The sequence below is a fragment of the Apodemus sylvaticus genome, chromosome 1 (genome assembly GCF_947179515.1).
Source record: "Apodemus sylvaticus chromosome 1, mApoSyl1.1, whole genome shotgun sequence".
Classification (NCBI taxonomy): domain Eukaryota; kingdom Metazoa; phylum Chordata; class Mammalia; order Rodentia; family Muridae; genus Apodemus; species Apodemus sylvaticus.
The window spans coordinates 198084483-198153124 of NC_067472.1; the positions used below are offsets into that span (position 1 = coordinate 198084483).

General features: G+C 40.2%; 1 protein-coding gene and 1 pseudogene across 1 annotated transcript; both read left to right on the forward strand.

The window, feature by feature from the left end:
• Positions 1-1729: 1729 nt before the first annotated feature.
• Positions 1730-3138, forward strand: LOC127685030 (homeobox protein DLX-4-like; the record flags this gene model as incomplete). The annotated part of the gene is made up of 3 exons (XM_052181778.1): positions 1730-1937; positions 2054-2253; positions 2692-3138. Coding segments are annotated over 3 exons (855 nt in total), but the record flags the coding sequence as incomplete, so codon positions are not given.
• A 36917-nt stretch (positions 3139-40055) lies between these two features.
• Positions 40056-41213, forward strand: LOC127670153 (homeobox protein OTX1 B-like; annotated as a pseudogene).
• Positions 41214-68642: the final 27429 nt, after the last annotated feature.

Genomic DNA, 68642 nt, shown 5'->3' on the forward strand with positions numbered 1-68642 from the left:
TATGATAATATTCCTTTGTTTAAAAAATATTTAATCTTTTTTACAATCCAGATTTTATCCCCCTTCTGGTCCTCCCACGGAAAGTTCCACATCCTGTAAGTCTAGTTTCCTTCTCAGGGAGAATGTCTTCACCCCACCCCCTACCTATAAGAACTCCCTGCCCACTTCGGGCCTCCAGTCTTTTTAGGGATAGGTACATCTTTTCTGAGGGAGTACAGTCCCACAGTTTTCTGCTGAGTATGTGTTGGGGGCCTCATATCAGCTGGTGTACGCTTAATTGGTGGTTGTCTAGTTTCTGAGAGATCTTGGGGGGTCCCGGTTAGTTGAGACTGCTGCTTTCTTTCTTCTATCTCTTGTATTCTCCTGGTAATGATTAATTATCCCAGATCTCATTCCTTGGTTTTCAATTTCCAGGGTTGCCTATATTTGTCTTTGTTATATCTACTTCCAATTCTAGGTCTTGGACTGCATTAATAAAAACTTTCACTTTTTTGATTGTATCTTCCTGTATTGCTTATGGGATTTATGTGTTTCCTCTCTAAGTGCTTCTACCTGTTCACTTGCGTTTTCTTATATTTCTTTATGTGAGTTATTTATATCTCTTTAAAAGGATTCTATTATCATTAAGATAAGATTTTAGGTCATCTTCCTGACTTTCAAGTGCATTTGTCTATCCAGGGCTTGCTGTGGTGGGAGAAGTAGTTTCTGATAATGCCAAAGTTTACTGGCTTCTGTTTCTCATGGTCTTGCTCTTGCCTCTTGTCATATGGTTATAGGGAGTTTTTTTCTGGTTGGGGTGTTTCTGTTTGGGAGTTTTCTTTTTTGTCCCTAGGTTGACTCAAGTCTCATGGTAGGCCAGTTGCCTTGGATGTGGCAAACCTCCTGTGGGATCTTCTGACTGTGGAACCTTCAGAGGGGCATGTACACTGGTGACTTGTTGCCCTGGTGGCCGTGTGTCTTCAGGGAGGCCTTCTTGAAGACCTTTGAATTGTGGGTTCTTTAGAGAGGCAGAGAAGCTGGAGATATGTTGCCCTGGCTGTGACACATCTACTGGGATGCCTTCATACTGTTTACTCTTGAGAGGATTTGTCAAGCTGTTGCCCTATGTTTAGCTGTTAACCAGGGAAGCATAAGTACTGTAGGTTTTGTTTCCCTGCATGCAAAAGAATTCCCGACAGGCTTTCAGACTGTCGATTCAGTTTCTCTGCATGCTGCAGTGCCCCTGGGAGGTCTTCAGACTTTGGTGTCAGTTGTCCATTTACTCTGTTTGCAGAATTCCTGGGTTTGTGATTTTACTTTTGTGTCAGTTGCCCTGCATGCCACAGAAATCCTGTGAAGCCTTCAGGCTTTTATTTTCATGGGCAGAGGCAGACTAGCTAGTAGTCTGTCCCAACAAAATTTCACAGCCAGAAGTGTAGGATATGGAAAATTTAAACATTGGAAATGAACATTCAATTGCCAGCTTACCTGGACTGGCAACCTCTTGTTAATACTGGAGCCAAGTGCATATTTATTTCAATACTGAGAATACTTGTAAGATTTGGAAACAGAGGCAGTTGTTCAGAAAGAATGAAGCTCCTGTCTGATTCCTGCTCTGTAACAGTCTAAACCAAATGCTGGGTAGGCAGTATGGGTAAATCAGTGCTCTCTGTACGTTTTTTGACGTGTTTTCTTTTACTAGATTCTCCAGAACATATTCCAATAGGTTCAGAACACACATAGGGCTGAAGGTCCCTCCTTGTATCCAAAATTCCAAATGCCTTCAAGTGCACCCATAGAAACCAGACCCCAAAGGCTTCAAGAGACTGCAAGGAACTTACCCTTTCAAGTTTATTACAGTCCCATATTGACCCCAACAAATCCAATGCAATCAAGTCTTTCAGTCCCTGAAAGGGACCTACATCAGCAAGAGTTCCAAGGACCATCAAGAAAATCAGGTATCCAAATGCAACTAGATCCTGTACTGGGCCCAGGTTTACCTACTTTGAAAAAACCCTCAGGGCGTCTAAGTTATCAAATACATAATTGAAATCTTGTTTCCATGTTCTCATAGGATCTGTGGTACTGTCAGAGAAATATGGTGACCATCAATCTGGCCCTGTGACTTCAAGAAAGGTGCGGAAGGAACGCATTGTGTACTCCAAAAAACAAAAGCACCTGCTGCAAGAACATTTTGATAAGTGTCAGTACCCAAACCAGGATCAATGTGTGAAGCTGGCAGAGTTAGTTGGTGTGACAGCGAGGGACATCAAGGTCTGCTCCTCTCTTTTCCCTCAATCCAACAGCAAAAATCTACACTTTCCCATCAGAAACTTTAATTTTGTTCTTAAATGCTTAGGGCAGTGATGACAGTTTTAGGTGGTGGATATTTATGAATCAAATGCTGGGACTCAAATTTTTATCAACCTGGTAGCAATATAGAATAGCATTGTTTCCATGCAGGGTCTCAGAAACCTAATCACCAGAGCTCCTGCTAAAATACAGGACACACTGGCTCAATCTCCCCAGTCTTATGTTGTCTGGTCATACACAATCTACTTTATTATAATATCTTAGCCATCTTGAGTTTCCTGCTTCTTTGTTTCTGACATGTGAATCATTGCTATACAAACACCTTTTATCCAAAATCTTCACCTTGTGGTCCTCTTAGGGGACAACAGGCATTCTTCTGATATCTTCTTTCTTTTCCAGATCTGGTTTAAGAACAGCCGAGCTAAGTACAAGCGGATGGCTCTCCAGAATATTACAGAAGCTTTGCCAGAGACCAATGGAAGTTCAAAACCAGTTTTTGAATCAACCCACTTTCCTGGTTCCATACCTCTTGTTGCTGCTGAGAATGGAGAGCCCATGTGCTCAGGCACATTTAGTGAGGTTTCCATTCCCAAACTCAACTGCATCCAGGAATCTTCTCTGCATCATTATCAGGCCAGTGATGCAGACAGGTGTAGTCAGCAGGAAGATCTGCTTGTTGGCCATGCTCCCATTATAGATTGGGATTCTGGTCAATCAGCAGCAGTTGAAGCCCAGACTGATCTAGCAGTGACTGAATCTACAGATGTCCTAGAAGCTGCCACCCATTGCCCAGAGGAGGCTCAAGGTTCAGGTCCATCTGCAGAGGAACTCTGGCAAAGAATCCTTGACGACTTGGAGAAATCCGAGGACTGGCTTACTCCAGTGACTGAATCTACAGATGTCCTAGAAGCTGCCACCCATTGCCCAGAGGAGGCTCAAGGTTCAGGTCCATCTGCAGAGGAACTCTGGCAAAGAATCATTGACGACTTTGACATACCCGAGGACTGGCTTACTCCAGTGACTGAATCTACAGATGTCCTAGAAGCTGCCACCCATTGCCCAGAGGAGGCTCGAGGTTCAGGTCCATCTGCAGAGGAACTCTGGCAAAGAATCCTTGACGACTTTGACAAATCCGAGGACTGGCTTACTCTGGATTACACCCCAAATCCAACTTACTTCTCTCAGCTCCTTGACCATTCCAGACATTTATAGTCATGAAGAAGTGTGTTATGTACACCCTTCATCTCAGTATTTGTGGGAATTAACCAGGCCTTTCTGTAGACGTTGTGTACCACTGTGGTTTATATAGAGGGGTTGTTTCAAAGCAACTGTAAATATTCATTCTTCATTGTTACATTATGTTCTCATGAAATAAAAGGAGAAATAGTTCCTGAAAATTATTTTATTACATATATTATCCATTTACATTCCAGTCACTACTGCATATGTCCCACTGACCTATAGTTCTTCACCCAACACATTAGGTAAAGTTTTCCCCTAATATTTTTTAACGTTTTTTACCTTTATTACGATAGTATCACATACTATAATAGAATAGGAGATTAACTAATTCAGAAAGAAATAAATCAGGATAAAGTGTCCTTGCCATTTTTGTTTACATTAAGGATTCAGAAAGTGGAACAAATTAAGACGACTAGGTAAACACCTAAAACCATGCCAACTTAGCTAAAGTTACATAATATTAGGATTCAAACCCTAATTTAGATATTACCAAATTATTCTCTAAGTAAATAAGAGACCCAAAACGTTATTGAGTATAACAACTTACACATGAAATATACAGCACTTTGTTTTCTCAGAAAGCAATAGGGCAGCTCTTAGGCATTTTCTTTGTACAGTGACTAGAAAATCTTGATATGACTAGGCACCTCAGCTTTACCAGTAAGCTGATCAGATATAGCATATAGCAGTTTAATAGAGAGGTAACACTTCAGGTTTCAGAAGGCAGCAGTAATTCTATTTTGGCTTTTATACTAAATGCTTATTATATTTAAGGTGACAATTGAAGCATATGATGTGAAGGTCATTAAGATTTAATGACAATCATTACAGTGTCTTGCAATGTACACACAACTGTATAATGCTTCTCTGGAATGAAAACAGTGTTGATTAATTGGATTTTACATACCCACACAGAGAAAACTTAAAAAATAACTATCAAAGGCAATGTACTATGCTGATGTACTAAATTCAAAGTATGCCACAGAACTGAAACACATGACTAACACCGTGCTTTGTTCTAGGAGAAAGCTGACCAGTTCTCAGGGAAAGCTAAGCCTACACCATTTATCCTAATAACCATGGCTTATATAAACACATCAGGTTCCCAGTAAAGAACCAAATCTAGGAATGTAAGTAAAACTTTGAGTGTTTTACATCTCTAGAACCTGGCTAAGGCTACACATCTATCTTCAAATCAGAAGCTGATATGAAATAGAGTGAGGTTCCCAGCTATGATAGAAAATAGAAAGGCTTCCAAGCACCATATTCCCTCAGGTTCCAGGAAAGCATCATGTGAGAAATAGAGAAGTAGGCAAAGAGGAAAGCTGGAAACATTCAGCTGTGATGTGATTCACTGTACAAGGCATTTAAAGTTCAGGACTGGAGTGAACCATCATGCTTTTCATAATGCTGGGAGCTATCCGTTTAATAATGTTCCCAGATAAACGCAGGCATGATCGTGAGGGTAACCACAGTCCCAGCTTTTGACAGTCTATCTGCAGTCTGAGCATCCTTCAAGCCACTGACATTCTGTCCCTTGATCTCACAGATGTGGTTGTCAGTTAGAAGGCTATTACTGGTAGCAGAATTATCCTTCACTATGGATGAGATTTTAACACTTCTAACGATAAAGCAAATATCCAGGTGATGCACAGAGATAGCAGACACACAGAAGTGTGGAGAAGCCAGAGAGCACAGCTAGGAGAATCCCTGTTGCTCAGAGGATCATGTCAAGTACTCCCAGGCAGGAAGCGTTTGGTTTCTATCTCCAGCTGGGGACGATCCTCTCCCACAGAGTGCCATATCCTGGTTAATCAGGGAGATAGCTAACCACACAGGAGTGCAGAGAGGTTTGAGAGCACAGGGAGGACCACCCCTGCTGCTCAGAGGAACCAGCCCAAAATCCTGAGAACACAGGTACCCAGGATCAGCCTGGGACAGAAGACTTCTGATTTTTGTCTGCATCCAGATAAGATGCTGGGCCACAGAATTACATATAGAAATACCACCACAAGGAAGCTAGTCTTTCAGGAGTGCCTACCAATCTGTGTCCAAAGGTGAGGCCACCACCATTCTCAAATTTCTGGACAAAGTGGGACCTGCTAAGAACCATCAGGACACAGGAATCAAGAATCAGCTGGTGACAGGATACTTTTGATTTCTTTATGTACACCTGAGCTCACACATTATCCCAGCTCTGCATACATAAACTCCTCCTAGAGAGAATGGGTCTCCCTGGAGTTCAGATACATAGGCTAGCAGGACAGTTAAACCACAGTCAGAGACATCAAGACCAGCTAGCACCAGAGATAACCAGATGGCAAAAATCAAATGCAAGAACACTGGCAACAAACCAAGTCAACATGGAACCATGCGAACCCAGTTCTCCCACAACAGCAAGTCCTGGATACCCCAACACACCAGAAAAACAAGATCTGGATTTAAAATTACATCTCATGATGCTGATATAGGACGTCAGAGAGGACATAAATAGTTCCCTTAAATACAAACAGGAGAACATTTGTCAACAGGTAGAAGCCCTTAAAGAGAAAACACAAAACTTTCTTAAGGAATTACAGGAAAACACACACACACACACACACACACACACACACACACAAACCAAAGAAACAAAAAAAACAGGTGAAGGAATTGAACAAAACCATACAGGATCTAATAGTGGAACTAGAAACAACAAAGAAATCACAAAGGGATACAACTCTGGAGATAGAAAACCTTGGTAAGAATTCAAGAGTCATAGATACAAGCATCAGCAACAGAATAGAAGAGTTAGATGAAGGAATCTCAGATGCTGAAGATACCATAGAAAGCATTGACTCAACCATCAAGGAAAATGCAAAATGCAGAAACCGTGTAACCCAAAACATTCAGGAAATCCAGACCACACTGAGAAGAGCAAACCTAAGGACTACAGGTATAGAGGAGCATAAAGATTTACAACTTAATTGACCAGTAAATAACTTCAACAAAATTGTAGAAGAAAACTTCCCTGACGTAAAGAGAGAGATGCCTGTGACCATTCAAGAAGCCTACAGAAATCCAAACAGACTGGACAAGAACAGATATGCACTTGACAAAGAAAGACCATTCAAACCTGTAATGGAAAGGAAAACTTATCAGAATTACACCAGACTTCTCACCAGAGACCATGAAAACAAGGAGATCTTGTGCAGATCTCATACAGATCATAAGAGAAAACAAATGCTAGCCCAGACTACTATACCCACCAAAACTCTTATCACCATATATGGAAAAACTAAGATATTCCATGATAAAACAAAATTTGCCCAATATCTTTCCACAAATCCAGCCCTACAAAGGATAATATAAAATGCCAGCACAAGGAGGGAAACTACACCTTAGAAAAAGGAAGTAATAATCTTTCAACACATCCAAAAGAGGAGAAGCACTCAAACATAAAAATTACATCAAAAATAACCGGGAGCAACAATCACTTTTCCTTAATATCTCTTAATCTCAATGAACATAATTTACCAATAAAAACATAGACTAACAGACTGGATATGTAAACAGGATCCAGCATTTTGCTACATAGAAATCTACCTCAGTGACAAAGACAGGCACTCCAAGCTACAGGACCACATATGTAGGGACCTTGGTCAGACCTATACAAACTGCCTGATTGTTGCTTCCATCTCTGTAAATCTCTGTAAGCCTAGCTTATTTGATCCGGTGGGCTGTGTTTTCTTGGTATTTTCAACTGCTCTAACTACTGCAGTCTTTTACCCGTTCTGTGGCGCTTCCGTGGCTCTGCCTATATTTCTGCCTATGTGCCTCTGCTTTAGGTCTCATTGGTTGCTGAATGGCAGGCATCAGATTAAAATTGGGCTAGCCAGTTCTCCAGGAGTATAACAATGAGCATAGCATAGTTATGTAAGGTTCCCATTGACAAACATAACAGAGTATCATTGATAGTGTCAGGGGTGGGTCTTGCCCATAGGATGGTTTAAAATTTGAGCTGGCAATTAATTGGAAATTGCCTCAGTTTCTCCTTCATCTTTGTCTAGGCAGTGTTTCCCATTAATAAATATATCCATTTTATGTTCTCAACACTACCTACCTCTCAACATTACCTGACAGTCACTACTCTATTCCCTTTCTCTCATAGGGTTTCCCCATGGGTCTACCTTGAACCTAATGCATCAAGTCTCTGCAGGATCAGGTGCATCCTCTCCTTTTGAGGCCACTCAAGGCAGCCTAGGTAGAAGAATGGCTCCAGAGACAGCCAATAGCTTCCAATCTAGTTATTGGGGGACCCACATGAAGACTGAGGTGCACATCTGCTAAATATATTATGGGGGCCTAAGTTCAACCCATGTGTGTGTGTGTGTGTGTGGGGGGGGGGGTCTTCTGTTGGCTACTGAGTCTGTGAGAGCTCCCAAGAGGGCTGGTCCCCAGGTTTTTCCATTCTTCTCCAACATCCACTCTGCTGATTTTATAGATGTGTGTCAAATGAATCTGTTACTCTCATTTTCTTTTCCTAACAAATGTGCAGTTAATTTTTCTTTAAGTAAAAGTACTTTCTTTTCTTTATTCGATATATTTTCATTTACATTTCAAATGATTTCCCCTTTTCTAGACCCCCAAACCCCGAAAGTCCCATCAGCCCCCTTCCCTCCCCCTGTTCTCCCCCCCCACCCCTTCCCAATTCCCTGTTCCGGTTTTGTGCTATAATGCTTGACTGAGTCTTTCCAGAACTGGGGGCCACTCCTCTGTTCTTCTTGTACCTCATTTGATGTGTGGATTATGTTTTTGGTATTCCAGTTTTCTAGGTTCATATCCACTTATTAGTGAGTGCATACCATGATTCATTTTTTGAGTCTGGGTTACCTCACTTAGTATGATGTTCTCCAGCTCCATCCATTTGCCTAAGAATTTCATGAATTCATTGTTTCTAATGGCTGAATAGTACTCCACTGTGTATATATACCACATTTTTTTGCATCCACTCTTCTGTTGAGGGATACCTGGGTTCTTTCCAGCTTCTGGCAATTATAAATAGGGCTGCTATGAACATAGTGGAACATGTATCCTTATTACATGCTGGGGAAATCTTCCGGGTATATGCCCAGCAGTGGTATAGCAAAATCTTCTGGAAGTGAGGTGCCCAGTTTTCTGAGGAACTGCCAGACTGATTTCTAGAGTGGTTGTACCAATTTGCAACCCCACAAGCCGTGGAGGAGTGTTCTTCTTTCTCCACATCCTCGCCTACATCTGCTTCTTCTGAATTTTTAATCTTAGCCATTCTTACTGGTATAAGGTGAAATCTCAGGGTTGTTTTGATTTGCATTTATAAAAGTGCTTTCTTGAGTACAGTTTGATCTGTCTCTTTTATTTGAGACAGTTTTTTATTCTGTAACAGCCATGGTAGTCCTGTGACTTACTCTGTAGTCAAGGCTGGTCTGGAACTCACAGAGATATACCTGCTTTGGTGTTCCAAGTGTTGGGCTTAAGGAGTGCACCACCATATCTAACTTGAATTTAATTGAATGTGATCTCTTCTACTACATACCATTGCAAAATATCAAAACTCTTAGCATTATGGAACTAGAGCTGGATTTAACTGAGGGTTACTTATTGTGGAGATGGAGTGATGGCTCAGTGAGTCAGAGCAATAGTTGCTTCATCAGGAAAGCCTGGTTTAGTTCCCAACCTCCACTATGTGGCTCAGAACCATCCATTGGGAATTGTATTCCTTTGGAGTCTTAGCCCTCCTTCTGTCTGTAGGGTTCCAGGCATGCTTGCACATTACTGACACATGTTCATGTATACACCTACATTTACAACAAAAGAAAAGATTGCTTGTTGATCTTGATTCTTGAAATTTGGTTCCTAATTGGTCTGGAATCCCATATATGCTATAACTCCAGACGCAGGGGCTCTGAATCCCTTTTTGAGGCACAGGGACCGCACACATGAGACATGAACACTCACAGAAAACTGAACAAAATGCAAATGAACTTGTAGAAAATGAATTAAGTTGGGTGTGGTAGGGCTCACTTTTGTTGTTGTTGTTTTTTGAGACAGTTTTTCTCTGTGTAGCTCTGGCTGCCCTGGAACTCAGTCTTTAGACCAGACTGGCCTGGAACTGAGAAATCTGCCTGCCTCTGCCTTCCAATTTTTGGGAATAAAGGAGTGCACCACCCCCGTCAGGCTGGAAGGGCTCACTTTTAATGCCATCAATTGTGATGGAAGGATTCTATTCTCCAGGGCATCCTGTTCTTTGTTCCCAAAGCCTGTTTAGAAAAATTAATCCAGGAGTGGTGTTACATGCCTTTATGGTCAGTATTTGGAGGCAGAGTCAAACTCTGAGTGAGTTTGAGACTATTCGAGAATATCCAGTGTTATGAAGAGTGATGATGTCACCCGAAGTAAATATTCATTAGGTAGTATTAAATCAGATTGTAGGTAAAATAGTGTTAATTATTTTCTGAAAGGAATTTTTATAATTACTCTTGGCAGAACAGCTAGTACAATGACAGTTGTTTTGTTTTTCCATTACAAAGATTTATTCATCTTATTTTATTTTGGATTTTTTTGTTTTGTTTTTGGAGACAGGGTTTCTCTGTGTAACACTGGCTGTCCTGGCAATCAATCTGTAGACCAGGCTGGCCTTGAATTAAGAAATCTCTCTGCCTCTGGCTCCCAAGTGCTGGGATTGAAGGCATGTGCCACCACCTCCTGGCATTATTTTTGATTTCTTAACATAGGGCCTTTGTACGTAGTTCTAACTCTCCTGGAAGTGCTTATGTAAACAAGACTGCCTTCCACAAATGGAGATCCTCATCCATTTGCTTTGCAGGTAATGGGATTGAAAGGCTCTGTTATGATGCCCAGCCTTACTTCATTTTTACATGTTGTACTGGATGGGTTAGTGTGTGAACTTGACACATTCTTTCACAGAGAAAGGAGCTTCAGTTGGGGAAATGCCTCCATGAGATTCAGCTGTGGGGTATTTTCTCAATTAGTGATCAAGGGGAGAGGGCCCCTCCTGGGTGGTACACTCATTTAATCCCTGTCATTGGGAGGCAGAGGCAGGCAGATTGCTGAGTTTTCTGAGGCCACCCAGGTTTGCAGGGTAGGTTCCAGGACTGCCAGGGCTACACAGAGAAACCCTGTCACAAACAAACAAACAAACAAACAAACAGTCCATAATCATAATCTTCCTTATAAAGCCAAAGTGTCCAAGTCCTTCGCTTAATCCAGCCTTCTCTAACATTTTTTCCAGACACTGGAATTGGGTTACAGAGAAAACTAACCAAGGATGCTACTCCTTTCCAGGTTCCAGACAGCGCAGCTTTGGCACAACTAAAACCCTGAAGAAACAATGTCCATTGCCGTTATAACTAGAACTAGATAGGCCAGAACCTGTTGAAATCCTAGCAACTGTAATTAAATCTCTTTGGGGCTTCCAGTAAACATTCCTTGTGGTCTCACATTTCCAAACAGCACAGAAAATCATCTTCTGCACCACCCAACTATGACCATGGGATCTAGTCCTGCCATCTCAAGGACACATGTGAAAAGAACAAATGCTTAAATGGTCTCTAAGCACTGGATGTCTACATCCCACCTTTCAGATAAAACCTTCACATGACCAAGGATTTGTGGAGCAGGACTCTTTTCCATCATACTCAAGTGAACCTCCAAGGGGTAATTGCTTAGTTAAGTGCCTAAACTGGGAGCTGACAAAGATCCAAACAAGATCAAGCCTCCTGGTGTAAGGAGGGTGGCTTTGAGAATTGATAGAAAACACCTGCTATCCAGTAAGGGCAAAGACTACACTTCAGGTTAATTTAGATGGCTCATAGGGATCCTGAGATGCCTTCATCATTAGTATCATAATCATTAGAAGGCTCAGGATCTGTGTCCACTTGGCGAAACAATCTTTTCAGTAGTCATTGATCTCCAATTCCTTTATGTGAAAAAACACAAACAGGATCTCATTCCCGTATTAAAACAGGGTTGGGGCCATTCCAAAGTATTAGTTAAAGGATCTCAACATTTAACCATGGCATACGAGCTGGAAGTGTCTGGATGCCAGCGATGATCTACTGCAGACTGACCTTTAGCATCAGTTTACAAAAAATTAAAACAAATAATGCAAAAGCGAGATGTGCTTTTGGTGACCTTGGAAGTTAAAACTCACCCTGTTTTGTTTTCTAAAGCTAATTTTTCAGATACATTCAACAATTCCTTGTCCCATTGGATCATGAGGAATTTCAGTTTTATGTTCAATTCCAAATTCCTTGCAAAATTGTTCAAAGCTGTTTCCAGTGTATGCAGGCCCATTATCTGTCTTGCCAACTTTAGGCAGTCCCTTAGCAGTAAAAGTCTGTAAACAATGAACAATAACCTTTCTAGAAGGTTCTCCTCTTAAAGCAGTTGCAACTAGAAATCCTGAAAAGCTGTCAATAGTCATATGTGCTAAGAGAAAAACTCATATAGTTAAGTGCCTCCAACAAGGAAATGGAGAGAGCTTACATTAGCAGCTTGACAGAACATCTGAAAGCTCTACAACCAAATGAAACAAATACATCCAAGAGGAATACATGGCAGGGAATAAACAAATTCAAGGCCAAAATCAACAAAGTAGAAACAAAAAGAATTATACAAAGAATCAACAAAACCAAGAGTTGGTTCTTTGAGAAAATCAACAAGATAGATAAACACTTAGCAGACTAACAAGAAGGAATAGAGGAAACACGCAAATTAATAAAATTGGAATGAAAAGGGAGATATAACAACAGAAACTGCAGAAATTCCAAATATCATCAGATCCTACTACAAAAGCTTATACTCAACAAAATTGGGAAATCTGGATGAAATGGACAATTTTGTAGACACATGCCAGCTGCCAATGTTAAAACCTGATCAGATAAACCATCAAAATAGTCCTATAACACGTGAGGAAATAGATTCAGTTATTAACAGTCTTCCAAAAATACCACCATCACCACCACAACCACAACCACCACCACCACCACCAACACCACCAAAAACAACAACAACAACAACAACAACAAAAACACAGGACCAGATGTGTTTGTTGGGAATTCTATCAGTTCTTCAAAGAAGACCTACTACGGATACTTTTCAAACTATTCCACAAATCAGAAACCCGAGGTATCCTTCACAATTCATTATATGAAGCCACAGTATTGCTTATACATAAACCAAACAAAGATTAAACAAGGAAAGAGAATTCCAGACCAATTTCCCTTGAGAACAGTGATCCAAAACTACTCAATAAAATTCTTGCTGACCGAATCCAAGAACACATCAAAACAGTAATTCACCAGGATCAAATAGGCTTCATCCCAGCAATGCAAGTGTGGTTCAATAGATAGAAATCTTTCAATGTAATCCACTACATAAAGAAACTCGAAAAAAAAATACCCCACAAGATCATTTAGTTAGATGCTGAGAAAGCATTTGACAAAATTCACTATCCCTTCATGTTAAAAGTCTTGGAATGATCAGGAATTCAAGGCCTATACCAAAACATAGTAAAAGCAATATACAGCAAACCAGAAGCCAACATCAAACTAAATAGAGGAAATTTGAAGTAATCCTACTAAAATTATGGTCCAGAAAATGTTGCCCACTCTTTCCCTATTTATTCAATATAGTACTTGAAGATCTATCTAGAGCATTTAGAGAACAAAAGGAGGTACAGTTTGTAACACTTGTCAAAATGTTACAAACTGGAAAGGAGGTAGTCAAAACATCACTATTTGCAGATGATATGATAGTATACTTATGCAACCCAATAAAACAACACTAGAGAACTCCTACAACTGAGAAACAATTTCTGCCATGTGGCTGGATGTAAAATTAACTCAATCAAATCAGTAGCCTTCCTCTACTCAAAGGATAAATAAGCTGAGAAAGAAAATAGGGTAATGACACCCTTTACCATAGTCACAAATAACATTACATATCTTGGTGTCACTCTAAGTATGCAAGTGAAAAATTTGTATGACAAGAATTTCAAGTCTCTGAAGAAAGAAATCAAAGCAGATCTCAGAATATGGAAAGATCTCTTTCATGATCATGGATTGGCAGAATTAAGGTAGTAAAAATGGCCACCTTGCCAAAAGCAAACTGCAGATTCAATGCACTCCCAGTCAAAACTATATAACCAAGACATGCAGAACATATTTATACCTTAAAAACCAGACAGAAACAAAAGTAAGATGGCTACACACATTAAATTATTTAAACCAGACCAAAGGCCTGGTGTGGAAGGCATTCTCTTGGAGACATGGGATTAGGAATGTGATGAAAAATTGTGGGAGGGAGGTCTGGGAGGAAAGTAACAGCTGAACTGGGAAGTAATAAAAGTAAAATATAAAATGTAAAGAAATAAAGGATTACAAACCAAAAAATTTAAATTCATGGGTTCTATAAAATGAGGCTACACCTGGAGTAGCATCAAAGGGTGGGAGAGAATAATGGATTTGAATATTGCAAGTAGGAGGAGCCAAAGGGTGGGAGGGGCTTTGAATTCCAGGTTAGGAGAGATATATAAGGGCAGGTCTTCTAAGGAGAATTCAAAGACAGAGGACTGCGCAGGTTACAGGAAACCTCTTCATTCCTGGTGAATTGGTGAGTTGCATGAAATGTCTAAGGTTGCTATGTAAAGGGGATATCAAGTTGGGGAAAATTTGGGAGACAGTGGAGGAGGATTTTTGGTGATTTTTTTAGCCTGTATGGGTGTTTGATTGGTGAAGTATAAAATATGCCCTGTATACATGCAGAAGATGTTATTTAAATTTAGTAGATGGTTCAAGTCTATCCCATAAATGTGAACAGTGCAGAGCAGTGATTTGCCCTGATCGGGGCACTCTATGGATGAGCTTTCAAGAGACCTCAAGGGGCTCTATTCTTCATTCTAAGCACAAGATTGAATCCTGGGCTGTTCAGAAAGCCTGGATCAATAGATAGTGAGGCCTGTCTATAGGACAAAGGAAAGAACTGACAATGGGATCTCAAGTGACCTTGGGACCAATTGAGGCTCCAGATTGCCTAGATAAGGCATAGTAGTGGCATTCTGACTCAAAAGTGTGACATCTTGGATGGTGTTTGGCTGAGCAGGCCCTCCTTCATCTAAAATCTGTAACCATTTTGGATGCATGGACCACACCTTTAATCCCAGGACTCAGAAACTAATGGCAAGTGGGTTTTTGTAATTGTGAGCCCTGGCTTGCATGTATAGTGTGAATCAGGAAGTCAGGGGCATGCACATGGAACCAGCCTCAGTCTCAGAAGAGAAAGTTTGGAGAAATAAATAGGTGTTAGTGGTGGCCGGAAACGTGCATGTCCTCTTGGCATCAGGATGAGAAGAGACGCATTTTTTGAGATTGCTCCTAGAGAGTAAGGAAAATTTTTATTTTCTCGATGGAGCCCATGTTAGGAGGAAATCCTACAGGATGGCTCAGTTCTTTGTTACACACCTATAGTCTTAGCCCTGCTTGGGAAGTAACAGTTAGGCTGATCCTTCTGAATTCTGTTTCAGCCTTGTGTTCTGTTTGACTCACATACAGCATAGTTCATTTAGCGAAACTCAGTCACAAAAGAAAAGAGTACAAAAAAAGTCTGTGATCTGGCCATATTTCCGTTAGATATTAAGTTGTGGCTACAGACTGGATGTTACAACAGGGTGTGTATAGCTGCTGGATTCTAGAGGATGAAAGGAGGAGCCTGTGGGAGGGTTCTTGATAGGGAGATTCAATTAAGGCTAAGTCCTTGGTATAGCACTTCAATATCAGGGGATCTGGCTTAGGTGTATGTGCCTTCTGACATCCAGAGTAATTAGATCATCAATGCTCTTGTTTAGAATACGGGAGTGGAAAGGGTCCATGGAAATGGGACATGTTCCATTGCCCTTGATTCTTTATTTTGTCACAGGGTGTCATACTGCAAGGAGGAGAAACTGGGATCATGTTTTTCCAATTATGATAATATTCCTTTGTTTAAAAAATATTTAATCTTTTTTACAATCCAGATTTTATCCCCCTTCTGGTCCTCCCACGGAAAGTTCCACATCCTGTAAGTCTAGTTTCCTTCTCAGGGAGAATGTCTTCACCCCACCCCCTACCTATAAGAACTCCCTGCCCACTTCGGGCCTCCAGTCTTTTTAGGGATAGGTACATCTTTTCTGAGGGAGTACAGTCCCACAGTTTTCTGCTGAGTATGTGTTGGGGGCCTCATATCAGCTGGTGTACGCTTAATTGGTGGTTGTCTAGTTTCTGAGAGATCTTGGGGGGTCCCGGTTAGTTGAGACTGCTGCTTTCTTTCTTCTATCTCTTGTATTCTCCTGGTAATGATTAATTATCCCAGATCTCATTCCTTGGTTTTCAATTTCCAGGGTTGCCTATATTTGTCTTTGTTATATCTACTTCCAATTCTAGGTCTTGGACTGCATTAATAAAAACTTTCACTTTTTTGATTGTATCTTCCTGTATTGCTTATGGGATTTATGTGTTTCCTCTCTAAGTGCTTCTACCTGTTCACTTGCGTTTTCTTATATTTCTTTATGTGAGTTATTTATATCTCTTTAAAAGGATTCTATTATCATTAAGATAAGATTTTAGGTCATCTTCCTGACTTTCAAGTGCATTTGTCTATCCAGGGCTTGCTGTGGTGGGAGAAGTAGTTTCTGATAATGCCAAAGTTTACTGGCTTCTGTTTCTCATGGTCTTGCTCTTGCCTCTTGTCATATGGTTATAGGGAGTTTTTTTCTGGTTGGGGTGTTTCTGTTTGGGAGTTTTCTTTTTTGTCCCTAGGTTGACTCAAGTCTCATGGTAGGCCAGTTGCCTTGGATGTGGCAAACCTCCTGTGGGATCTTCTGACTGTGGAACCTTCAGAGGGGCATGTACACTGGTGACTTGTTGCCCTGGTGGCCGTGTGTCTTCAGGGAGGCCTTCTTGAAGACCTTTGAATTGTGGGTTCTTTAGAGAGGCAGAGAAGCTGGAGATATGTTGCCCTGGCTGTGACACATCTACTGGGATGCCTTCATACTGTTTACTCTTGAGAGGATTTGTCAAGCTGTTGCCCTATGTTTAGCTGTTAACCAGGGAAGCATAAGTACTGTAGGTTTTGTTTCCCTGCATGCAAAAGAATTCCCGACAGGCTTTCAGACTGTCGATTCAGTTTCTCTGCATGCTGCAGTGCCCCTGGGAGGTCTTCAGACTTTGGTGTCAGTTGTCCATTTACTCTGTTTGCAGAATTCCTGGGTTTGTGATTTGACTTTTGTGTCAGTTGCCCTGCATGCCACAGAAATCCTGTGAAGCCTTCAGGCTTTTATTTTCATGGGCAGAGGCAGACTAGCTAGTAGTCTGTCCCAACAAAATTTCACAGCCAGAAGTGTAGGATATGGAAAATTTAAACACTGGAAATGAACATTCAATTGCCAGCTTACCTGGACTGGCAACCTCTTGTTAATACTGGAGCCAAGTGCATATTTATTTCAATACTGAGAATACTTGTAAGATTTGGAAACAGAGGCAGTTGTTCAGAAAGAATGAAGCTCCTGTCTGATTCCTGCTCTGTAACAGTCCAAACCAAATGCTGGGTAGGCAGGATGGGTAAATCAGTGCTCTCTGTACGTTTTTTGACGTGTTTTCTTTTACTAGATTCTCCAGAACATATTCCAATAGGTTCGGAACACACATAGGGCTGAAGGTCCCTCCTTGTATCCAAAATTCCAAATGCCTTCAAGTGCACCCATAGAAACCAGACCCCAAAGGCTTCAAGAGACTGCAAGGAACTTACCCTTTCAAGTTTATTACAGTCCCATATTGACCCCAACAAATCCAATGCAATCAAGTCTTTCAGTCCCTGAAAGGGACCTACATCAGCAAGAGTTCCAAGGACCATCAAGAAAATCAGGTATCCAAATGCAACTAGATCCTGTACTGGGCCCAGGTTTACCTACTTTGAAAAAACCCTCAGGGCGTCTAAGTTATCAAATACATAATTGAAATCTTGTTTCCATGTTCTCATAGGATCTGTGGTACTGTCAGAGAAATATGGTGACCATCAATCTGGCCCTGTGACTTCAAGAAAGGTGCGGAAGGAACGCATTGTGTACTCCAAAAAACAAAAGCACCTGCTGCAAGAACATTTTGATAAGTGTCAGTACCCAAACCAGGATCAATGTGTGAAGCTGGCAGAGTTAGTTGGTGTGACAGCGAGGGACATCAAGGTCTGCTCCTCTCTTTTCCCTCAATCCAACAGCAAAAATCTACACTTTCCCATCAGAAACTTTAATTTTGTTCTTAAATGCTTAGGGCAGTGATGACAGTTTTAGGTGGTGGATATTTATGAATCAAATGCTGGGACTCAAATTTTTATCAACCTGGTAGCAATATAGAATAGCATTGTTTCCATGCAGGGTCTCAGAAACCTAATCACCAGAGCTCCTGCTAAAATACAGGACACACTGGCTCAATCTCCCCAGTCTTATGTTGTCTGGTCATACACAATCTACTTTATTATAATATCTTAGCCATCTTGAGTTTCCTGCTTCTTTGTTTCTGACATGTGAATCATTGCTATACAAACACCTTTTATCCAAAATCTTCACCTTGTGGTCCTCTTAGGGGACAACAGGCATTCTTCTGATATCTTCTTTCTTTTCCAGATCTGGTTTAAGAACAGCCGAGCTAAGTACAAGCGGATGGCTCTCCAGAATATTACAGAAGCTTTGCCAGAGACCAATGGAAGTTCAAAACCAGTTTTTGAATCAATCCACTTTCCTGGTTCCATACCTCTTGTTGCTGCTGAGAATGGAGAGCCCATGTGTTCAGGCACATTTAGTGAGGTTTCCATTCCCAAACTCAACTGCATCCAGGAATCTTCTCTGCATCATTATCAGGCCAGTGATGCAGACAGGTGTAGTCAGCAGGAAGATCTGCTTGTTGGCCATGCTCCCATTATAGATTGGGATTCTGGTCAATCAGCAGCAGTTGAAGCCCAGACTGATCTAGCAGTGACTGAATCTACAGATGTCCTAGAAGCTGCCACCCATTGCCCAGAGGAGGCTCAAGGTTCAGGTCCATCTGCAGAGGAACTCTGGCAAAGAATCCTTGATGACTTGGAGAAATCCGAGGACTGGCTTACTCCAGTGACTGAATCTACAGATGTCCTAGAAGCTGCCACCCATTGCCCAGAGGAGGCTCAAGGTTCAGGTCCATCTGCAGAGGAACTCTGGCAAAGAATCATTGACGACTTTGACATACCCGAGGACTGGCTTACTCCAGTGACTGAATCTACAGATGTCCTAGAAGCTGCCACCCATTGCCCAGAGGAGGCTCGAGGTTCAGGTCCATCTGCAGAGGAACTCTGGCAAAGAATCCTTGACGACTTTGACAAATCCGAGGACTGGCTTACTCTGGATTACACCCCAAATCCAACTTACTTCTCTCAGCTCCTTGACCATTCCAGACATTTATAGTCATGAAGAAGTGTGTTATGTACACCCTTCATCTCAGTATTTGTGGGAATTAACCAGGCCTTTCTGTAGACGTTGTGTACCACTGTGGTTTATATAGAGGGGTTGTTTCAAAGCAACTGTAAATATTCATTCTTCATTGTTACATTATGTTCTCATGAAATAAAAGGAGAAATAGTTCCTGAAAATTATTTTATTACATATATTATCCATTTACATTCCAGTCACTACTGCATATGTCCCACTGACCTATAGTTCTTCACCCAACACATTAGGTAAAGTTTTCCCCTAATATTTTTTAACGTTTTTTACCTTTATTACGATAGTATCACATACTATAATAGAATAGGAGATTAACTAATTCAGAAAGAAATAAATCAGGATAAAGTGTCCTTGCCATTTTTGTTTACATTAAGGATTCAGAAAGTGGAACAAATTAAGACGACTAGGTAAACACCTAAAACCATGCCAACTTAGCTAAAGTTACATAATATTAGGATTCAAACCCTAATTTAGATATTACCAAATTATTCTCTAAGTAAATAAGAGACCCAAAACGTTATTGAGTATAACAACTTACACATGAAATATACAGCACTTTGTTTTCTCAGAAAGCATTAGGGCAGCTCTTAGGCATTTTCTTTGTACAGTGACTAGAAAATCTTGATATGACTAGGCACCTCAGCTTTACCAGTAAGCTGATCAGATATAGCATATAGCAGTTTAATAGAGAGGTAACACTTCAGGTTTCAGAAGGCAGCAATAATTCTATTTTGGCTTTTATACTAAATGCTTATTATATTTAAGGTGACAATTGAAGCATATGATGTGAAGGTCATTAAGATTTAATGACAATCATTACAGTGTCTTGCAATGTACACACAACTGTATAATGCTTCTCTGGAATGAAAACAGTGTTGATTAATTGGATTTTACATACCCACACAGAGAAAACTTAAAAAATAACTATCAAAGGCAATGTACTATGCTGATGTACTAAATTCAAAGTATGCCACAGAACTGAAACACATGACTAACACCGTGCTTTGTTCTAGGAGAAAGCTGACCAGTTCTCAGGGAAAGCTAAGCCTACACCATTTATCCTAATAACCATGGCTTATATAAACACATCAGGTTCCCAGTAAAGAACCAAATCTAGGAATGTAAGTAAAACTTACATCTCTAGAACCTGGCTAAGGCTACACATCTATCTTCAAATCAGAAGCTGATATGAAATAAAGTGAGGTTCCCAGCTATGATAGAAAATAGAAAGGCTTCCAAGCACCATATTCCCTCAGGTTCCAGGAAAGCATCATGTGAGAAATAGAGAAGTAGGCAAAGAGGAAAGCTGGAAACATTCAGCTGTGATGTGATTCACTGTACAAGGCATTTAAAGTTCAGGACTGGAGTGAACCATCATGCTTTTCATAATGCTGGGAGCTATCCGTTTAATAATGTTCCCAGATAAACGCAGGCATGATCGTGAGGGTAACCACAGTCCCAGCTTTTGACAGTCTATCTGCAGTCTGAGCATCCTTCAAGCCACTGACATTCTGTCCCTTGATCTCACAGATGTGGTTGTCAGTTAGAAGGCTATTACTGGTAGCAGAATTATCCTTCACTATGGATGAGATTTTAACACTTCTAACGATAAAGCAAATATCCAGGTGATGCACAGAGATAGCAGACACACAGAAGTGTGGAGAAGCCAGAGAGCACAGCTAGGAGAATCCCTGTTGCTCAGAGGATCATGTCAAGTACTCCCAGGCAGGAAGCGTTTGGTTTCTATCTCCAGCTGGGGACGATCCTCTCCCACAGAGTGCCATATCCTGGTTAATCAGGGAGATAGTTAACCACACAGGAGTGCAGAGAGGTTTGAGAGCACAGGGAGGACCACCCCTGCTGCTCAGAGGAACCAGCCCAAAATCCTGAGAACACAGGTACCCAGGATCAGCCTGGGACAGAAGACTTCTGATTTTTGTCTGCATCCAGATAAGATGCTGGGCCACAGAATTACATATAGAAATACCACCACAAGGAAGCTAGTCTTTCAGGAGTGCCTACCAATCTGTGTCCAAAGGTGAGGCCACCACCATTCTCAAATTTCTGGACAAAGTGGGACCTGCTAAGAACCATCAGGACACAGGAATCAAGAATCAGCTGGTGACAGGATACTTTTGATTTCTTTATGTACACCTGAGCTCACACATTATCCCAGCTCTGCATACATAAACTCCTCCTAGAGAGAATGGGTCTCCCTGGAGTTCAGATACATAGGCTAGCAGGACAGTTAAACCACAGTCAGAGACATCAAGACCAGCTAGCACCAGAGATAACCAGATGGCAAAAATTAAATGCAAGAACACTGGCAACAAACCAAGTCAACATGGAACCATGCGAACCCAGTTCTCCCACAACAGCAAGTCCTGGATACCCCAACACACCAGAAAAACAAGATCTGGATTTAAAATTACATCTCATGATGCTGATATAGGACGTCAGAGAGGACATAAATAGTTCCCTTAAATACAAACAGGAGAACATTTGTCAACAGGTAGAAGCCCTTAAAGAGAAAACACAAAACTTTCTTAAGGAATTACAGGAAAACACACACACACACACACACACACACACACAAACCAAAGAAAGAAAAAAAAAACAGGTGAAGGAATTGAACAAAACCATACAGGATCTAATAATGGAACTAGTAACTACAAAGAAATCACAAAGGGATACAACTCTGGAGATAGAAAACCTTAGTAAGAATTCAAGAGTCATAGATACAAGCATCAGCAACAGAATAGAAGAGTTAGATGAAGGAATCTCAGATGCTGAAGATACCATAGAAAGCATTGACTCAACCATCAAGGAAAATGCAAAATGCAGAAACCGTGTAACCCAAAACATTCAGGAAATCCAGACCACAATGAGAAGAGCAAACCTAAGGACTACAGGTATAGAGGAGCATAAAGATTTACAACTTAATTGACCAGTAAATAACTTCAACAAAATTGTAGAAGAAAACTTCCCTGACGTAAAGAGAGAGATGCCTGTGACCATTCAAGAAGCCTACAGAAACCCAAACAGACTGGACAAGAACAGATATGCACTTGACAAAGAAAGACCATTCAAACCTGTAATGGAAAGGAAAACTTATCAGAATTACGCCAGACTTCTCACCAGAGACCATGAAAACAAGGACATCTTGGGCAGATCTCATACAGATCATAAGAGAAAACAAATGCTAGCCCAGACTACTATACCCACCAAAACTCTTATCACCATATATGGAAAAATTAAGATATTCCATGATAAAACAAAATTTGCCCAATATCTTTCCACAAATCAGGCCCTACAAAGGATAATATAAAATGCCAGCACAAGGAGGGAAACTACACCTTAGAAAAAGGAAGTAATAATCTTTCAACACATCCAAAAGAGGGTAAGCACTCAAACATAAAAATTACATCAAAAATAACCAGGAGCAACAATCACTTTTCCTTAATATCTCTTAATCTCAATGAACATAATTTACCAATAAAAACAGACTAACAGACTGGATATGTAAACAGGATCCAGCATTTTGCTACATAGAAATCTACCTCAGTGAAAAAGACAGGCACTCCAAGCTACAGGACCACATATGTAGGGACCTTGGTCAGACCTATACAAACTGCCTGTTTGTTGCTTCCATCTCTGTAAATCTCTGTAAGCCTAGCTTATTTGATCCGGTGGGCTGTGTTTTCTTGGTATTTTCAACTGCTCTAACTACTGCAGTCTTTTACCCGTTCTGTGGCGCTTCCGTGGCTCTGCCTATATTTCTGCCTATGTGCCTCTGCTTTATGTCTCATTGGTTGCTGAATGGCAGGCATCAGATTAAAATTGGGCTAGCCAGTTCCCCAGGAGTATAACAATGAGCATAGCATAGTTATGCAAGGTTCCCATTGACAAACATAACAGAGTATCATTGATAGTGTCAGGGGTTGGTTCTTGCCCATAGGATGGTTTACAATTTGTGCTGGCAATTAATTGGAAATTGCCTCAGTTTCTCCTTCATCTTTGTCTAGGCAGTGTTTCCCATTAATAAATATATCCATTTTATGTTCTCAACACTACCTACCTCTCAACATTACCTGACAGTCACTACTCTATTCCCTTTCTCTCATAGGGTTTCCCCATGGGTCTACCTTGAACCTAATGCATCAAGTCTCTGCAGGATCAGGTACATCCTCTCCTTTTGAGGCCACTCAAGGCAGCCTAGGTAGAAGAATGTCTCCAGAGACAGCCAATAGCTTCCAATCTAGTTATTGGGGGACCCACATGAAGACTGAGGTGCACATCTGCTAAATATATTATGGGGGCCTAAGTTCAACACATGTGTGTGTGTGTGTGTGTGTGTGTGTGTGTGTGTGTGTGTGTGGTCTTTTGTTGGCTACTGAGTCTGTGAAAGCTCCCAAGAGGGCTGGTCCCCAGGTTTTGCCATTCTTCTCCAACATCCACTCTGCTGATTTTATAGGTGTGTGCCAAATGAGTCTGTTACTCTCAGTTTCTTTTCCTAACTAATGTGCAGTTAATTTTTCTTTAAATAAAAGTACTTTCTTTTCTTTATTCGATATATTTTCATTTACATTTCAAATGATTTCCCCTTTTCTAGACCCCCAAACCCCGGAAGTCCCATCAGCCCCCTTCCCTCCCCCTGTTCTCCCTCCCCACCCCTTCCCAATTCCCTGTTCTGGTTTTGTGCTATAATGCTTGACTGAGTCTTTCCAGAACTGGGGGCCACTCCTCTGTTCTTCTTGTACCCCATTTGATGTGTGGATTATGTTTTTGGTATTCCAGTTTTCTAGGTTAATATCCACTTATTAGTGAGTGCATACCATGATTCATTTTTTGAGTCTGGGTTACCTCACTTAGTATGATGTTCTCCAGCTCCATCCATTTGCCTAAGAATTTCATGAATTCATTGTTTCTAATGGCTGAATAGTACTCCACTGTGTATATATACCACATTTTTTGCATCCACTCTTCTGTTGAGGGATACCTGGGTTCTTTCCAGCTTCTGGCAATTATAAATAGGGCTGCTATGAACATAGTGGAACATGTATCCTTATTACATGCTGGGGAAATCTTCTGGGTATATGCCCAGGAGTGGTATAGCAGGATCTTCTGGAAGTGAGGTGCCCAGTTTTCTGAGGAACTGCCAGACTGATTTCTAGAGTGGTTGTACCAATTTGCAACCCCACCAGCAGTGGAGGAGTGTTCCTCTTTCTCCACATCCTCGCCTACATCTGCTTCTCCTGAATTTTTAATCGTAGCCATTCTTACTGGTGTAAGGTGAAATCTCAGGGTTGTTTGGATTTGCATTTATAAAAGTGCTTTCTTGAGTACAGTTTGATCTGTCTCTTTTATTTGAGACAGTTTTTTATTCTGTAACAGCCATGGTAGTCCTGTGACTTACTCTGTAGTCAAGGCTGGTCTGGAACTCACAGAGATATACCTGCTTTGGTGTTCCAAGTGTTGGGCTTAAGGAGTGCACCACCATATCTAACTTGAATTTAATTGAATGTGATCTCTTCTACTACATACCATTGCAAAATATCAAAACTCTTAGCATTATAGAACTAGAGCTGGATTTAACTGAGGGTTACTTATTGTGGAGATGGAGTGATGGCTCAGTGAGTCAGAGCAATAGTTGCTTCATCAGGAAAGCCTGGTTTAGTTCCCAACCTCCACTATGTGGCTCAGAACCATCCATTGGGAATTGTATTCCTTTGGAGTCTTAGCCCTCCTTCTGTCTGTAGGGTTCCAGGCATGCTTGCACATTACTGACACGTGTTCATGTATATACCTACATTTACAACAAAAGAAAAGATTGCTTGTTGATCTTGATTCTTGAAATTTGGTTCCTAATTGGTCTGGAATCCCATATATGCTATAACTCCAGACGCAGGGGCTCTGAATCCCTTTTTGTGGCACAGGGACCGCACACATGAGACATGAACACTCACAGAAAACTGAACAAAATGCAAATGAACTTGTAGAAAATGAATTAAGTTGGGTGTGGTAGGGCTCACTTTTGTTGTTGTTGTTTTTTGAGACAGTTTTTCTCTGTGTAGCTCTGGCTGTCCTGGAACTCAGTCTTTAGACCAGACTGGCCTGGAACTGAGAAATCTGCCTGCCTCTGCCTTCCAAGTTTTAGGAATAAGGGAGTGCACCACCCCCATCAGGCTGGAAGGGCTCACTTTTAATGCCATGCATTATGATGGAAGGATTCTAATCTCCAGGGCAGCCTGTTCGTTGTTCCCAAAGCCTGTTTAGAAAAATTAATCCAGGAGTGGTGTTACATGCCTTTATCCTCAGTATTTGGAGGCAGAGTCAAACTCAAGTGAGTTTGAGACTATTCCAGAATAGCCAGTGATATGAAGAGTGATGATGTCACACAAAGTGAATATTCATTAGGTAGTATTAAATCAGATTGTAGGTAAAATAGTGTTAATTATTTTCTGAAAGGAATTTTTATAATTACTCTTGGCAGAACAGCTAGTACAATGACAGTTGTTTTGTTTTTCAATTACAAAGATTTATTCATCTTATTTTAATTTGGATTTTTTTTTGTTTTTTTGAGACAGGGTTTCTCTGTGTAACACTGGCTATCCTGGCAAACAATCTCTAGACCAGGCTGTCCTTGAATTAAGAAATCTCTCTGCCTCTGGCTCCCAAGTGCTGGGATTGAAGTCACGTGCCACCACCTCCTGGCATTATTTTTGATTTCTTAACATAGGGCCTTTGTATGTAGTTCTAACTCTCCTGGAAGTGCTTATGTAAACAAGACTGCCTTCCACAAATCGAGATCCTCATCCATTTGCCTTGCAGGTAGTGGGATTAAAAGGCTCTGTTATAATGCCCAGCCTTAAGTTATTTTTACATGTTGTACTGGATAGTTTAGTGTGTGAACTTGACACATCCTTTCACAGTGAAAGGAGCTTCAGTTGGGGAAATGCCTACATGAGATTCAGCTGTGGGGTATTTTCTCAATTAGTGATCAAGGGAAGAGGGTTCCTTGTGGGTGGTACCATCGCTGGGCTGGTATTCTTGGGATCTACAAGAGAGCAGGCTGAGCAAGCTTGGGGAAGCAAGCCAATAAGTAACATGGCCCCACGGCCTCTGCATCAGCTCCTGTTTCTTGACCTACTTGAGTTCCATTCCTGACTTCCTTTGGTGAGCAACAGCAATGTGGAAGGATAAACTGAATAAATCCTTTCCTCCCTAACTTGCTTCTTGGTCATGATATCTGTGCAGGAATAGAAACGCTGACTAAGACACATGTAATGCCTCAATCCATGCATGGACATACCTGGTTCTTGGCAGGACAGAGGAGTGTAGGATCGCACACGACAGTATTATAGGCAGTTGTGAGCCAATTTCTGTATGCCTGGGACTAAAGTCAGTTTCTCTACAAGAGTGGCAACTGATGCTTAATTACTCTCATGAGTATTAAGCATAATAGTATTAAATCATATGTGTGTGAATCCTTGACATTTCTTCTAGATGTGTAATTTCCATATAAATAAAATGTTACCTTGTCTTACTTTTTGCTGTGACAGTGCATTCAAGCCACGTGGAACACACTATCACCTGGAACTCCATGTCCAGGTGCTTCTTTTCCTTCTTTTTGCCACCAAAGTTTACGTTGGGGAACCTTCTGTTTTATGGGGCTTACTTATGGTAACTGATCATCAGGCTTTGAAGCAAGACCTATACCATCTTAGCAGCCCTCTTTTCTTTTTCATTTTTTTTTTTTGAGAGAGGGTTTGTCTGTGTAGCCCTTGCTGTCCTGGAACTCACTCTGAAGACCAAGCTGGCCTCGAACTCAGAAATCCACCTGTCTCTGTCTCCCAAGTGCTGGGATTAAAGGCTTGAGCCATCACTACCTGGCCCCATGGCTTACTTAGAAATTATCAAACACTGAGTATAACAAATGTATCCTACTCTTTGTACCATGGTCAGTTCTAGTGCAGTTGGCTTTAAGGGAATCTACTGTGTTTGTGTGAGTGAGTGAGTGTGTGTGTGTGTGTGTGTGTGTGTGTGAGAGAGAGAGAGAGAGAGAGAGAGAGAGAGAGAGAGAGAGAGGAGAGAGAGAGTTATTTATTCAAACGTCTATGCTGGGCAGTGGTTGGGGATGCCTTTAATCCCTGCACTTGGGACACTGAGGTGGGCAGATTTCTCCGTTTGAGGCCAGCCTGGTCTACAGAGTGAGTTCCAGGACAGCCAGGGCTACAGAGAGAAACCCTGTTTCAAAAATCCAAAACAACTACAACAAAAACAAAAAACAAAATCAAAAAGAAAACAAACAAAAAACAAATAAGGAGGAGCTATATCATAGGAAAGCCAACAAGAGCGAGTGGTAATAGGATAAATATCATTAAGCAAATGACACATGCTCTCCACTAATTCTGTAAGGGGAATAGCAGATATAGAAAAAGTAGTGGTGTTAACAGTAGGACTCTGAAGAATACCAGATACCGGAGAAGAAAATAAGAAAGCAGTATTACTCCTATTCCTTTTAGCACTATTTTTTTCTTTTTATCTTTATAGTTTCTTCTTTTGGGCTTATTTATGATCTTAGTAGGTCCTACAGAAAATGTCAAAGTCACAATTTTGGTAAAATGTCATCCATCCTGGCACACTCATTTAATCCCAGTCATTGGGAGGCAGAGGTAGGCAGATTTCTGAGTTGGAGGACAGCCTGGTCTGCAGAGTGAGTTCCAGGACAGCCATGGCTACACAGAAAAACCCTGTCACAAACAAACAAACAAACAAACAAACAAAAAAGTAATCCATAATCATAATCTTCCTTATAAAGCCAAAGTTTTCAAGTCCTTCCCTTAATCCAGCCTTCTCTAACATTTTTTTCCAGACACTGGAATAGGATTACAGAGAAAACTAACAGAGGATGCTACTCCTGTCCAGGATCCAGACAGCGCAGCTTTGGCACAACTAAAACCCTGAAGAAACAATGTCCATTGCCATTATAACTAGAACTAGATAGGCCTGGACCTGTTGAAATCCTAGCTACTGTAATTAAATCTCTTTGGGGCTTCCAATAAACATTCCTTGTGGTCTCACATTTCCAAACAGCACAGAAAAAAATCTTCTGCACCTCCCCAACTATGACCATGGGATCTAGTCCTGCCATCTCAAGGACACATGTGAAAAGAACAAATGCTTAAATGGTCTCTAAGCACTGGATGTCTACATCCCACCTTTCAGATAAAACCTTCACATGACCAAGGATTTGTGGAGCAGGACTCTTTTCCATCATACTCAAGTGAACCTCCAAGGGGTAATAGCTTAGTTAAGTGCCTAAACTTGGAGCTGACAAAGATCCAAACAAGATCAAGCCTCCTGGTGTAAGGAGGGTGGCTTTGAGAATTGATAGAAAACACCTGCTATCCAGTAAGGTCGAAGACTACACTTCAGGTTAATTTAGATGGCTCATAGGGATTCTGAGATGCCTTCATCATTAGTATCACAATCATTAGAAGGCTCAGGATCTGTGTCCACTTTGGGAAACAATCTTTTCAGTAGTCATTGATCTCCAGTTCCTTTATTTGAAAAACCACAAACAGGATCTCATTCCCGTATTAAAATAGGGTTGGGACCATTCCAAAGTATTAGTTAAAGGATCTCAACATTTAACCATGGTATATGATCTGGAAGTGTCTGGGTGCCAGCGGTGATCTACTGCAGACTGACCTTTAGCATCAGTTTATAAAAAATTAAAACAAATAATGCAAAAGCGAGATGTGCTTTTGGTGACCTTGGAGGTTAAAACTCCCCCTTTTTTGTTTTCTAACGCTAATTTTTCAGATACATTCAACAATTCCTAGTCTCATTGGATCATGAGGAATTTCAGTTTTATTTTCAATTCCAAATTCCTTGCAAAATTGTTCAAAGCTGTTTCCAGTATAAGCAGGCCCATTATCTGTCTTGCCAACTTTAGGCAGTCCCTTAGCAGTAAAAGCCTGTAAACAATGAACAATAACATTTCTAGAAGATTCTCCTCTTAAAGCAGTTGCAACTAGAAATCCTGAAAAGCTGTCAATAGTCATATGTGCTAAGAGAAAAACTCATATAGTTAAGTGCCTCCAACAAGGAAATGGAAAGAGCTTACATTAGCAGCTTGACAGAATATTTGAAAGCTGTACAACCAAATGAAACAAATACATCCAAGAGGAATACACAGCAGGGAATAAACAAATTCAAGGCCAAAATATACCAAATAGAAACAAAAGGAATTATACAAAGAATCAACAAAACCAGGAGTTGGTTCTTTGAGAAAATGAACAAGATAGATAAACACTTAGCAGACTAACCAGAAGGAATATAGGAACCACACAAATTAATAAAATCATTAATGAAAAGGGAGATATAACAGCAGAAACAGCAGAAATTCCAAAAATCATCAGATCCTACAAAAAAAGCTTATACTCAACAAAATTGGAAAATCTGGATGAAATGGACAATTTTGTAGACACATGCCAGGTGCCAATGTTAAAACATGATCAGATAAACCATCAAAATAATCCCATAACACCGGAGGAAATAGAGTCAGTTATTAACAGTCTTCCAAAAACACCACCATCACCACCACCACCACCACCACCACCACCACCACCAAAAACAACAACAACAACAAAAGCACAGGACCAGATGTGTTTGTGGGGAATTCTATCAGATCTTCAAAGAAGACCTACTACAGATACTTTTCAAACTATTCCACAAATCAGAAACCTGAGGTATACTTCACAATTCATTATATGAAGCCATAGTAATGCTTATACACAAACGAAACAAAGACCCAACCATGAAAGAGAACTCCAGACCAATTTCCCTTAAGAACATTGATGCAAAACTACTCAATAAAATTCTTGCTGACCGAATCCAAGAACACATCAAAACAGTAATTCACCAGGATCAAATAGGCTTCATCCCAGCGATGCAGGGGTGGTTCAATATATGGAAATCTTTCAATGTAATCCACTACATAAACCAACTCTCATGTGTGTGTGTGTGTGTGTGTGTGTGTGTGAGAGAGAGAGAGAGAGAGAGAGAGAGAGAGAGAGAGAGAGAGAAGAGAGAGTTATTTATTTAAACATATCTGCTGGGCAGTGGTTGGGGATGCCTTTAATCCCTGCACTTGGGACATTGAGGTGGGCAGATTTCTCCATTTGAGGCCGGCCTGGTGTACAGAGTGAGTTCTAGGACAGCCAGGGCTACACAGAGAAACCCTGTTTCAAAAACCCAAAACAACAACAACAACAAAAACAAAAAACAAAAAACAAAACCAAAAAGAAAACAAAAACAAAAAAACAAATCAGGAAAGCTATATCATAGGAAAGCCAACAAGAGCAAGTGGTAATAGGATAAATATCATTAAGCAAATGACACATGCTCTCCACTAATTCTTTTTTTTTTAATTTATTGATATATTTACTTACATTTCAAATGATTTCCCCTTTTCTGGACCCCCACTCCCCGGAAGTCCCATCAGTCCCCTTCGCTCCCCCTGTTTTCCCACCCAACTCTTCCCACTTCCCTGTTCTGATTTTGCTCTATACTGCTTCACTCAGTCTTTTTAGAACAAGGGACCACTCCTCCGTTCTTCTTGTACCTCATTTGATGTGTGGATTATGTTTTGGGTATTCCAGTTTTCTAGGTTAATATCCACTTATTAGTGAGGGCATACCATGATTTACCTTTTGAGTCTGGGTTACCTCACTTAGTATGATGTTCTCTAGCTCCATCCATTTGCCTAAGAATTTCATGAATTCATTGTTTCTAATGGCTGAATAGTACTCCATTGTGTAGATATACCACATTTTTTGCATCCACTCTTCTCTTGAGGGATATCTGGGTTCTTTCCAGCATCTGGCAATTATAAATAGGGCTGCTATGAACATAGTAGAGCATGTATCATTATTACATGGTGGGGAATCCTCTGGGTATATAGAGGGGTTGTTTCAAAGTAACTGTAAATATTCATTCTTCATTGTTAGATCATATTCTCATGAAATAAAAGGAGAAACAGTTCCTGAAAATTATTTTATTAAGTTATATTATCCATTTACATTCCAGTCACTATGGCATATGTCCCACTGACCTATAGTTCTTCACCCAACACATTAGATAAAGTTTTCTCCTAATATGTTTTAACGTTTTTTTACATTTATTACGATAGTATCACATACTATAACTGAATAAGAGATTAACTAATTAAGAAAGAAAACAATCAGGATAAAGTGTCCTTGCTGTTTTTGTTTACAGGGAGGAGTCAGAAAATGGAGCAAATTAAGATGACTAGGGAAACTTTCTAAAACCATGCCAACTTAGCTAAAGTTATGTAATATTAAGATTCAAACACTAATTTAGATATTACCTAATTATTCTATAAGTAAATAAGAAACTCAAAAAGTTATTGAGTATAACAACTTATACGTGAAATATACAGCACTTTGTTTTCTCAGAAAGGAATAGGGCAGCTCTTAGGCATTTTCTTTGTGCAGTGACTAGAAAATCTTGATATGACTAGGAAGCTTAGCTTTACCATTAAGATGCTGAGAGCTAGCATATAACAGTTTAATAGAGAGGTAATATTTCATGTTTCAGAAGGGAGCAATAATTCTATTTTGGCTTTTATACTAAATGCTATGTATATTTAGGGTGACAATTGAAGCATATTACGTGAAGGTCATTAAGATTTAATGACCATCATTACAGTCTCTTGCAATGCACACACAACTGTATAATGCATTGTGGAATGAAAACAGAGTTGATTAGTTGGATTTTACATACTCACGCAGGGAAAACTTAAAAAATAACTTTCAAATGCAATCATTCTAAATGTACTATGCTGATGTACTAAAATCAAAGTATTCCACAGAACTGAAGCACATGACTAACACCATGCTTTGTTCTAGGAGAAAGCTGACCAGTTCTCAGGGACAGCTAAGCCTACACCATTTATCCTATTGACCATGGCTTATATAAAAACATCAGGTTCCCAGTAAAGAACCAAGTCTAGGAATGTCAGTAAATCTTTTGAGCGTTTTACATCTTTAAAACCATGCTAAGTCTACACTCCTATCTTAAAATCTCAAGCTGATATCAGATAGAGTGAAGTTCCTGGCTATGATAGAAAATAGAAAGGTCTCCAAGCATCATATTCTCTCCAGCTCCAGGAAAGCATCATGTGAGAAATAGAGAAGTAGCCAAAGAGGAAAGCTGGAAACATTCAGCTGTGAAGTGATGCACTGTACAAGGTATTTAAAGTTCAGGAGTGTAGTGAACCATCAGGCTTTTCATAATGCTGGGAGCCATCTGTTTAATAATATGTTCAAAGATAAAAGCAGCAATGATTGTGATGGTAACCATAGTCCCATCTTTTGACAATATATCTGTAATCTGAGCATCCTTCAACTCAGGGACCTTCGGTCTCTTGATCTTACAGATGTGGTGGTCAGTGAGAAGGCCAAACAAGGAAAGAGAACTTCAGACCAATCTCCCTCATGAACATTGATGCAAAAATACTGAACAAAATCCTGGCCAACCGAATCCAAGCATGCGTCAGAACTGTAATTCACCACAATCAGGTAGGCTTCATCCCGGGGATGCATGGATGGTTCAATATACAGAAATCTGTCAATATAATTCACTACATAAACAAATTAAAGGAAAAAATACCCACATGGTCAATTCATTAGATGCTGAAAAGCTTTTGACAAAATTCAGCATCCCTTCATGATAAAAGTCTTCGAGAGATTGGGAATCCAAGGCCCATACCTAAACACAGTGAAAGAAATATTCTGCAAACTGGTAGGCAACATCAAACTAAATGGAGAGAAACTTGAGTCAATCCCCCTAAAATCAGGGACCAAACAAGGCTGCCCACTCTCTCTCTCTCTATTCAATATAGTACTTGAAGTCCTAGACAGAGCAATCAGGCAGCAAAAAGAGGTCAAAGGAATACATATTGGAAAGGAAGAAGTCAAACTATCACTATGTGCAGATGAAAGCTTAAATGACCCCAAGCTTTCCAACAAAGAATTCCTAAAGCTGATAAAAAAAAAACTTCAGCAAAGTTGTTGGATATAAAATTAACTCAAGCAAATCATTAGGCTTCTTCTACTGAAAGGATAAACAAGAAGAGAAAGAATTTATGGAAATGACATCTTTCAAAATAGTTCAAAGTAATATTTCATACCTAGGTGTGACCCTGCGAAGAAAGTGAAGGGTCTATATGACAAGAACTTTAAGCCTCTAAAAAAAGAAATCGAAGAAATACTCAGAAGATGGAAAGATCTACAATGCTCACAGATTCGCAGGATCAATATAGTAAAAATGGCCATCTTGCTGAAAGCATTTGACAGATTCAGTGCAATCCCCATCAATGCAATCAGAATTCCAAATCAATTTTTCATAGATCTAGAAAGAGGAATTCTTAAATTCATCTGGAATAACAACAACAACAACAACAAAAACAGGATAGCAATAACTATTCCCCACAACAAAAGATATTGCAGGGGAATCACCATCCCTGACCTCAAACTCTACTACAGAGGATAGTTATAAAAAAACTGTTTAGTATTAGTATGCAGACAGGCAGGAAGAGCAATGGAATAGGATTGAGGACCGAGCAAATAACCCACACATGTACATTCACTTGATATTTGACAAAGGAGCTAAAATCATCCAGTGGAAAAAAGCCAGCATTTTAAACAAATGGGCTAGATCCACTGGAGGTTTGCATGCAGAAAAATGCAAATTGACCCATTCTTATCTCCTTGTACAACGTTCAAGTCCAAGTGGGTCAAAGATCAATACATAAAATCAGACACACTGAAGCTTATAGAGCAGAAAGTGGGGACAAAACTTGAACACACGGGCACAGGGGAACAGTTTCTGAACAGAAAACCAATAGCTTATACTCTAAGAACAAGAATCGACAAATGGGAGCTCATAAAACGGCAAAGCTTCTGTAAGGCAAAGAATAAAGTCAATAGGACAAAACTTCAACCAACACATTGGGAAAAGATCTTTATTAACCCTAACATATACAAAAACACAAGAAGTTAGTCTCCAGATAATCAAACAACCCTATTTAGGTTACAGAACTTAACAGGGAATACTCAACTGAGGAAACTCCAATGGCTCTAAAGCACCTAAAGAAATATTCAGTATCCTTAGTTATCAGGGAAATGCATATCAAAACAACACTGAGATTCCACCTTACACCAGTCAGAATGGCTAAGATGACAAACTCAGGGGACAGCAGTAGCTGGAGAGGATGCAGGGAAAGAGGAACACTTCTCCATTGTTGGTGGAATTGCAAGCTGGTAAAACCACTCTGGAAATCAGTCTGGGGATTCCTTAGAAAATTAGACATAGTACTACTTGTGGACCCAGCTATACCACTCAGAATGTGTTCTTTATGTAATAAGGACACATGCTCCACTATGTTCATAGCTGTCTTATTTATAATAGCCAGAAGCTGGAAAGAACCCAGATGTCCCTCAACAGAGAAATGGATACAGGGATTGTGGTATATATACACAATGGATTAGTATTCAGCTATCAAAAACAATGAATTCATGAAATTCTTAGGCAAATGGATGGAACTAGAAAGTGTCATCTTGAACGAGGTAACCCAGTCACAAAAGAACGTACATGGTATTCATTCACAAATAAGCAGATGCTAGTCCAAAAGCTCAAAATAAACAATTTATAATTCACCCAGCACAGGAAGCTCAAGAAGAAGGAGGACTTAAGTGAGGGTGCTATGGTTCCTCTGAGAAAGGGAACAAAATCGTCACAGGAGCAACACGGCAGGCAATATGTGGAGCAGAGTCTGAAGTAAAGGCCACCCAGCAAGTGCCCAGGAGGGGATTCATCCTATAGACAGTCACCAAACACTGACACTATGAAGAGAAGTTTGTACCAAAAGAAGCATGCCATGGCTCTCTCCATAGGGCCCCACCTAAGCCTTACAAATACAGAGGCAGAAACTAGCACCCAACTATTGGAATAATCTTGGTGTCCCCATCAGAGGATCTGGAGGGTTGCCCGGAGGAGCTGAAAGAGTATATAGCCCCATGGGAAGAACAATGACTTCGGACACCCAGGCACCCCAAGACTCCCAGGGACTGACCATCCACGAAGGTGTGTACATAGTTCCAGCCAAAAATGTGGCAGAGCAATGCCTTGTTGGGCATCAGTGGGAGGAGTGGTCTTTGGTCAGGTAAAGACCCAATAGAGGCTCAACAAAGGAAAATGTACAGGGGAGGGAGTTGGGGGGGTAGGTGGGAGTGTGTTGGGTAAAGGGGCATATACAAGGAGGCAGGAGCTGGGAGGAGGGGTGGGGAATTATTGGGGAGGGGGACTTTTGGGAGGGGGGAAATTGGGAAAGGTTTTACCATTGGCAATGTAAGTGAAGAAGATACTCAATAAAAAAAGATTAAAAAAAAAAGAAAAAGCAAGATAGTAATCTTCTTTTAATAAATCCAAAAGAAGATAACCACTCAAACATAAAAATTACATCAAAAATAACAGGGAGCAACAATCACTATACCTTAATATCTCTTAACCTCAATGGACTCAATTTACCAATAAAAAGACATAGACTAAAAGTCTGGCTATGCAAACAGGACACAGCACTTTGCTGCATACATGAAACGCATATCGGTATCAAAAACAAACACTACCTCAGAGAAAAAGGCTGGAAAACAAATTTCCAAGCAAATGTTTCCAGGACAAAAGGCATGGCAGCAATTCTAATATCAGATAAAATTGACTTTCATCCAAAAGTTATTTAAAAAGACACAGGACACTTCATATACATCAAAGGAATAATCTACCAAGAAGAACTCTCATTCTGAGCATCTATGCTCTAATTGCAAGGGCACCCACATTCATAAAAGAAACTTTAGTAAAGCTCAAAACACACAGTTATAAAAATCAGAAATTTCAGGCCCATACCTAAACAGTAAAAGCAAACCAGTAGCCAAAATCAAACTAAATGGTGAGAAAATTGAAGCAATCGCACTAATATCAAGTACTAGACAAGCCTGCCCCCTCTCTCCATATTTATTCAGTATATTACTTGAAGTTCTAAGTAAAGCAATTAGAAAACACAATTCGGTAAGAGGGATACAAATTGGACAGGAAGAAATCAAACTACCACTATTTGCAGATGATATGATAGTATAATTAAGTGACCCCCAAAACTCCACCAGAGATCTCCTACAGCTGATAAACAACTTCAGCAAAGTGGCTGGATATAAAATTAACTCAAACAAATCTTATGCTCCAAGGATAAACAGGCTGAGAAAGAAATTAGTGAAATGACACCTTTCACAGTAGTCACAAATAATATTTCATACCTTGTTGTGACTCTAATCAAACATGTGAAAGATCTGTATGACAAGAACTTCATGTTTCGGAAGAAAGAAATCAAAGAAGACCTCAGAAGATGGAAAGATCTCCCATGCTCCTGGATAGGCAAGATTGCTATAGTAAAAATGGACACAATGCAAGAGCAATCTACAGATTCAATGCAATGCCCATCAAAATTCCAACTGAATTATTCATAAAGTTTGAAAGAGCAATTCTCAAATTCATCTGGAATAGCATAAAACCCAGAATAGCAAAACTATTATTGACAATAAAAGAACTGGGGGAAGCACTATCCCTGACCTCAATCAGTACTACAGTGCAACAATGCTAAAAATCATCTTGTATTGGTACAGTGACAAGCAGGTAGAATGTGTGGAGAGAAGGTTTATGGGACATATGGGGAGGAGGAATCTGGGAAAGGGGAAATCTTTTGGAATGTAAACAAAGAATATAGAAAATAAAAAAATATATATATAAAAAAGAAAAAGGCACTCATAGAAAACAGGAGATACAATGCTTAAAGCCAGGCATGATGGCATGTCCTTGCAATCCTAGCACTCAGGAGACTGCAATAGAATATCTGAGGGTTCAAGGCCAGCCTGGGCTTTCAATGTAAGACACCGTTTCAAAAAAAAAAAAAAGCGATTTATTTGTTTCCTCTTTAAGTGCTTCTACCTGTTGACCTGTGTTTTCCTGTATTTCTTTCAGTGAGTCATTTATATCCTCCTTAAAGCACTTTATTATCAATATGAAATAGGATTTTAGGTCACCTTCCTGATTTTGAAGGTATTTCAGGGTTTGTTGTGGTGGAAGAACTGGGTTCTGATAATGCCCACATATACTGGCTTCTATTGCTTATGGTCTTGTACCTGACCACATTTCCAAAGGTATGGCTGCAGACTGAATGTGGCCGCAGGGTGGGAATGTCTGCTGGACCTGAGGGGATGAGAGAGGAGCCTCTCGGAAGGCCAAGGTGAAGATTCACTTGAGGCCAAGTCCTTGGATTAGAGTTTCAATACCAGGGTCAGTCTTTGGTAGATGTAAGAGCCTCATGATTTGTCTAATTTGACCATGAGTGCTCTAGTGTAATTTAGAGTGGGATGAGGTCACTTGATGTTTTCTCTTCTATGGCTCTTCAATTTTTGGTTGGGGTCAGAGAGTCAAGAAGAATGGAAGAGGATCTGTGATTTTTTTTTGTTGTTGTTTTTCTGAGAGAAGGTTTCTCGGTGTGGCCCTGGCTGTCATGGACCTCACAGTGTAGTACAGGCTGGTCTTGAACTCAGAAAACCTCCTCCCTCTGTCTCCCAAGTGCTGGGATTAAAGGTGTGTACCACCACTGTCCGACTGTGACTCTTTAAAATGTTAAATTATTTATTTGCACCCCCTTACCCCACATGCACAATCCCCACAGCCATCTCCCATCCCCCAGCCCCTTCTTTTCAGAGTGGGTGAGAAGTCTCACCCAATCAGGCACTTCAAGTCTCTGTAAGACTAAGCATTTGTTCTTCCACTGACACAATACAAGGCAGTGCAGCTAGAAGTAGATATCCCATATACAGGCAACAGTTTTTGAGATAGCTCCTGCTCCAGTTGCTCCAGAACCTGTGAAGATCAGCCTGAACATCTGCTACATAAGTTCAAGGAAGGCTAGGTCCAATTTATGCATGCTCTTTGGATGGTGGTTCAGTTCCTGAGAATCCCAAGGATCCTGTGAAGCTTTCTTCACATCTACTGAGGATTAAATTTACCGCAAAATTGAAAGCAAATTTAACTAAATAGGTTCTTGTAAGGCTTTATCTAGGTGAGAATTTATCTATGATTGTGTGAGATCAATCTCAATATTTTCTGAAAAGAAAAAAAAAGAAAAATTACAAAGTAGACTGAAAGAAATACTGTGTCTCTGAGAGTCTTTTAGTTAGGTTGGCTAAGGGTTTGCCAACCTGGTTGAGCTCTTGGTTTTGTTGATTTTTTTTTTTAAATTTTTCCTCTTTCTTCCTTTTCTTTTTTTAGAAAAGATTTATTTATTTTATGTATGTGAGTACACTGTAGCTGTCTTCGGACACCAGAAGAGGGAATCAGATTCCTTTACAGATGGTCATGAGCCACCATGTGGTTCCTTGGATTGAACTCAGGACCTTTGGAAGAGCTCTTAAATACTCAGTCATCTCTCCAGCCCTTCCTCTTTCTAATTGCTTGATTTCAGCCCACATCCAGGTCCTCCATCATGGAGTTCTTCACCCCTCCTCACCTTTGACTCTGAAAAAGTGCTCCCCACCTTATGCTCCCCTCACCCACTCACCCACCTACTCCCACTTCAATCCCTCCAGGGTTCTAGGACTTTTAAACTTTGGGGGAGGACATTCAATTGCTAGCCTCCCTAGGCTGACAGACTCATATTACCACATGAGCTATTTGCAAGCTTATTGCAATGTTGAGAATACTTAAGAAGCATGGGAGGCACTGGCAGGTGGTCAGAAAGAGTGTGGCCCCTGAATAATCCCTGCTCTATAATAAGTCCAAAGCTTGTGATGGGTAGGCATGATGGGTGGTCTCTGGAACTTTTCTGATATTTTTACCTTTTTCCATGTTCTCCTCTAAGAACATACTCCAATAAGATCAGAACCCATCTAAGTCCCAAGGTCTGTCCTTGCATTTAAGATTCCAAATGTCTTCAAATGCACCCACACAAACCAGTTCCCAAATGCCTCAAGAGCTTGCAAGGAATCTGCCTTTCCAAGTGAGTCCCCTAGAGACTCCAATTTGTCCAATGCAATCAAGTCATTCAGTCCCTGAAAGAGACTTCTTTCGACAAGATTCCCAAGGTCCATCAAGAAGATCAATTATCCAAATGCAACCAGGTCCTGTAATGGGCCCAGGTTTTCCAATTCTCTATGAGTTGACAGTCACCCTGATACCTACACCACAGAACAATTTAATGAAGAAAGTTTCAGATCAATTTCCCTTATGAACATTGATACAAAAATACAATGCAATATACTAAGTCCCCCAATCAAAGAACACATCAAAGAAATCATACACTATGATCAAGTAGTCTTCATCCACCAGATACAGGGAGCTGCTTCTAAATATCAAAATCCACCAAGGCAAACCACCACATCAACAAACTGAAAGAAAAACAAATCACATGATTGTTCTAGTAGATACTGAAATAGATTTTGACAGGAAAAATCCAATATTAGTTCCTTTAAAAGTCTTCTAGAGATCAATGACAAAAGATGCATAGCTGAAGTATGGGGTTTTTAATTTTTTTGTTTGTTGTTTTGAGACAGTATTTTTCTCAGTGCCACTGGCTGTCCTGGAATTCACTCTGTAGGCCAGATTGGCCTTGAACTCAGAAATCCACCTGTCTCTGCCTCTAAGTGCCCTTGAAAGAGACCTCCATCAGCAAGAGTCCCAAGGTCCATCAAGAAGATCAAGTATCCAAATGCAACGAGGTCCTGTAATGGGTCCAGGTTTACCAATTCTGAGAAGCCTCTTAGTGCATCCACATCATCAGATACCTTCAAGATCCTCAGTGAGATCTAATTTCCAGGTTCCTGTAGGACCTATGGTACTGTCACTTAATTATGGTTACCTACAAAAGAGACTCTGGGCTCCAAGGAACCATCAGAAAATACTCACTGTATACACCAGGGAACAAAAGAACCTGCTGTAAACATATTTGGCTAAGTGCACATACCCAAAACGGGAGGAGCAGGGGGGGGGGGGAACTGGCATTGTTGATTGGTTTGACAGCACATGAGATCCAGGTATGCCTCTCTTCGCTGTCTCTGACAGCCAAAATATCCAATCCCCCCTCCCCCTATCAGACTCCTGAGCTCTGTGCTCTTTAATGTTAGGGACAGTTGTGGAAGTTGAATATACATGCATCAAGAGCTGGACCTCACATTCTGCTTCAACCCAGGTAGGAATATGGATGAATATTATTATCCTGCAGGGTCTCAGAGACCTAGACCTCAGAGCTCATAGTACAATACAGGACACACTAACTGAATCTTCTCTAGGCTTTTGGTGTCAGGTCATATTCATTCTATCTTACTACAATCCCTTAGGGATCTAGACCTTCAGACTTCTCTGTTGTGGACTCATGCAGTTTTGCTGCAGAAATTCCTTTCAATCCAGAAGCTTCACCTAGTGACAAGTTGGGGGCACACAGGTATTCCTTTGATGTCTCCTTTGTTTTTCAGATCTGGTTCAAGAACACCCGGGCTAAGTCCAAGTGGAAGAATCTCAAGAATATCCCAGCAGCACCTCCAGAAAGAAATGGAAGCTCTGAAGCTGTTTCTGAGCCAACCCATCTTCCTGGTTCCTTACCTGTAATTGCTTCTGCCAATGGAGACTCCATGGGTTCAGGCACATTTGGTGAGGATTCCATTTCCAACCTCAACTGCAGCCAGGGATGGTCGAGCTCAACTTCAGCCATCGTGATCAAGCCTGTGATGGTGCCAGGTGTAGTCAGCAAGAATACCTGCTTGATGACCATGCCCCTGTTAGAGCTGGTGACTCTAGTCAATCAGTAGCAGTTGAAGTCCAGACTGGCATAGCAGGATCTGGAGCTTCAGTAGCCATGGTAGCATCCACTCAAGGTACAGAGGATGCTCAAGATTCAGGTCCATCTGCTGAGGAGCTCTGGCAGTGGATTCTTGAAGACTTTGAGGAGTTGGAGGATCGGTACAATTGTAGATACCACCACACCATTCCATAAAACACCTCTCTCCCCTTGATTCATTCAGGCCTTTATAGAAAGGAAGAGGTGTGTTAGTATATTTGAGAGGTGTGTTAGTATATTTGGGGAAATTAAGCAGTCCTATCTGTAGTAGTTTCATGTCACTAGTTTATATAATGGGATTGTTTAAAAAAAAAACAAAGGAAACTATTCTCTCCATATTGTTGAATTATATGTTCTTTAAATGAAAGAAAAAAAACGTGTTGAAAAATAAAAATAATGTTTTTTCCAGTCTTTCTCCCTAAATATTTTTACATGTGAATGCCTGCAGTGCATGTATGCAACTGTCTTGTAGTTGGAGACTCAAAGTGTATAGTATCTCTTGGAGTGAAACTATAGAGTGGAGGTCTTACATGTGTGTTTGGAAATGGGCTCACATCTTCATCAAGATCCACTGCTGCTCCTAAGCAATGAGGTCTCATGGTCATTGTTAACTGTACAGCAATTTCAAGGACAGTTTAAGGTACACCAGGCCCTACCTGAAACAAAAGTATTGATAAGAAACTTTTCACTAGAAAATGCATTGGTCAAGTCTAGCTTAGTATGACGCTTTCTTGTCTTTGGCTTATACCAAGAGCAGTTGCTGGACCAGTGTCTTTGCAGAGGCCAAAGAAGGTTGATAAAGCCTGGGCAGTGGTGGCATAGGCCTTTATTTGCAGCACTAGGGAGGCAGAAGAAGTTCTGCTTCTGAGTTTGAGTCAAGCTTGGTCTATAGAGGATATTGGAGCACAGCCAGAGCTACTCAGAGAAACTCTTCCTAAAAATATTAAGTATAGAGAGACACAGAGACTCACACAACACACACACACACACACACACACACACACAATGAGAGATAGAGAGAGACAGAGACACAGAGAGAAAGACACAGAGAAAGACAGAGACACAAAAAGAGAAACAGATCTAGAGACAGAGAAGGAGATAGAGACCAGCAGAGACAGAAAGACAGATTTAGACACAGACAGACAGACAGAGCAAGAGACAGAGGTATGGTTTCAATACATGGAAGCAGGATAATACGTTCTCTGAGGAAACAAGGTTTATAAAAAGAAACCAATTAAATATGCATTTAGAGCAAAATGCCACCATGAAATACTAAAGGGTACAGTAAAAGCTCACTCAAGGGATGTTGGCCTCTAATCACAACATTTGTTGGGCAGTAGAATGAGAAATTTAGTCAACCTCAGTCATCCAGTGAGTTTGGGATCAGCCAGGAAAAAAAAGTCAGAAACTGGGGTTATGGTACAGACCAAGAACTTGTCATCTTCTTTGAATGACTGAGGTTTTTTTTTTTTTCTTTTTTGTTTTTTTTTTTTGAGACAGGGTTTCTTTGTGTAGCCTTGGCTGTCTTGGAACTCACTCTGTAGACCAGACTGGCCTCCAACTCAGAAATCTGCCTTCCTCTGCCTCCCAAGTGCTGGGATTAAAGGTGTGTGCCACAACCGCCTGTCCAGCGTTTTTTTCCCCTTAAAACTATTTAGCTTAGGGACAAACTAGGAGCAGAAACCCAGGCACCGAACTGCTGAAGCCTTGAGCTCTCCATGCCTTTTGGGAATCTAGGTAGATACCACAACACATACAGAGTATTTGAGGGGTCATTTAGAAATTGTGAAAGGCCCAGGAAGAAGAATGGTTGAATAAGGGAGCTAACAAGGTAATTGAAGACTGAACAGGCTGCCGTCCTGTAAGAATGGGTGCATAGTAAGAGGAAAGTAATTGTCAAGAACCCTGGAAGCCGAGTGAGTATATATCCATTTCCTGAGAAAATGACTGACTAGTGAAGCCACAATTTCTTCTGGGCTGGAGTCTCATGAAGGAAACGCCAATTTTCCCTTACTTTCCAATTTCTAAACAAACCTGTCACCTATAATTGCTCTGGAACAATGTTTAAATCTTGAACGTTGTGATGACTCACGCCTGTAATCAGGACTCAGAATTCTGAGCCAAGGTCATCTCTAGAACAGGCTGGAATAATTGAAAGACCTTGTCTCAAAACCAAAACAAAAGACAATAAATGGGCAGGAGAGATGGCTCAGCGGTTAAGAGCACTTCTGAAGGTTCTGAGTTCAAATTCCAGCAACCACATGGTGGCTCACAACCATCTTTTTTTTTATTATTTGTTTTTATTTTATTATTAATTATTCCATTCATTTACATCACAAATGATTTCCCACTTCCCAGTTACCCCTCCAACAACCCCCCATCCCACATCTGCCATGCCACCTCTTTTGTCTGTATGAGGGGCTCACAACCATCTTTAATGGGATCTGTTGCCCTCTTCTGGACTGTCTGAAGACAGCTACAGTGTACTTATGTATCATAATAAATCTTAAAAAAATGAATTTAGAGAGTTCTTTTTTTCCTTCCTCCTCTTTTCCTTTCCTCGAGAGTTCTAATACTAACAAATAATGTGTACATTTAAAGATCCTGGGGGTGGGGTGAGAAGCAAACATGCCCAAAGGAGTAAACAGCAGAAAATAATCAAACTCAGGGCATAATTGTCAATTGGAAACAAAGAGATCAATACAAGGAATCATCAAATCCAAGAGCTGACTTGGGAGAAAATCAGCAATATAGACAACCCCTGAGCCAACTACTAAAAGGCAGAGACAGGATCCACATGAACACAATCAGAAATTAAATGGGAGAGATAGCAATGGATACTGGGGAAATTCAAAGAATCATTAGGTCTCACTACAAGTCTGCACTACAAATAAGTGAAAAATCTAAATGAAATGGATGATTTACTAGATACATTCCATTTGCCAAGTTAAGACAATGTAAACTATCCAAGGGAACAAAAGTAGTCTTTTACAGTCTTTTAACTGAATAAAATCTAAGGGCCAAGGTAGTTTTAGCACAGAATTCTGTCAGATTTTCAAAGAAGAGATAATATCAAACCTCTTCAAAGTATTGCACAAAACACAAAAGGAACATTGCCAAAGTCACTCTATGAGGTAACAGTCACCCTGATACCTAAACCACAGAACAATTTAAGAAAGAAATTTCAGATCAATTTCCCTTGATGCAAAAATACTCAGCAAAATACAAAGTCACCCAATAAAAGAACACATCAAAGAACTTACACACTGTGTACAAGTAATCTTCATCCACCAAATGCAGGGAGCTGCTTCTAAATATCAAAATCCACCAATGCAATCCACCAGATCAACAAACCGAAAGAAAAAAAATCACATGACTGTCCAATTAGATGCTGAAAAACCTTTGACAAAAATACAACACTAGTTCCCTTAAAAGTCTTCTAGAGATCATGTACAAAAGGTGCATAGCTGAAGTATGAGGATTTTAATTTTTTTCCGAGACAGGGTTTTTCTCCATAGTACTGGCTGTCCTGGAACTCCCTCTGTAGACCAGGCTGGCCTCGAACTCAGAAATCCACCTGTCTCTGCTTCCCAAGTGCTGGGATTAAAGGCACACAGCACCACTGCCTGGTTTGAAGTATGAGTTTTATTGGGTTCACTTAGAGATTATCATACACAAGGTGAAGCAATCAAAAACTTGGGTATGCCATAAGGTTAGCCGGGTTGTTGCTGGTTTGAATGGACTTCATCATTTGGTGTGGTTTGTAGTATTTGTATAATTTTAAACTTACTTTTAAAATTTTTCATGAAAGTGAAAGATCTTGAATATGAATATTACAGATGTGGGTAAGAGGTTGGGTTGGGAAGCAATATGATTCTATACAAATTCACATATATAAATGTATATTTGTAATCTGATGATGGTTTTTTTTGCGTAGCTCCATCTGTGCTGTAAAGTGTTTTGTAGATGAGGACCTTAAAATGATGCACCTGCCTCTGCCTCCTGAGTCCTTTGAATAAAGGTAGATACCCTGAGATGATGTACTTTACAGGAATTTCCCCACTGAACAGCCAGAAATTGTTTTCCTGAGTAGAACAAGATCACTTATAGGATTGTGAAGAAAAGAGCATCCTGCAATGATAGACCCTGATTCAAAAATCAATGAAAGAAAGCTAAACAATTGGGAATCAATCAACAAGACAAGGACTGTCTGGAGTGGCACTAAAGGGAGTGCTTATCTTAGTAATTGGTGGTTCTGCAGTGAGGGAGGAGCCAAAGAGTGGGGGGAGCTTCGAGTTTCCTGCCTGGAAAAGATATTTAAAGCCTGGTTCCTGGAGAACTGGTGAAACACAGAGAGTAAACCCAGCAAGGCCAACGATTACTGCTTGCCATGTGAGTGGATGTCCTGTGCATCTTTTCTATATGGGTCTGCTGGGGGTGGTTATCCTTACAGGGGAAAGAGGGAGCTAATGGATGTAGAGCTTTTGGTATTCTTCTGCAGCTGGTGTGTGTGTTTGGAGACCAATGTCCATCAAATCCCCAGAGAGTTTCATAGATGGTCCTGAGAAAAGGCAGGAGCAATTGGAGTGTTTCCCCCTTGATATCAGCCCTGGGAACCATAGGCACGTGAGGCTCATAGAAGGCAGAGCAGAGGGCTGGTGAGACACCACATTGCTGGCCCAGCTACCATATTTTTTGTGTACTAGCCAAGGAAGAGGCCTTTGATGGGGATGCCTGAAAGTTTTCTAGAAACCTCTAGAGTTTTCAGATCTGACTGTCTCTGTTTCTAGGAAATATAAAGATCTCTAGTTCTCTAAAACTTCCATTCATCATCCAGTCCTACAAATGATGTGAGGATGCTCTGTCCTTTCCAGTAACAAATTCTCCAATTTTCCAGTGAATTTCCTGCAGACCTCCAGAATTCTCCAGGTGCCTCGGGTCTACCAAGTCAACAATGTCTCATGGCTTTTCAAATCCCTTTAGGGTCACAAGATCCAATGATCCAGGAACACAGAAGAAGAAACGAAATGTGCTTTCCAAAGAACAAATGCTAGTACTGGGAAAACATTTTGATAACAGCAAGTACGTGAGCCAGGAACAGTGCAAGACACTGGCTCAAAGGCTTGGCATGAAAGAGAAATAGATCAAGATATGCTCCATTTTGTGTTTCCCACCCTTCTATTCAGCCCCTCCCCCATGAGACACTTGTACACTTTTGACAATGGCATTTTGGTGCCCATATACTGCTTTGGGTTTCTTGCCCCAGTTCTAGGTTGGAGAATGTGGTAAAGGTATATCCAAGGCTGGATCTGCATCTCCCTTAGGCTCAATGCAGAATTCTGGTGCATGAAGGAGGCATGCTGGTATCACACAGTGTCAGTGAATCTTAGCGACTCCAAAGAGGTGCTTCCTTCATCTGTGGGTTTCATGTCCAGGTTTTCCAGCCTTTATGCTTTTGTGTCCAGGTTCCTTAGAGTTCTGTGATAGATGGTGTGTAGAAACCAAGGCCCAGGGTTTTTTTGGTATAGAATAGAGCTTTTTCAGGGCAGAGGATGGGAGTTAATGGGGTAGTAGAGGCAGAGAAAGGCAGAGAGAGGAAGAGAGTAAAGAAGTGGAGGCTGGCCATGACCAAGTGGGGAGAGGGGGGAGGGGAGGAGAGCCCAGAGAGGAGAGAGGTGAGAGTGAGAGAGGTAAGAGAGAAAAACAAGGCCCAGGTTTTTCACCCAGCATCTTCAGATTAAGGACCCAGAGGGTGCAATTGACCTCCTGTTTTTGGACAATTGTTTATTTGTATGTTTATTTATATTCCTTCTTTTTATTTAACAATTTTAAAGATTTATGTATCAATTATATGTAAGTACACTGTAGCTATCTTCAGACACACCAGAAGAGGGCGTCAGATCATGTTATGGATGATTGTGAGCCACCATGTGGTTGTTGGGATTTGAACTCAGGACCTTCAGAAGAGCACTCAGTGCTCTTAACTACTGAGCTGTCCTCCATCTCTCCAGCCCTAATCTTTTTTTTTTCCTGAGACAGGGTTTCTCTGTGTAGCCCTGGCTGTCCTGGAACTCACTCTGGAGACCAGGCTGGCCTTGAACTCAGAAATCTGCCTGCCTCTGCCTCCCAAGTGCTGGTATTAAAGGTGTGTGGTTACCACTGCTTGGCTCTATTTTTTTTAATCTCTCTCTCTCTCTCTCTCTCTCTCTCTCTCTCTCTCTCTCTCTCTCTCTCTCTCTCTCTTCGATATAATTTTATAAATTTCAAATGATTTCCCCTTTTCTAGCCCCCCACTCCCCGAAAGTCCTGTAAGCCCCCTTCTCTCCCCCTCTCCTCCCAGCCACCCCTTCCCACTTCCCCATTCTGGTTTTGCCCTATACTTCTTCACTGAGTCTTTCCAGAAAAAGGGGTCACTCCTCCTTTCTTCTTGTACCTCATTTGATGTGTGGATTATGTTTTGGGTATTCCAGTTTTCTAGGTTAATATCCACTTATTAGTGAGTGCATACCATGATTCACCTTTTGAGTCTGGGTTACCTCACTTAGTATGATGTTCTCTAGCTCCATGCATTTGCTTAAGAGTTTCATGAATTCATTGTTTCTAATGGCTGAATAGTACTCCATTGTGTAGATATACCACATTTTTTGCATCCACTCTTCTGTTGAGGGATACCTGGGTTCTTTCCAGCATCTGGCAATTATAAATAGGGCTGCTATGAACATAGTAGAGCATGTATCCTTATTACATGGTGGGGAATCCTCTGGGTATATGCCCAGGGTTTTTTTTTTTAAATTAAATTTTATTTTTTTTATAACCTCTCTTTTTTTTAAAAATATTATTTACTTATTTTATATGAGCACACTGTTGCTGATTTCAGCCACACCAGAAGAGGGCACCAGATCCCACTATAGATGGTTGTGAGATGCCCTGTGATTGCTAGGAATTGAACTCAGGAGCCCTGGAAGTTAGTGCTCTTAACCTCTGAGCCATCTCTCCAGTCCAGGATGATAAATATTCTAGTTCCATCTATTTGTCTGCAGAACTCAGGATGTCCTTATTTTTCATACCTGAGTAGTAGTCCATTGTGTAAATAAACTATATTTTCTGTGTCCATCCTTCTGTTGTGGGATATCTGGGTTGTTTCCAGCTATCACAAACAAGGCCACTATGAACATAGTAGGACATGTATCCCTGTGGCAAGGTGGGGCACCTTTTGGGTATATTCCCCAGAGTGGTATTACTGGGTCTTCAGGTAGATCTATTTCCAATTTTCTGATGATCTTCTAGTTTGATTTCCAGAGTGTTTTTATCAGTTTGCAATCTCACCAGCAATACAGGAGTGTTTCTTTTTCTCCACATCTTCAACAACAAACATCATCACCTGTTGTTTTGATCCTAGCCATTCTGATTGGTGTAAGGTGGAATCTCAGAGTCCTTTTGATTTGCCTTTCTCTGATCATTAAGGACTTGGAACATTTCTTTTGGTGCTTCTCAGCCATTTGAGATTCCTCTGTTGTGAAGACTCCATTTTTTGATCGAGTTGTTTGGTTTTTTGATGGTTAACTTCTTGAGTTCTTTATATATTTTGGATATTGCCCTTTATGGGATGTGGGGTTAGTGAAGATTTTTTTCCCAGGATCTGTAGGTTGCCAATTTGTCTTCTTGACTATGTCCTGTGCCTTACAGAACCTTTCCAGTTTCATGGGGGTCCATTTATCAATTCCTTCTTGATCTTAGAGCATGAGCCATTGGAGTTCTGTTTAGGAAGTTTCCCCTTGTGCCAATGAGTTCAAGGCTCTTTTTCACTTTCCCTTCTATTAGATTCAGAATATCTGGTTTCATTTGGAGGTTCTTGATTCACTTGAACTTTGAGCTTTGTGCAAGGTGACATATATGGGTCTATTTTCATTTTCCTACATACAGACAGCCAGTTAGACGAGCACCATTTATTGAAGATGTTTTCTTTTTTCCATTTTATATTTTTGTCTTCTTTGTCAAAGTTCAAGTGTGCATAAGTGTGCGTGTTTTTTTTCTGGGTCTTCAATTCTATTCCACTGATCAATGTGTCTGTCTCTGTACCAGTACCATGCAGTTTTTATCAAAATTCCTCAGATGTAGAGCTTGAGGTCAGGGATTGGTGATTCCCCCAGCCACTCTTTTATTGTTAAGAATACTTTTTGCTATTCTTAATTTTTTTGCCTTCCTTTACAGATGAATTTTGGAATTACTTTTTCAGTGTCTTTTTGAAATGAGTTTGGATTTTGTTGAGGATTGCATCAATTTGAGTAGGACTTTGGTTGGATGGCTATTTTTTACTGTGTTAAATCTGTCAACCCATGAGGATGGGAGATCACTCCATTTTCTGAGATCTTCAATTTCTTTATTCAGAGATTTGAAGTTATTGTCATACATATCTTTCATTAGTTTGGATAGAGTTATTCTAAGATACTTTATATTATTTGTGGTTATTGTATAGGGAGTTGTTTCCCTAATTTTTTCTCAGCCTGTCTATCACTTGTATAAAGTAAGGATATTGATTTATTTGAGTTAATTTTATATCTGGCCACTTTGCTGAAGTTGTTAATCAGCTGGAGAAGTTCTCTGGTAGAATTTTTGTGGTCACTTATGTATACTATCATATCATTTGCAAATAACAATACCTTTAATTTTTTCTTTGCCAATTTTTATCCCTTCAATCTCTCTTTTTTTTGTCTTATTGTTCCAGCTAGCACTTTGAGTACTATATTAAATAGATATGGGGAGAGTGGGCCTCATTGCCTTGTCCCTAATTTTAGTGGGATTGCTTCAAGTATTTCTCCATTTTACTTGATATTGGCTGTTATTTTACAGTAAATTATCTTTATTATGCTTTATTATGGTTAGGTGTGGACCTTTTTTTGTTGTTGTTTGTTTGTTTGTTTGTTTTTTGATTTGGTTTTTTTCGAGACAGGGTTTCTCTGTATAGCCCTGGCGGTCCTGGAACTCACTCTGTAGACCAGGTTGCCCTTGAACTCAGAAATCCACCTGCCTTTGCCTCCCAGAGTGCTGGGATTACAGGAATGCACCACCACAGCCTGGCCCATGATCTCTTAAATACTTTTAATATGAAGGAGCGTTGTATTGTGTCAAATGCCTTTTCTACATCTAAGGAGATGATCATGTGATTTTTTTTCTTTGAGTCTGTTTATACAAGAGAATATGTTAATGGATTTTGTATATTGAACCAACCTTGCATCCCTAGGATGAAGCCTACTTGAGCATGGTGAATGATAGCCTTGATGTGTTGTTGGATTCTTGATGTGTTTACAAGAATTCTATTGAGTCTTTACATTGATATTTATAAGCAAGATTCATTTGAAGTTCACTTTTTGGTTGGATCCTTTCGAAGTTTAGGTATCAGAGTAATTGCGGCTTCATAGAATAGAGTTCCTTCTGTTTATATTTTATAGAATAGTGTGAGGAATACTGGTATCAGGTCTTCTTTGAAGTTCGGGTAGTATTCTGCACTAAATACGTCTGGTCCTAGGCTGTTTTTTGGTTGGGAGGTTTTTTAGTGACTTCTCCTATTTCCTTATGGGATATGGGCCTGTTTAGATAGTTAAACTTCTCTCTCTCTCTCTCTCTCTCTCTCTCTCTCTCTCTCTCTCTCTCTCTCTCTTCTCTCTCTCTCTCTCTCTCTCTCTTTTTTTTCTTTTGGATTTGGTTTTGTCGAGACAGGGTTTCTCTGTGTAGCCCTGGCTGTCCTGGAACTCACTCTGTAGACCAGGCTGGCCTCGAACTCAGAAATCTGTTTGCCTCTGCCTCCCAGAGTGCTGGGATTACAGGTATGAGCCACCACTGCCTGGCTTAGTTAAACTGCTCTTAATTTAACTTTGGTATGTGGTAACTGTCTAGAAAACCATACATTTCACCTAGATTTTCCAGTTTTGTTGAGTGTAGGCTCTTGTAGTAAGGTTCAATGATTCTTTTGAATTTCCTATATTTCTGTTGTTAATGTCTCTTTTCATTTCTGTTTTTGTTAATTTGCAAACTGCCTGTGGGCCCTATTGTTAGTTTGGCTAAGGGTTTAGCTATTTTGTTGATTCTCTCTCTTTTTTTTTAATTTTTAAATTTTATTTATTTATTTTCTACATTCTTTGTTTACATTCTAAAAGCCTTCCCCTTTCCCAATCTCCCTCATATGTTCCATAAGTCCTCTTCTCTCCATCCATTCTCCTGTCTTTCCCCCTCCCTTTTTTTTCTGTCCTGGTACTCCCCTACAATGCTGGATCAAGCCTTTCCAGGATTAGGGCCCTCATCTTCCTTCTTCATGGGAATCATTTGATGTGATAATTGTATCTCCAGTATTCAGAGCTTCAGGGCTAATTAATATCCACTTATCAATGATTGCATTCCATGTGTCTTCTTTTGTGATTGTGTTACCTCGCTTAGGATGATATTTTCCAGTTCCATCCATTTGCCTAAAAAGTTCATGAATTCATTGTTTTTAATTGGTGAATAGTACTCCATTGTATATATATACCACATTTTCTGTATCCATTCCTCCATTGAGAAATATCTGGGTTCTTTCCAGCTTCTGGCTATTATAAATAAGGCTGCTATGAATATAGTGGAGCATGTGTCCTTATTACATGCTGGGGAATCCTCTGGGTATATATATGCCCAGGAGAGATATAGCAGGGTCCTCCGGAAGTATCATACCCAGTTTTCTTAGGAACTGCCAGACTGATTTCCAGTGTGGTTATACCATCTTACAATCCCACCAGCAGTGAAGGAGTGTTCCTCTTTCTCCACATCCTTGCCAACACCTGCTGTCTCCTGAGTTTTTAACCTTAGCCATTCTGACTGGTGTGAGGTAAAATCTCAGGGTTGTTTTTATCTGCATTTCCCTAATGGCTAATGATGTTGAGCATTTCTTTTCCTTTTTTTTTAATTCGATATATTTTTTATTTACATTTCAAATGATTTCCCCTTTTCTGCCCCCCTTACTCCCCGAAAGTCCCATAAGCCCCCTTCCCTCCCCCTGTTCTCCCACCCACCCCTTCCCACTTCTCTGTTCTGGTTTTGCTCTATACTGCTACACTGAGCCTTTCCAGAACAAGGGGCCACTCCTCCGTTCTTCTTGTACCTCATTTGATGTGTGGATTATGTTTTGGGTATTCCAGTTTTCTAGGTTAATATCCACTTATTAGTGAGTGCATACCATGATTGATCTTTTGAGACTGGGTTACCTCATTTAGTATGATGTTCTCCAGCTCCATCCTTTTGCCTAAGAATTTCATGAATTCATTGTTTCTAATGGCTGGTATATATATACAATGTACTCCATTGTGTATATATACCACATTATTTTGCATCCACTCTTCTGTTGAGGGATACCTGGGTTCTTTCCAGCTTCTGGCAATTATAAATAGGGCTGCTATGAACATAGTGGAACATGTATCCTTATTACATGCTGGGGAATCCTCTTGGTATATGCCCAGGTGTGGTATAGCAGGGTCTTCTGGAAGTGAGGTGCCCAGTTTTCTGAGGAACCGCGAGACTGATTTCCAGAGTGGTTGTACCAATTTGCAACCCCACCAGCAGTGGAGGAGTGTTCCTCTTTGTCCACATCCTCATCAACATCTGCTGTCTCCTGAATTTTTAATCTTAGCCATTCTGACTGGTGTAAGGTGAAATCTCCGGGTTGTTTTGATTTGCATTTCCCTAATGACTAATGAAGTTGAGCATTTTAAAAGATATTTCTCTGCCATCCGAAGTTCTTCAGGTGAAAATTCTTTGTTTAACTCTGTCCCCCATTTTTTAATAGGGTCATTTGGTTTTCTGGTGTCTAACTTCTTGAGTTCTTTGTATATATTGCATATTAGCCCTCTGTCTGATGTAGGGTTGGTGAAGATCTTTTCCCAATTTGTTGGTTGCTGATTTGTCCTTTTGATGGTGTCCTTTGCCTTAGAGAAACTTTGTAATTTTATGAGGTCCCATTTGTCAATTCTTGATCTTAGAGCATAAGCTATTGGTGTTCTGTTCAGAAACTTTCCCCCCTGTACCAATGTCCTCAAGGGTCTTCCCCAGTTTCTTTTCTATTAGCTTCAGAGTGTCTGGCTTTATGTGTAGATCCTTGATCCATTTGGAGTTGAGCTTAGTACAAGGAGACAAGGATGGATCAATTTGCATTTTTCTGCATGCTGACCTCCAGTTGAACCAGCACCATTTGTTGAAAAGGCTATCTTTTTTCCATTGGATGTTTTCAGCCCCTTTGTCGAGGATCAAGTGGCCATAGGTGTGTGGGTTCATTTCTGGATCTTCAGTTCTGTTCCATTGATCTGCCTGCCTGTCACTGTACCAATACCATGCAGTTTTTTTTTTAACACTATTGCTTGGTAGTATTGATTGAGGTCAGGGATACTGATTCCCGCAGGATTTCTTTTGTTGTTGAGAATAGTTTTAGCTATCCTGGGTTTTTTGTTATTCCAGATGAATTTGAGGATTGCTCTTTCTAACTCTGTGAAGAATTGAATTGAAATTTTGATGGGTATTGCGTTGAATCTGTATATTGCTTTTGGCAAAATGGCCATTTTAACTATATTGATTCTACCGATCCATGAGCATGGGAGGTTTTTCCATTTTTTTTAGGTCTTCTTCCATTTCCTTCTTCATAGTCTTGAAGTTCTTGTCATACAGATCTTTCACATGTTTGGTAAGAGTCACCCCAAGGTACTTTATACTTTTTGTGGCTATTGTAAAGGGGGTCATTTCCTTAATTTCTTTCGCAGCCTGCTTAAACTTTTAGTATAGGAAGACTACTGATTTGCTTGAGTTGAATTTATTACCTGCCACTTTGCTGAAGTTGTTTATCAGCTGTAGGAGTTCTCTAGTAGAGTTTTTTGGGTCACTTAGGTAGACTATCATATCATCTGCAAATAATGATAGTTTGACTTCTTCCTTTCCAATTTGTATCCCTTTGACCTCCTTATGTTGTCTAATTGCCCAAGCTAGTACCTCAAGTACAATATTGAAAAGATAAGGATAAAGGGGGCAGCCCTGTCTAGTCCCTGATTTTAGTGGGATTTACTTCAAGTTTCTCTCCATTTAGTTTGATGCTGGCTACCGGTTTGCTGTATATTGCTTTTACTATGTTTAGTTATGGGCCTTGAATTCCTGTTCTTTCCAAGACTTTAAGCATGAAAGGATGCTGAATTTTGTCAAATGCTTTTTCAGCATCCAATGAAATGCTCATGTGGTTTTTTTCTTTGAGTTTGTTTATTTAGTGGATTGCATTGATGGATTTCTGTATATTGAACCTACCCTGCATCCCTGGATAAAGCCCACTTGATCATGGTGGATGATCGTTTTGATGTGTTCTTGGATTCGGTTGGCAAGAATTTTATTGAGTATTTTTGCATCGATGTTCATAAGGGAAATTGGTCTGAAGTTCTCTTTCTTTGTTGGATCTTTGTGTGGTTTTGGTATCAGTATAATTGTGGCTTCATAGAACGAATTGGGTAGTCTTTTTTCTGTTTCTATTTTGTGGAATAGTTTGAAGAATATTGGTGTTAGGTCTTCTTTGAAGGTCTGATAGAATTCTGCACTGAAACCATCTGGTCCTGTGCTTTTTTTGGTTGGAAGACTTTCTATGACCCCTTCTATTTCTTTAGGGGTTATGGGACTGTTTAGATGATCTATTTGGTCCTGATTTAATTTTGGTATTTGGTATCTGTCAAGGAAATTGTCCATTTCCTCCAGATTCTCCAGTTGTGTTGAGTACAGGCTTTTATAGTAGGATCTGATGATTTTTTGGATTTCCTCAGTTTCTGTTGTTATATCTCCCCTTTCATTTCTAATTTTGTTAATTTGGATACTTTCTCTGTGCCCTTTGGTCAGCCTGGCTAAGGGTTTATCTATCTTGTTGATTTTCTCAAAGAACCAGCTCCTAGATTTGTTGTTTCTTTGTACGGTTCTCTTTGTTTCCACTTGATTGATTTCAGCCCTGAGTTTGATGATTTCCTGTCTTCTACTCTTCCTGGGGGAATTGACTTCTTTTTGTTCCAGGGCTTTCAGGTGTGTTGTTAAGCTGCTAGTGAATGCTCTCTCAATTTTCTTTTTGGAGCCACTCAGGGCTATGAGATTTCCTCTTAGCACTGCTTTCATTGTGTCCCAAAGATTTGGGTATGTTGTGCCTTCATTTTCATTAAATTCTAAAAAGTCTCTGATTTCTTTCTTTATTTTTTCTTTGGCCAAGGTGTCATTGAGTAGAGTATTGTTCAGCCTCCATGTGTATGTAGGCTTTCTGTTGTTTTTGTTGCTATTGAAATCCACTCTTACACCATAGTGATCTGATAGGAGGCATGGGATTATTTTGATCTTCTTGTATTTGTTGAGGTCTCTGTCTTGTGACCAATTATATGGTCGATTTTGGAGAAGGTACCATGAGGTGCTGAGAAAAAGGTATATTCTTTTGCTTTATGGTGAAATGTTCTATAAATATCAATCAAATCCAATTGGTCCAAATTTAGTTTAGTTTCTGTTTTCCTGATCGGTCCATTGAGGAGAATGGAGTGTTGAAGTCACCCACAATTATTGTGTTAGGTGCATGTGTGCTTTGAGCTTTGGTAAAGCTTTAGTAAAGTTTCTTTTACGAATGAGGGTGCCCTTGCATTTGGCGCATAGATGTTAAGAATTGAAAGTTCTTCTTGGTGGATTTTTCCTTTGACCAGCAAGAAGTATCCCTCAATGTCTCTTTTGATGACTTTAGGTTGAAAGTAAATTTTATCTGATATTACAATGGCTACTCTGGCTCGTTTCCTGAGACGATTGGCTTGTAGAATTGTCTTCCAGCCTTTTACTCTAAGGTGGTTTTTGTCTTTGACATTTAGGTGTGTTTCCTGTATGCAGCAAAATGTAGGGTTCTGTTTCCTTATCCAGTCTGTTAGTCTATGTCTTTTTATTGGGGAATTGAGTCCATTGATGTTAAGATATATTAAGGAAGAGTGATTATTACTTCCTGTCATTTTTGATGTTATTTTTATATTTGAGTGGTTATCTTCTTTTGGGTTTGATGAAGGAAGATTACTATCTTGCTTTTTCCAGGGTGTAGTTTCCCTCCTTGTATTGGAGTTTTCCTCCTATTATTCTTTGCATAACTGGGTTTGTGGAAAGATATTGTGTAAATTTGGTTTTGTCATGGAATGTCTTGGTTTCTCCATCTATTGTGACTGAGAGTTTTGCTGGGTATGGTAGTCTTGGCTGACATTTGTGTTCTCTTAGAGTCTGCGTGAGATCTGCCCAGGATCTTCTAGCTTTCATGGTCTCTGGAGAGAAGTCTGGTGTGATTCTGATAGGTCTTCCTTTATATGTTACTTGGCCTTTTTCTCTTACTGCCTTTAATATTCTTTCTTTGTTTAGTGCATTTGGGGCTTTAATTATTATTTGGTGAGAGGTATTTCTGCTCAGGTCCAGTCTGTTTGGAGTTCTGTAGGCTTCTTGTATATTCATAGGCATCTCTCTCTTTAAGTTGGGAAAGTTTTCTTCCATAATTTTGTTGAAGATATTTGCTGGCCCTTTCAGTTGTAAATCTTCACTCTCATCTATGCCTATAATCCTTAGCTTTGGTCTTCTTATTGTGTCCTGGATTTCCTGGATGTTTTTGGTTACAAGCTTTTTGCATTTTGCATTTTCTTTGACCATTGAGTCCATGGTTTCTATGGTATCTTCCGCATCTGAGTTTCTTTCTTCTATCTCTTGTATTCTGTTGTTGATATTTGCATCTATGGTCCCTGATTTCTTCCCAAGGTTTTCTATCTCCAAAGTTGTCTCCCTTTGAGTTTTCTTAGTTGTTTCTAATTGTTATTTTAGATCCTGGATGGTTTTGCTCAGTTCCTTCACTTGCTTGTGTTTTCCTGTAATTCTTTGAGAGATTTTTGTGTTTCTTCTTTCATGACTTCTGTTTGTTGATCAAATTTCTCCTGTACTTTTTAAGTGATTTTTGCATTTCCTCCTTATTGGCTACTATCATTTGATCCATATTCTCCTGAATTTCTTTAAGTGATTTTTGTGTTTCCCTTGTAGGGGCTTCTAGCTTTTGATCATTTTTCTCCTGAATTTCTTTAAGAGATTTATTTATGTCCTTCATGTGTTCTTGTAACAGCATCACGGCCAGTGATTTTACATCCAATTCTTGCTTTTCTGGTGTGTTGAGGTATCCAGGACTTGCTATTAACAGAGAATTGGGTTCAGATGCTGCCATATTGCCTTGATTTCTGTTAGTAATGTTCCTACGTTTGCCTTTTGCCATCTAGATCTCACTGGTGTCAGTTGGTCTTGTTGTCAATGCAAGACTCAGCCTTGCAACTTGCCTCCCTGCAGCTGGCCTCCAGATGCACCATTGGCCCTCTGCACTGCTTGGGGAAGGGCACCTGGCACAGCTGCTTCTGATCTAGAGGTGGTGACCGGAAGGCTCAGCCTCCGGATGGATCCTCTGCTCTACTGGGTCAGATAGACTCACCAGAGCAAGCAGCCTCCCCATGGCTGGCCTCCAGATGTACCGCTGGCCCTCTGTACTGCGTGGGGATGGGCACGTGACCCAGGCTGCTCTGATCCAGAGGTGGTGACTGGAAGGCTCAGCCAGAGGCCTCTGCGTGGATCCTCTGCTTTTCTGGGTCAGATGGACTCACTGGAGCAAGGTGCCTCCCCGTGGCTGGCCTCCAGATGCACTGCTGGCCCTCTGCACTGCTTGGGGATCTTGTTGATTCTCTCAAAGAAACAGATTTTGGTTTTGTTGATTCTTTGTATTGTTCTCTTTGTTTCTATTTGTTTGATTTCCACCCTGTTTGAGTATTTTCTGCTCTCTACTCCTCTTGGGTGTGTTTGCTTGTTTTTGTTCTAGAGCTCTTAGGTGTGCTGTTAAGTTGTTAGTGTAAGATCTCTCCAGTTTCTTCACCTAGGCACTTAGTGCTATGAACTTTCCTCTTAGCACTGCTTTTATAGTGTCTCTTAAATTTGGGTATGGTGTATCAAAATATTCATTAAATTACTGAAAATCTTTAATTTCATTCTTGTTTTCTTCCTTGATCAAGTTATCATTGAGTAGAGATATGTTCATTTTCCAAGTGTATATGTGCTTTCTTTTGTTTTGCTGTTATTGAAGACCAGCCTTAGGCTATGGTGATCTAATAGGATGCATGAGATTATTTCAATCTACTTGTATTGGTTTAGAGTTGTTTTGTGACCAATTATATGATCAACTTTGGAGAAGGTACCATGAGGTCTTGAGAAGAAAGTGTATTCTTTTGTTTTGGGGAGAAAGGTTCTGTAGATATCTGTTAAATCCATTTGATTCATAAGCTCTATTAGCTTAACTGTGTCTCTCTTTAGTTTCTGTTTCAATGACTTGTCTATTAGTGAGAGTGGGATGTTAAAGTCTCCCACTATTATAGTGTGGGATTCAATGCATGTTTTGAGGTTTAGCATAGTCTCTTTTATGAATGTGGGTCTATTGGGGACATAGATGCTCAAAATTGAGACTTTTTCTTGGTGGAATTTCTTTTTGATGAATATCAAGTGTCCTCCCTCATCACACTTGCTATCTTTTGGTAGAAAGTCTATTTTATTGGATATTAGGATGGCAACTCCAGCTTGTTCTTGGGATCATTTGCTTGGAAGACCGTTTTCCTTGCTCTTACTCTGAAATTTTGTCTGTCTTTGTTATTAAAGTGTGTTTCTTGAAATGTAGTGTGTATGTATATATATATATATATATATATATATATATATATATATATATATATATATATATATACCACAGAGGCAGATGCTAGCAGCCAACCATTGGACTGAGTTTGAGGTCCCCAATGGAGGAGTTGGAGGGAGGACTGTAGAAGCTGAAGGGGTTTCAGCCCCATGGGGAGAACGACAATGTTGGCCAAACAACCGGCTTCCCCCACCCCTGGGCTCCCAGGGAGTAAGTCCTCAACGAAAGGGCACACATGGTTCCAGTGGCAATTGTGGCAGAGGAATGCCTTGTCCATTAATGGGGGTTGGGGAGGAGGCTCCTTTGAAGTCTCAATGGGTGCCCCTCTCTGGGAAAATCGAGGTGGGGTAGGTGGGAGTGGGTTTGGCAGAGGGGCATTTTCTTGGAGGAAGGGGATATGGGATATGGGAGGGGAGGAAACCAGGAAATGGTGTAACATTTGAAATGTTAATGAAGAATATATTCAATTTTTTAAAAAAGAAAAACTGAGGCCACTGATGACAAGATTTTATAATTTGACGTGCATATTTCCTTGAAATACCAAATTGTTGTCTTAATCTATTACTATGTTGATGATGTAAAAATGAGATTGATTGCCTAATTGTCCCTGTGTAAAGCCCATAATCTGCCTGGCATGCAAACCTGCTTGACATTGCACTCATTAAGGGATCCAGGAAGTACAGTATGGACTCTTTTTTTTTTTTAAATATTGAATTCTGATCTTTATTTTTATACTGTAAGAGTTACTAAAGAATGTGGTATACTTTGTTCCCTCTAAAAACAGTGAAATTTTGTATTTATCTTTTTTTAAATTGATATATTTTTATTTTAATTTCAAATGATTTCCCCTTTTCTGGGTCCCCACTCTCTGCAAGTCCCATAAGCCCTCTTCCGTCCCCCTGTTCTTCCATCCACCCCTTCCCATTTCCCTGTTCTGGAATTCTCCTATACTCTTGCATTGAATCTTTCCAGAACCAGGGGCCACCCCTCCATTCTTTTTGGACATTATTTAATTTGTGGATTATGTCCTGGGTATTCAAAGTTTCTAGGCTAATATCCACTTATCAGTGAGTGTATACCATGACTGATCTTTTGAGACTGGGTTACCTCACTTAGAATGATGTTCTCCAGCTCCATCCATTTGTCTAAGAATTTTATGAATTCATTGTTTCTAATGGCTGTACACCATTGTGTAACTATACCACATTTTTTGTATCCATTCCTCTGTTGAAGGATACCTAGGTTCTTTCCAGGTTCTGGCTACTACAAATAGGGCTGCTATGAACAAGGAAACAAGCTGGAGTAGCCATTCTAATATCAGATAAAATTGACATTCAACCCAAAGTCATCAAAAGAGACTCTGGGGACACTTCTTGCTGGTCAAAGCAAAAATACACCAAGAAAAACTCTCAATCCTGAACATCTTTGCTCCAAATACAAGGGCACTCTCATTCATAAAAGAAACTTTACTAAAGCTCAAAGCACACATTGCACCTAGCACAATAATTGTGGGTGACTTCAACACTGCACTTTCCTCAATGGACCGATCAGGAAAACAGAAACTGAACAGGGACACAATGAAACTAATTGAAGCTTTGGACTAATTAGATTTTAAATATATATACATTTATATATATATAACATTTATCATATATAACATATATAAAAGTTATATATATATAACATTTTATCCCAGAGCAAAAGAATATATCTTTTTTTCAACACCTCATGGTTCCTTCTTCAAAATCGATCATATAATTGGCCACAAGACAGACAACAAATATAAGATCTAAATAATCCCATGCCTCCTATCAGATAACTATGGAGTAAAAGTGGTCTTCAATAGCAACAAAAACAACAGAAAACCCACATACACGTGGAAACTGAACAATAGTCTACTCAATGATATGTTGGTCAAGGAACAAATAAAGAAAGAAATTAAAGACTTTTTAAAATTTAATGAAAATAAAGACACATCATACCCAAATCTATGGGACACAATGAAAGCAGTGCTAAGAGGAAAACTCATAAGGCAGAGTGCCTCCAAAATGAAAATGGAGAGAAAATATACTAACAGCTTAATGACACACCTGAAAGCCTTGGAACAAAAAGAAGCTATTTCACCCAGGAGGAGTAGAAGGCAGGAAATCATCAAACTCAGGGCTGAAATCAACCAAGTAGAAACAAAGCGAACCATACAAAAATCAACAAAACCAGGAGCTGGTTCTTTGAGAAAATCAACAAGATAGATAAACCCTTAGCCAAACTAACCAAAGGGCACAGAGACAGTATCCAGATTAACAAACTTAGAAATGAAAAGGGAGATATAACAACAGAAACTGAGAAATTTCAAAAAATCAATAGATCCTACTACAAAAGCCTATATTCAACACAACTGGAGAATCTGGAAGAAATGGACAGTTTCCTAGACAGATATCCGACACCAAAACTAAATCAGGATCAAATAGATCATCTAAACAGTCCCATAACACCTGAAGAAGTGAAAAGGGTCATAGAAAGTCTCCCAACCACAAAAAGCACGGGTCCAGATGGCTTCAGTGCAGAATTCTATCATACCTTCATAGAAGACCTTACACCAATACTCTTCAAACTATTCCACAAAATAGAAACAGAAGGAACTCTACCCAACTGGTTCTATGAAGCCACAATTACGCTGATACCAAAACCACACAAAGATCCAACAAAGAAAGATAACTTCAGACCAATTTCCCTTATGAATATCGATGCAAAAATACTTAATAAAATTCTTGCCAACCGAATCAAGAACACATCAAAATGATCATCCACCTCAATCAAGTAGCCTTCATCCCAGGGATGCAGGGATGGTTCAATATAAGGAAATCCATCAATGCAATCCACTACATAATCAAACTCAAGGAAAAATAAACCTATGAACATCTCATTAGATGCAGAAAAAGCATTTGACAAAATTCATCATCCTTTCATGCTAAAAGTCTTGTAAAGAACAGGAATTCAAGGCCCATAGCTAAACATGATTAAAGCAATATACAGCAAACCACTAGCCAACATCAACCTAAACAGAGAGAAACTTGAAGCAATCCCACTAAAATCAGGTACTGGACAAGGCTGTCCTCTCTCTCCATATCTTTTCTTTCTTTTTTTTAATATTTGAAATGAAAGATAATGATAATTTTTATTATATATGCTTTAAGCACAATTAAACTTGTTAAAGTAATATGTATTACTTAGAATTATTGATCTACAAGTCCAGTTCCTGATTAAAGGCACAATCTGTCATTTGTTGGAAATGTTGAACAACTCCCATTAGTAAGCTCTTTTTTTTTCTTTTTTTATTCGATATATTTTTTGTTTACATTTCAAATGATTTCCCCTTTTCTAGCCCCCCATTCCCTGAAAGTCCCATTAGCTCCTTTCCCTCCCCATGTTCTCCCACCCAACCCTTCCCACTTCTCTGTTCTGATTTTGCTCTATACTGCTTCATTGAGTCTTTCCAGAACAAGGGGCCACTCCTACGTTCTTCTTGTACCTCATTTAATGTGTGGATTATGTTTTTGGTATTCCAGGTTTCTAGGTTAATATCCACTTATTAGTGAGTGCATACCATGATTCATCTTTTGAGTCTGGGTTACCTCACTTAGTATGAGATTTTCCAGCTCCATCCATTTGCCTAAGAATTTCATGAATTCATTGTGTACGTGCCTTCTTACATCCAGAGTAATTAGATCATCAATGCTCTTGTTTAGAATATGGGAGGTGAAAGGGGTCCATTGCAATGGGACATGGTCCATGGCCCTTGATTCTTTATTTTGACACATGGTGTCCTACTGCAAGGAGGAGAATCTGGGAACATGTTTTTCCAATTATGATAATATTACTTTTTTAAAAAAATTATTTAATCTTTTTTACAGTCCAGATTTTATCCCCCTTCTTGTCCACCCACTTCTGGTTCCACATCCCATAAGTCTAGATTCCTTCTCCAGGAGGATGTTCCCACCCCACCCCCTACCTACAAGAACTCCCTGCTGATTGGGGGCCTCCAGTTTTTTTAGGATTAGGTACATCTTCTCTGAGGGAGTACAGTCCCACAGTCTTCTGCTGAGTATGTGTTGGGTGCCTCATATCAGCTGGTGTATGCTTAATTGGTGGTTGCCTAGTTTCTGAGAGATCTTGGGGGTCCAGGATAGTTGAGACTGCTGCTTTCTCTCTTCTATCTCTTGTATTCTCCTGGTAATGATTAATTATTCCAGATCTCATTCCTTGGTTTTCAATGTCCAATTTCCAGGGTTGCCTAAATTTGTCTTTATTATATCTACTTCCAATTTTAGGTCTTGGACTGCTTTAATAAAAACTTTCACTTGTTTGATTGTATTTTCCTGTATTGCTTATGGGATTTATGTGTTTCCTCTCTAAGTGCTTCTACCTGTTCACCTGTTTTTTCTTCTATTTCTTTATGTGAGTAATTCATATCCTTTTTAAAGGATTCTATTATCTTAATGAGATAAGATTTTAGGTCATCTTCCTGACTTTCAAGTGCATTTGTATATTGGACATTGCCTCAGTTTCTCCTTCATCTTTGTCTAGGCAGTGTTTCCCATTAATGAATATATCCATTTTATGTTCTGAACACTACCTCCCTCTCAACCCCACCTGACAGTCTCTATTCCCTTTCTCTCATAGGGTTCCCACATGTGTCTACCTTGAACTTAATGCATCAAGTCTCTGCAGGATCAGGTGCATCCTCTCCTGTTGAGGCCACTCAAGGCAGCCTAGGTATAGGAATGGCTCCAGAGACAGCCTATAGCTTCCTCTCTAGTTATTGGGGGACCCACATGAAGACTGAGGTGCACATCTGCTAAATATATTATGGGGGCCTAAGTTCAACCCATGTATGTGTGTGTGTGTGTATGTGTGTGTGTGTGTGTGTGTGTGGTCTTTGGTTGGCTACTGAGTCTCTGAGACCTCCCAAGAGGTCTGGTCCCCAGGTTTTGCCATTCTTCTCCAACATCCACTCTGCTGATTTTATAGGTGTGTGCCAAATGAGTCTGTTAGTCTCAATTTCTTTTCCTAACTAATGTGCAGTTAATTTTTCTTTAAATAAAAGTACTTTCTTGAGTACAGTTTGATCTGTCTCTTTTATTTGAGACAGTTTTTTTCTGTAACAGCCATGGTAGTCCTCTGACTTACTCTGTAGTCAAGGCTGGTCTGGAACTCACAGAGATCTAACTGCTTTGGTGTTCCAAGTGTTGGGCTTAAGAAGTGCACCAGCATATCTAACTTGAATTTAATTTAATGTGATCTCTCCTACTACATACCATTGCAAAAATATCAAAACTCTTAGCATTCTGGGACTAGAGCTGGATTTAACTGAGGGTTACTTAATGTGGGGATGGAGCGATGGCTCAGTGAGTCAGAGCAATAGTTGCTTTATCAGGAAAGCCTGGTTTAGTTCCCAACCTCCACTAGGTGGCTCAGAAACACCAAAAAAAGGAAAAGAAATTGAGGCCACTGATGACATATTTTTATAATTTGAAGTGCATTTGCGTATTTTCTTTTTTTTAAATATTTTTATTTTCTATATTCTTTGTTTACATTCCAAACTATTTCCCCTTTCCCGGATCCCTCCTCCCCATATGTCCCATAAAACGTCTTGTCTCCATCCATTCTTCAATCACCTCCCTCCTTTTTTTCTCTGTACTTATATTCCCCTGCAATGCTAGATCAATCCTTTTCAGGATCAGGACCTTCTCCATACTTCTTCATGGGAGTCATTTGTAATGCGATTTGTGCCTTGGGTATTCAGGGCTTCTGGGCTAATTAATATCCACTTATCAGAGATTGCATTCCATGTGTATTCTTTTGTGTCTGGGTTACCTCACTTAGGATGATATTTTCCAGATCAAACCATTTGCCTAAAAATTTTGTGAATTCATTGTTTCTAATTGCTGAGTAGTAGTCCATTGTGTAAATATACCACATTTTCTGTATCCATTCCTCCTTTGAGAGACATCTGGGTTCTTTCCAGCTGCTGGCTATTATAAATAAGGCTGCTATGAACATAATGGAGCATGTGTCCTTATTACATGACGGGGAATCCTTTGGGTATATGCAGTCCAGATTATATCCCCCTTCTGGTCCACCCACTGAATGTTCCACATCCCATAAGTCTAGTTTCCTTCTCCGGGTGGATGTCCTCACTCCACCCCCTACCTACAAGAACTCCCTGCCCACTTGGGGCCTCAAGTCTTTTTAGGGTTAGGTACATCTTCTCTGAGGGAGTCCAGTCCCACAGTCTTCTGCTGAGTATGTGTTGGGGGCCTCATATCAGCTGGTGTATGCTTAAATGGTAGTTTCCTAGTTTCTGAGAGATCTTGGAGGGTCCAGGTTATTTGAGACTGCTGCTTTCTTTCGTCTATCTCTTGTATTCTTCTGGTAATGATTAATTATTCCAGATCTCATTTCTTGGTTTTCAATTTCCAGGGTTGCCTATATTTGTCCTTGTTATATCTACTTCTGATTCTAGGTCTTGGACTGCTTTAATAAAAACTTTCACTTCTTTGATTGTATTTCCTGTATTGCTTATGGGATTTATGTGTTTCCTCTCTAAGTGTTTCTCCCTGTTCACCTGTGTTTTCTTATATTTCTATATGTGAGTTATTTATATCCCTTTAAAAGGATTCTATTATCTTAATGAGATAAGATTTTAGGTCATCTTCCTGACTTTCAAGTGCATTTGTCTATTCAGGGACTGCTGTGGTGGGAGAAGTAGTTTCTGAAAATGTCAAAGTTTACTGGCTTCTGTTTCTCATGATCCTGCTCTTGCCTCTTGTCATATGGTTATAGGGAGTCTTTCCTGGTTGGGGTGTTTCTGTTTGGGAGTTGCCTTTTTTTGTCCCTAGGTTGACTCAGGTCTCATGGTAGGCCAATTGCCTTGTATGTGGCAAACTTCCTGTGGGATCTTCTGACTGTGGAACCTTCAGAGGGGCATGTACCCTGGTGAATTTTTGCCCTGGTGGCAGTGTGTCTTCAGGAAGGCCTTCTCGAAGACCTTTGAATTGTGGGTTCTGTAGAGGGGCAGAGAAGCTCGAGATATGTTGCCCTGGCTGTGACACATCTACTGGGATGCCTTCATACTGTTGAGTCTTGAGAGGATTAGTCAAGCTGTTGCCCTATGTTTAGCTGTTTACCAGGGAAGCATAAGTACTGTGGGTTTTGTTTCCCTACATGCAGAAGAACTCCGGGGAGGCTTTCAGACTGTTGATTCAATTTCTCTGCATGCTGCAGTGCCCCTGGGAGGTCTTCAGTCTTTGGTGTCAGTTGTCCAGTTGCCCTGTTTGCAGAATTCCTGGGTTGTGATTTGACTGTGGTGTCAGTTGCCCTGCATGCCACAGAAATCCTGTGAAGCCTTCAGGCTTTTATTTTCATGGGCAGAGGCAGACTAGCTAGTAGTCTGTCCCAACAAAATTTCACAGCCAGAAGTGTAGGATATGGAAAATTTAAACATTGGAAATGAACATTCAATTGCCAGCTTACCTGGACTGGCAATCTCTTGTTAATACTGGAGCCAAGTGCATATTTATTTCAATACTGAAAATACTTGTAAGATTTGGAAACAGAGGCAGTTGTTCAGAAAGAATGAAGCTCCTGTCTGATTCCTGCTGTGTAACAGTCCAAACCAAATGTTGTGTAGGCAGGATGGGTAAATCAGTGCTCTCTGTGCATGTTCTCATGTGTTTTCTTTGACCAGATTCTCCAGAACGGGAACATATCCCAATAGGTTCGGAACACACATATGGCCGAAGGTCCCCGCTTGTGTCCAAAATTCCAAATGCCTTCAAGTGCACCCATAGAAACCAGACCCCAAAGGCTTCAAGAGCCTGCAAGGAACTTACCCTTTCAAATTCATCACAGTCCCATATTGACACCAACAAGTCCAAGGCAATCAAGTCTTTCAGTCCCTGAAAGGGACCTACATCAGCAAGAGTTCCAAGGACCATCAAGAAAATCAGGTATCCAAATGCAACTAGATCCTGTACTGGGCCCAGGTTTACCTACTTTAAAAAAACCTTCAGGGCATCCAAGTTATCAGATATATAAGTGAAATCTTGTTTCCATGTTCTCATAGGATCTGTGGTACTGTCAGAGAAATATGGTGACCATCAATCTGGCCCTGTGACTTCAAGAAAGTGGCGGAAGGAACGCATTGTGTACTCCAAAGAACAAAAGCACCTGCTGCAAGAACATTTTGATAAGTGTCAGTACCCAAACCAGGATCAATGTGTGGAGCTGGCAGAGTTAGTTGGTGTGACAGCGCTGGACATCAAGGTCTGCCTCTCTCTTTTCCCTCAATCCAACAGCAAAAATCTACACTTTCCCATCAGGAACTTTAATTTTGTTCTTAAATGCTTAGGGCAGTGATGACAGTTTTAGGTGGTGGATATTTTTGAATCGAATGCTGGGACTCAAATTTTTATCAGTCTGGTAGCAATATAGAATAGCATTGTTTCCATGCAGGGTCTCAGAAACCTAATCATCAGAGCTCCTGCTAAAACACAGGACACACTGGCTCAATCTCCCCAGTCTTATGTTGTCTGGTCATACACAATCTACCTTATTATAATATCTTAGTCATGCTGAGTTTCCTGCTTCTTTGTTTCTGACATGTGAATCATTGCTATACAAACACCTTTTATCCAAAATCTTCACCTTGTGGTCCTGTTAGGGGACAACAGGCATTCTTCTGATATCTTCTTTCTTTTCCAGATCTGGTTTAAGAACAGCCGAGCTAAGTACAAGCAGATGACTCTCCAGAATATTACAGAAACTCTGCCAGAGGCCAATGGAAGTTCTAAAACTGCTTTTGAATCAACCCACTCTCCTGGTTCCATACCTCTTGTTGCTGCTGAGGATGGAGAGCCCATGTGTTCAGGCACATTTGGTGAGGATTCCAATCCCAAACTCAACTGAATCCAGGAATCTTCCTGCATCATTATCAGGCCAGTGATGCAGACAGGTGTAGTCAGCAAGAAGATCTGCTTGTTGGCCATGCTTCCATTACAGCTTGGGATTCTGGTCAATCAGCAGCAGTTGAAGCCCAGACTGATCTAGCAGTGACTCAATCTACAGATGTCCTAGAAGCTGCCACCCATTGCCCAGAGGAGGATCAAGGTTCAGGTCCAACTGCAGAGGAACTCTGGCAAAGAATCCTTGATGACTTTGACAAATCCAAGGACTGACTTACTCTGGATTACACCCCAAATCCAAGTTACATCTCTCAGCTCCTTGACCATTCCAGACATTTATAGTCATGAAGAAGTGTGTTATGTACACCCTTCATCTCAGTATTTGTGGGAATTAACCAGGCATATCTGTAGACGTTGTGTACCACTGTGGTTTATATAGAGGGGTTGTTTCAAAGCAACTGTAAGTATTCATTCTTCATTGTTAGATTATGTTCTTATTAAATAAAAGGTGAAATAGTTCCTGAAAATTATTTTATTACATTATATTATCCATTTACATTCCAGTCACTATGGCATATGTCCCACTGACCTATAGTTCTTCACCCAACACATTAGGTAAAGTTTTCCCCTAATATTTCTTAACTTTTTTTACATTTATTACGATAGTATCACATACTATAATAGAATAGGAGATTAACTAATTAAGAAAGAAAAAATCAGGATTAAGTGTCCTTGCAGTTTTTGTTTACAGGAAGGAGTCAGAAAATGGGACAAATTAAGATAAGTGGGGAAACATTCTAAAACCATGTCAACTTAGCTAAAGTTACATAATATTAGGATTCAAACGCTAATTTAGATATTACCTAATTATTCTCT